Here is a 72,089-nt window from a genome sequence, read left to right as displayed (position 1 = left end):
TAAGTTATCCAGATGTGGTTGAATTGACAACTCAACTGCTAATACTCAAGAATATTCTTTGGCTCCCCTTGTGTTGAATCAATAAATTTCGGTTGAATACTCTACCCTTGAGAGCTGTTGCGATCCCCTATACTTGTGGGTTATCACTCACACAACTTACTCAACTATGCCAGAGCCCATAATGGCTTGTGGCTGCACATGGAAGTCTCTAGATATGAAATATCACATGATCCCTTTGAGCCTGGGTGGCGAACCGAGGGAAAATCACATGGTTACTCTGGGATTCCCATGGCCAAGCACTGGTTTCTCCAGGTGCTCCAACCAATCCACCCAGATGTGTATTAAAGTTGCCACCTTAATGTTGTCCAAAATTATTATCTCTCACAACTTCCATGTACATCATGATCCAATCCCCGTCTATGAGCATGGCTAAGCAATATAAGAGCATAACGTATATTCCGGGGGTGATCAAAGGTAATAGGTTCCTACCTCAAGTACTAAAGCCAAACCACATGTTCCCAATCTTACTCATGCAAATATTTGAGGGGCAAAACTAATGCATAGTAAAAACTGGGTATTGAAAATATGATCAAAGTATAACTTGCCTTGCTGACGATCAGAAAACTCTAGAGATTCGTAGTAACAAGCTTCGCACTCCGGAAAATCTAGCGTAGACAAACAATAGCATACATAAGTAATCAAGCAAACGATGCAAAGAGAAAACGAGAAAAGATCCAAAGAAAACTCAAAAACAATCAAATAGCTAAGGTAGACAGAAAAAACTTCTAATAGTATTATATTTATGTGGATTAGATCATAACAGTAGGTACATGTGATTAGCTACGATTTGCAAAAGAATCAACTCAAACGGAGCTACGAAACTCAAGATACAAACAAAACAAGATCAAATTCTAATCTGAACTAAACTCAATTTTTTAAACTATAAAAAACATGTTCAATTTGGTTTACTGGATAGATGGGATCACTCCGAAGATTTTGGCATTGGTTTCATCGAATTTGGACAAACGAGCTAAAAGTTACGAGGGTTTAAAGATCAGGGCCTAATCTGCAAAAAAAATCGCGGATAGGTCCCTAGCCGAAAATAGAAATAAAAAGAAAAAACTATCAAACGAACGTTCGCTACAGAACCTAATCTAACGAATTCATTCGTTAGAGAAACTAAACAAAGGAACGGTTCGCTAATTAAACTAACCTAAAAAAATAAACCGATCTAACAAAAAACCGGAAAAACAACGGTCGTTCGGTCAGTTTTGTACCGCTTCATCGGCGGCGGCGGACGAGGTTAATGGCGGCGCGACTTTGGGCGGCGGGGCTCCGGCATAGTGGCGGGGCATCGGCGGCGGGGCTTGGCGCGGCGGCAATGGCAGCAGGCGGCGGCGGCGCGGCACAGTGGGGTGCGGCGGCTTGGGGAGAGGGGGGGCGGGGCGGCTATTTAAAGGTGGGGGCTGATCCGGCATGGAGGAGGGGAAAAACGAGGCGGCGACGGCATAGGAGTCCGGGTCAGACTCCCGGCGGTAGCGGCGGTGCTCGAGACTTTGTCACGGGCGCGTGTGTGGAAGGCGGCGACGACTAAGCCGGCTGTGCTGGGCGCGGCCCAGTTACGTCGGCCTGAATTTTTTTTTGACAATTTTTTCAGAGACTAAAACACGCAAAATAAATATAAATAAAATCCTAAAAATTCTAGAAAAAATCACGTAGCCAAATGGCCTTATTAGTGACCTCGTGAAAAATTTTCTGGGCCTAAATGCCTAAAGTAAAAAACAAAAATTACAGTACTAATTACTCAGATAACAAATAAATAAACTAGCGAATAAAATCAAATAAACTCTCCAAAAATTCAATTTCCAATTTTTTTCTAGTAATTTTGAAGAAGTCACATAATCTTCTCTCATTATTTTAAAATATTTGGAAAAAAATTGAAAAACAATTTGATCCAAATACCAAATTTTGATAAATCAAAATTGGATTTTTGGGAAACCTCCAACTCTCTCAAATTGGTCCTTGAGTTGCTTAAGGCCTCTTGGATCAAAATGCAACTAAAACAGAACTACAAAATGCATAAATCATGGATGCACATGAATGATCTATGTATAACATCCAAATTGAAAATTGGGATGTTACAAACCTACCCCCCTTAAGATGAATCTCGCGCTCGAGATTCGGGTTGGTCAGCAAAAAGGTGTGGGTGGTCCTTGCGGAGGTCTTCTTCTCGCTCCCAGGTGGCTTCCTCCTCGGTATGGTGGCTCCACTGAACTTTGCAAAACTTGATGACTCTGTTGCGAGTAACTCGGCTAGAAAACTCGAGAATCTTAACGGGTTTCTCTTCATAGGTCAGATCACTATCCAACTGAATTGCTTCCAGTGGCATTGTATCTCTCATAGGAATGTCGGGCATCTCAGCATGGCACTTCTTCAACTGGGAAACGTGAAACACATCGTGAACTCCTAACAATCCTTCGGGTAATTCCAACTTGTAGGCAACTTATCCCATACGTTCCAAAATTCTATATAGTCCCACAAATCATGGTGCTAGCTTTCCTTTGACTACAAATCGCTTAAATCCTCAAAGTGGGGACACACGAAGATATGCTCTGTCTCCGACTTCATAGGCTACCTCCTTGCGTTTAGTATCTGCATAACTCTTCTACCTGGAGTGGGATATCTTGAGTCTATCTCAAATCAACTTAACCTTCTCCTCAGAATCTTTGATTAAGTCTGGTCCGAACAACTGTGTATCTCCAACTTCATCCCACAATAGTGGTGTCCTGCACCTCCTTCCGTACAAAGCTTCGAAAGGGGTCGTCTTCAAAATGTCTTGGTAATTGTTGTTATAAGAGAACTCTGCATAGGGAAAATTATCATCCCAACTAGATCCATAATCTAGCGCACAAGCTCTCAACATGTCCCCCAGAATCTGATTGACTCTCTCAGTCTGTCCATCTGTCTGCGGATGAAAGGCTGTACTGAACTCTAGCCTAGTACCCAAAGTTTCATGCAACTGATTCCAAAACTTTGAAGTAAATTGCATTCCTCTATCTGATACGATGGTCCTTAGAACTCCTAGCAGACATATGATCATGATCATGTATATCTTCGCCAACTTAGCACTCGTATAAGTTGTCTTCACAGGGATGAAATAGTCTACCTTGGTCAAGCGATCAACTACAACCCAGATACAGTCATAGCCTGAATGGGTCCTGGGTAATCCGGTGATGAAATCCATGGCAAGTTTATCCCACTTCCATTCGGGTATCGGCAAAGGCTGAAGTAACCCTGCTGGTTTAAGATGCTCTGCCTTAACTCTCTGGCATACGTCGCATACTGCTACATACTCGGCAGTATCCTTCTTCATTCCTATACACCAAAAACTTTCCTTCAAATCCAAATACATCTTGGTATTGCCTGGGTGAATCGAATAAGGCGAATCGTGAGCCTCCTGAAGGATTAACTTCCTGATCTCAGGGTCATTAGGCACATAGATACGATCCTCAAACCATAAAGTCTCGTGTTCATCCTCACGAAAACCTTTTCCTTTACTCATCCTTTCCTTTATATCTGCCATCTCCTTGTCTGTCTTCTAGGCTTCTTGGATCTTTCCCAGCAAAGTGGACCGAATTTCCAATGTTGCAACATAACCTCTTGGGACTATCTCCAAGCGAAGTTCTCGGGGATCATCATATAACTCCTGGGGTAATCCTCCGGTTATGAGCGTGTTAACATAACTTTTGTGGCTCAACGCATCTGCTATGACACTGGCCTTTCCTGGATGATAATGCAATCTCATGTCATAATCCTTTATGAGCTCCAACCATCTCCTCTACCTAAGGTTCAACTCCTTCTGTGTGAAGATGTAGTTCAAACTCTTATGATCCGTGTAAACATTGCAACGGTTACCGATGAGAAAGTGTCTCCATGTCTTGAGCGCATGCACTACGGCTACTAACTCCAAATCACGCGTGGCATAATTCAACTCATGAGGTCGAAGCTGTCGTGAGGCATATGAAACAACTCTTCCATCCTGCATAAGAACACCTCCAAGTCCTTGTCATGAAGCGTAGTAGTATACATGGAAATCCTTGCGTATGTCTGGAATAATCAGCATTGGGGCCATAACCAAACGTTTCTTGAACTCCTGAAAACTGGCCTCACAATCCTCAGTCCATTTAAACTTGGTGTCCTTCTTCAATAACTCCGTCATGGGCTTCGCAATCTTGAAAAAATTCTCAATAAATCTCCGATAATAACCTGCGAGTCCAAGAAAACTTTTGATCTCTCCAACTGAGGTGGGTGCCAACCACTCAGTGACAGATGCAACTTTGGTAGGGTCTACTGCTATTCCTTCTCCTGATATAACATGTCCGAGAAATCCAACTTCCTTCAACCAAAACTCACATTTGCTGAACTTGGCATAAAATTGATGTTCCCTGAGCTTCACAAGAACCAAGCACAAATGTTCCTTATGCTCTTCCTCATTCTTCGAGTAGACCAATATATCGTCAATGAAAACTATGACAAACTTGTCCAAGAACTCCATGAACACCTTGTTCATCATACTCATAAAATAGGCAGGGTCATTAGTCAAACCAAATGACATACCCGTATACTCATATAGCCCATACCTCGTGGTAAAAGCTGTCTTAGGAATATCCTGCTCTCGGATCTTCAGCTGGTAATAACCTGATCGAAGATCAATCTTGGAGAAAACCTTAGCTCCCTGTAGCTGGTCAAACAAATCATTGATCATCGGCAGAGGGTATTTGTTCTTGATCATCACCTCATTTAGCACACGATAATCAACCACCATCCTTCTTCTCAACTAGAAGCACTGGGGCTCCCCAAGGTGACGAGCTTGGTCGAATATAACCTTTCTCCAGTAACTCCTTAATCTTCTTCTTAATTTCCTCCAGATCATTTGCGGGCATCCGATACGGTCTCTTTGATATTGGTCCAGTGCCTGGTAACAACTCGATCAGAAACTCTATGTCTCGGTCCGGTGGCATGCCTGGTAACTCCTCCGGAAATACATTGGGATAATCCTTCACCATTGGTACTTCCTCCTGAACAACTCCCGATAGGGAATTCACTTGAGTCCTCCCCGGCGCATGCCTAGACACATACTTGATCCTTTTTCCTTCTAGTGCGGTGAGAAGAATTGATTTACTGGTGCAATCGATGTTTCCCTCAAACTTGGATAGCCAATACATGCCTCGGATCACGTCCAATCCTTATGACTCCAGGACAATAAGGTGAGTGGGTAAAACATGTCTACCTATGGTTATTGGCAACTGATAACATCCCCGACTAGCCATATACTCTGCTCCTGGAGAACTCACTAACATAGGTGACTTAAGGGCTATGGTTGAAAACTTAAACTTGTCCACAAATCCCCTTGATATGAATGAATGAGATGCACCGGTATAAGAAAGAACAAGGGTTGTAAATGCATTAATCAAAAACTTACCGACAACTGTGTCGGGCCGCTCCTCAATCTCCTCCACACTAACGTGGTTCACCTGACCTCTGGTGAAAGGGTTGGGCTTCTTTCCAGAACTTCCGTTGCCATTTCCATTCTTTGCTTCAGAACATTCAATGGCGTAGTGTCCGGTATTTCCACACTTGAAACAAGTAATGTGACTCATATCCTTCTTGGCGGGTGTCGCGGGGTTGGAAGGGTTCTGACTGTTGCTTCCTCCATTCCCATTGCCATTCTTAGGGCCACTGTGGTTGTGTGAAATTCCTCCATTGGGTGAATGTCCTCCATGGTTATGCCCTCCATGGTTATGAGTGTGTCCTCCCGAGTACGGGGAATAGCGAGGCTTCTGCTTAGCTCCAGAAGTGTACCTCCCCTGTCCGTACTTCCTCTTGCGATTATCAATCTGTTGTTGCTTGACTTCTATCATGAGGGCCATGTCAACCAGCTCCTGGTAGTTGTTGAAGGTTGCCAACATCAACTGCATGCTTAGCTCATCATTGAGTCCCTCAAGAAATTTCTCTTGCTTCGCGGCATTTGTGGCCACATCATCTGGGGCATAGCGTGCTAACTTGCTGAACTCATCCACATACTGCCCCACTGTATGACTCCCTTGGCGTAAGTTGCGAAACTCACACTTCTTCAAACTCATGGCTCTAGCTGAAACATGTGCGGTGCGGAAGGCCTGCTGAAATTGGTCCCATGTAACTGTAGCTATGGGGTAAGTGGTGGTGAACTTCTCCCACCAAGAGGCTACGGGTTGATACGTCTTTGTCGTATCTATAATTTTTTATTGTTCCATGCCAATATTCCACAACTTTCATATACTTTTGGCAACTTTTTATACTATTTTTGGGACTAACATATTGATCTTGTGCCCAGTGCCAGTTCCTGTCTATTGCATGTTTTATGTTTCGTAGGAAACCCATATCAAACGGAATCCAAACAGGATAAAAAAGGATGGAGAATTATTTTGGAATATTTGGGATTTTTCGGAGGAAGAATCAACGTGAAACAGTGTCCGAGGTGGCCACGAGATAGGGGGGGCGCGCCCACCCCCCTGGGCGCGCCTTGGACTCTCGTGGGCCACCCGTAAGGCGGTTGATGCCCTTCTTTTTCCACAAGAAAGGTAATTTTATGAGAAAAATCTGGGCGAAAGATTCACCCCAATCGGAGTTACGGATCTCCAGATATAAAGGAAACGGTGAAGGGGAAAATCATAGAACGCAGAAACAGAGAGATAGATCCAATCTCGGAGGGGCTCTCACCCCTCCCAAGCCATGGGAGCCAAGGACCAGAGGGGAAACCCTTCTCCCATCTAAGGAGGAGGTCAAGGAAGAAGAAGAAGAAGGGGGCCTCTCTCCCCCTTGCTTCCGGTGGCGCCGGAGCGCTGCTGGGGGCCATCATCATCACCGCGATCTTCACCAACACCTCTGCCATCTTCACCAATGTCTCCATCACCTTCCCCCATCTATATTCAGCGGTCCACTCTCCCGCAACCCGCTGTACCCTCTACTTGAACATGGTGCTTTATGCTTCATATTATTATCCAATGATGTGTTGCCATCCTATGATGTCTGAGTAGATTTCCATTGTCCTATCGGTGATTGATGAATTGCTATGATTGGTTTGAGTTGCATGTTTTATTGGTGCTGTCCTATGGTGCCCTCCATGTCGCACAAGCGTGAGGGATTCCCGCTGTAGGGTGTTGCAATGCATTCATGATTCGCTTATAGTGGGTTGCGTGAGTGACTGAAACACAAACCCGAGTAAGGGGATTGTTGCGTATGGGATAAAGGGGACTTGATGCTTTAATGCTATGGTTGGGTTTTACCTTAATGAATCTTTAGTAGTTGCGGATGCTTGCTAGAGTTCCAATCATAAGTGCATATGATCCAAGAAGAGAAAGTATGTTAGCTTATGCCTCTCCCTCAAATAGAATTGCAATAGTGATTGCCGGTCTAGTAACGTAGTCAATTGCTTAGGGACAATTTCACAACTCCTACCACCACTTTTCCACACTCGCTATATTTACTTTTTTGCATCTTTATTTAAACAGCCCCTAGCTTTTATTTACTTGCTCTTTATTATCTTGCAAACCTATCCTATCACACCTACAAAGTACTTCGAGTTTCATACTTGTTCTAGGTAAAGCGAACGCCAAGCGTGCATAGAGTTGTATCGGTGGTCGATAGAACTTGAGGGAATATTTATTCTACCTTTAGCTCCTCGTTGGGTTCGACACTCTTACTTATCGAAAACTGTTGCGATCCCCTACACTTGTGGGTTATCAAGACCTTTTTCTGGCGCCGTTGCCGGGGAGTCATAGCGTGGGGTTAATATTCTCGTGTGTGCTTATTTTCTTTATCACTAAGTAATTTTTATTTGTTGTTCTAAGTTGTTCTCTATCTTTAGTTATGGATATGGAACACAAAATACCAAAAAAATTAGGTGTACTTGCTACTCATGCAGATGGGGTAACTCCTAAAACCCCCGATTCTCATTATGTGAAAGATATTATGTACTACTTTGATAATCCTGAGAAAACCCCATTCAACTTTATAATGGGAGACACGTTGGATCAACGTGAATACTTTAGGGATTATCGCTCGACACAAAAAGGGAAACTATTATGGGATCAATTTATTATGTTGCGTTGGTATGCTCGTCAACTATGCGTGAGATATGATATTACTTGTTACTCTAGGATGAAGGCTCCACACCTTCCCTTTTCATGCAAATTTAATGATAATGAAACCTTAGCTTCTTATGCTAATGCTATATATGATTACTATGATGTGGAACAAATTGAAGAATTTGTTGCTTTTAAGGCTGCTTATGAAACTGAATCTTTGTTTGAAAAGTATGAAGCTTTTGATGATGATGTTTATAGGCCTGAAAATCTTGCTATACTTAGATATTGCTATGAAAATTATGAATACAATTACTATATTAATGCATTTATTGAGAAAGTCTCCGCTGTCCAAGAAGAGATTAATATTTTGCAGGAAGCTATGGAAGAAGAAATTGATGAAATTGTGAGCTCATTGGATGAAAAAGATGATGAGGAGAGCGAAGAACAAAAGGAGGAAGAGCGGATTGATCACCCGTGCCCACCTTCTAATGAGAGTGACTCTTCAACTCATACATTGTTTAATTCCCCTTCGTTCTTACCGAAGGATGATTGCTATGATCCCTTGAATTTGTTTGAAATATCCCTTTTTGATGATGCTTGCTATGCTTGTGGCCAAGATGCCAATATTAATTATGCTTATGGAGATGAACTTGCTATAGTTCCTTATGTTAAACATGAAATTGTTGCTATTGCACCCACGCATGATAGTCCTATTATCTTTTTTGAATTCTCCCGACTACACTATATCGGAGAAGTTTGTGCTTAGTAAGGGTTATATTGATGGGTTGCCTTTTACCATTGCACATGATGATTTTGATGAATGTAATATGCATGTGCTTGCTGCTCCTGCTTGCAATTATTATGAGAGAGGAACTACATCTCCGCCTCTCCATGTTTCCAATATGATAAAATTGCAAGAAACTGCTTATACTATGCATTGGCCTTTAATTGGTGTGTATGAATTGTTCTTTTATGACATGCCGATGCATAGGAAGAGAGTTAGACTTCGTTGTTGCTTGATATATATTACTTTGTGCTCACTACTAAATTACAAATCATTGTTAATTAAAATTGGCTTTGATATACCTTGGGATCCGGGTGGATTCATTACTTGAGCACTATATGCCTAGCTTAATGGCTTTAAAGAAAGCGCTGCCGGGGAGACAACCCGGAAGTTTTAGAGAGTCATTTATTTCTGTTGAGTGCTTTTATATAGTCTAAAAACAAAAAAATAAAGAGGGGAACCTAAAAACTTTTCAAAAAGGAAAGTGAAAGTGAGAGAGACAAGCATTGTTGAAGTGGGAGAGCTCCTTGAACTTCGTTCATGCTCACGGAAACTTTGTGAATCTTGATTACAGAAACTTTTCATCAAAAATAATTATCCCCTTGTATAATTCCATTGTATTATAAAAATAATGTGCCAAGGTTTGCCTTTAGGATGTTTACAATGCTTGTTGGTTTGTACGGTGCAGGACAGAAACTCTGGCTATAGTGCGCGATTTTAAATTTTTAGCTGGAACGTCAATTGGTTCTGATTCCTTTTGCAATGTATTGCTATACAACTTGTTTATTTTTACTAATTGTGGTAGAAATTTTGGGGTATCACAAGTATGGTGGATGTTCAGATTGCTACAGACTGTTCTGTTTTTGACAGATTCTGTTTTTGATGCATAGTTTGCTTGTTTTGATGAAACTATCAATTTATATTAGTGGATTAAGCCATAAAAAAGTTATATTACAGTAGACACAATGCAAAAACAAAATATGAATTGGTTTGCAACAGTACTTAGAGTGGTGATTTGCTTTATTATACTAACGGATCTTACCGAGTTTTCTGTTGAAGTTCTGTGTGGATGAAGTGTCTAAACGAGGAGGTTTCGATATGAGGAAAAGGAAGAGAGGCAAGATCTCAAGCTTAGGGATGCCTGAGGCACCCCAAGTAAATATTCAAGGAGACTCAAGCGTCTAAGCTTGGGGATGCCCCGGAAGGCATCCCCTCTTTCTTCAACAAGTATCGGTATGTTTTCGTATTCGTTTCGTTTATGCATTATGTGCAAGTCTTGGAGCGTCTTTTGCATTTAGTTTTCACTTTTCTTTTATGAACCATGCTGGTATGAGATAGTCCTTGGTTGATTTATAGAATGCTCATTGCACTTCACTTAAATCTTTTGAGTATGGCTTTATAGAATGCTTCATGGGCTTCACGTATATCGTTTCTAGTTTGGATTGCCTGTTTCTCTTCACATAGAAAACCGCCATTTGTAGAATGCTCTTTTTCTTCATTTATATTTGTTAGAGTGTGGGCATATCTTTTGTATAAAGAATTAAACTCTCTTGCTTCATTTATATCTATTTAGAGAGATGACCGGAATTGGTCATTCACATGGTTAGTCATAAAATCCTACATAAACTTGTAGATCGCTGAATATGATATGTTTGATTCCTTGCAATAGTTTTGCGATATAAAGATGGTGATATTAGAGTCATGCTAGTGGGTGGGTGTGGATTGTAGAGACACTTGTGTTGAGGTTTGCAAGTCCCGTAGCATGCACGTATGGTAACCGTTGTGTGACAAATTTGAAGCATGGGGTGCTTCTTTGATTGTCTTCCTTATGAGTGGCAGTCGGGGACAAGCGATGGTCTTTTCTTACCAATCTATCCCCCTAGGGGCATGCTGTTGGGGAACGTAGCAGAAATTCAAAATTTTCCTACGTGTCACCAAGATCTATCTATGGAGAGACCAGCAACGAGTAGAAAGAGAGTGCATCTACATACCCTTGTAGATCGCTAAGCGGAAGCGTTCAAGAGAACGGGGTTGAAGGAGTCGTACTCGTCGTGATTCAAATCATCAATGATCAAGTGCCGAACGCACGGCACCTCCGCGTTCAACACACGTACAGCCCGGTGACGTCTCCCACGCCTTGATCCAGCAAGGAGAGAGGGAGAGGTTGAGGAAGACTCCATCCAACAGCAGCACAACGGCGTGGTGGTGATGGAGGAGCGTGGCAATCCAGCAGGGCTTCGCCAAGCACCATGGGAGAGGAGGACGACTTGGGAGAGGGGGAGGGCTGCGCCAGAACTTCGTGTATAGCTCCCATGCGCCTCCCCACTATATATAGGGGTGGAGGGGCTGGTTTCTTGCCCTCCAAGTCCATTGGGGCGTTGGCCAAGGTGGGAGGAAAGAAATCTCATTATTTCCTTCCCCACCAATTGTTATCCCCCCTTTTTAGGGATCTTGATCTTATCCCTTCGGGATATGATCTTATTCCTTCTAAGGGGGGATCTTGGTGCGCCTTGACCAGGGGTGTGGGGCCTTGCCCCCACTACCCACGTCCATGTGGGTCCCCCCATGCAGGTGGGCCCCACTCCGGAACCTTCTAGAACCTTCCCGGTACAATACCGAAAAATCCCGAACATTTTCCGGTGGCCAAAATAGGACTTCCCATATATAAATCTTTACCTCCGGACCATTCCGGAACTCCTCGTGACGTCCGGGATCTCATCCGGGACTCCGAACAACATTCGGTAACCAGATACAAACTTCCTTTATAACCCTAGCGTCATCGAACCTTAAGTGTGTAGACCCTATGGGTTCAGGAGACATGTAGACATGACCGAGACGTTCTCCGGTCAATAACCAACAGCGGGATCTGGATACCCATGATGGCTCCCACATGTTCCACGATGATCTCATCGGATGAACCACGATGTCAAGGACTTAATCAATCCCGTATTCAATTCCCTTTGTCTATCGGTATGTTACTTGCCCGAGATTCGATCGTCGGTATCCAATACCTTGTTCAATCTCGTTACCGGCAAGTCTCTTTACTCGTTCCGTAACACATCATCCCGTGATCAACTCCTTGGTCACATTGCGCATATGATGATGTCCTACCGAGTGGGCCCAGAGATACCTCTCCGTTTACACGGAGTGACAAATCCCAGTCTCGATCCGCATAAAACAATAGATACTTTTGGAGATACCTGTAGTGCACCTTTATAGTCACCCAGTTACGTTGTGACGTTTGATACACCCAAAGCACTCCTATGGTATCCAGGAGTTACACGCTCTCATGGTCAAAGGAAGAGATACTTGACATTGGCAAAGCTCTAGCAAACGAACTACACGATCTTTGTGCTATGCTTAGGATTGGGTCTTGTCCATCACATCATTCTCCTAATGATGTGATCCCGTTATCAACGACATCCAATGTCCATAGCCAGGAAACCATGACTATCTGTTGATTACAACGAGCTAGTCAACTAGAGGCTCACTAGGGACATATTGTGGTCTATGTATTCACACGTGTATTACGATTTCCGGATAATACAGTTATAGCATGAATAAAAGACAATTATCATGAACAAGGAAATATAATAATAATACTTTTATTATTGCCTCTAGGGCATATTTCCAACAGTCTCCCACTTGCACTAGAGTCAATAATCTAGTTCACATCGCCATGTGATTAACACTCACAGGTCACATCGCCATGTGACTAATACCCAAGAGTTTAGTAGAGTCAGTAGTCTAGTTCACATCACTATGTGATTAACACTCAATGAGTTTTATGTTTGATCATGTTGCTTGTGAGAGAGGTTTTAGTCAACGGGTCTGAACCTTTCAGATCCGTGTGTGCTTTACAAATCTCTATGTCATCTCCTAGATGCAGCTACCACGCTCTATTTGGAGCTATTCCAAACAACTGTTCTACTTGGAGCTATTCTAAATTATTGCTCCATTATATGTATCCGGTCTCTCTACTCAGAGCTATCCGGATAGGTGTCAAGCTTGCATCGTCGTAACCTTTACGATGAACTCTTTTACCACCTCCATAATCGAGAAAATTCCTTAGTCCACTAGTTACTAAGGATAACTTTGACCGTTGTCCTGTGAGCCATTCTTGGATCACTCTTGTACCCCTTGACTGACTCATGGCAAGGCACACTTCAGGTGCGGTACACAGCATAGCATACTGAAGGGCCTACGTCTTAAGCATAGGGGACGACCTTCGTCCTTTCTCTCTATTCTGCCGTGGTCGAGCTTTAAGTCTTAACTTCGTACCTTACAACTCAGGCAAGAACTCCTTCTTTGACTGGTCCATCTTGAACACCTTCAAGATCATGTCAAGGTATGTGCTCATTTGAAAGTATTATTAAGCATTTTGATCTATCCTTATAGATCTTGATGCTCAATTTTCAAGTAGCTTAATCCAGGCTTTCCATTGAAAAACACTTTCAAAATAACCCTATATGCTTTCCAGAAATTCTACGTCATTTCTGATCAACAATATGTCAACAACATATACTCATCAGAAATTCTATAGTGCTCCCACTCACTTCTTTGGAAATACAAGTTTCTCATAAACTTTGTACAAACCCAAAAAATTTTATCATCATTAAAGCATACATTCCAACTCCGAGATGCTCACTCCAGTCCTTAGAAGGATTGCTGGAGCTTTGCATACTTATTAGCATCTTTCGGGATTGACAAAACCTTCCGGTTGTATCACATACAACCTTTCCTCATTAAAATCGTCGAGGAAACAATGTTTTGACATCCTATCTGCAAGATTTCATAAATAATGCAGTAATCGCTAATATAATTCCAACAGACTCTTAGCATCGCTACGAGTGAGAAAATCTCATCGTAGTCAACTCCTTGAACTTGTCGGAAAACATCTTAACGACAAGTCGAGCTTTCTTAATGGTGACATTTACCATCATTGTCCGTCTTCCTTTTGAAATCCATCTGTACTCATTAGCCTTACGACCATTGAGCCGTTCTGCCAAAGTCTACACTTTGTTTTCATACATGGATCCTCTCTCGGATTTTATGGCCTCAAGCCATTTATCGGAATCTGGGCCCACCATCGCTTCTCCATAGCTCGTAGGTTCATTGTTGTCTAGCAACATGACCTTCAAGACAGGATTACGTACCACTCTGAAGTAGTACGCATCCTTGTCATCCTACGAGGTTTGGGAGTGACTTGATCCGAAGTTTCATGATCAATATCATAAGCTTCCACTTCAATTGGTGTAGGTGCCACAGGAACAACTCCCTGTGCCCTGTCACACACTAGTTGAAGAGACGGTTCAATAACCTCATCAAGTCTCCACCATCCTCCCACTCAATTCTTTCGAGAGAAACTTTTCCTCGAGAAAGGACCCGATTCTAGAAACAATCCATATTGCTTTCGGATCTGAATTAGGAGGTATACGCAACTGTTTTGGGTTTCCTATGAAGATGCATTTTATCCGCTTTGGGTTCGAGCTTATCAGCCTGAAACTTTTTCATATAAGCGTCGCAGCCCCAAACTTTTAAGAAACGACAACTTAGGTTTCTCTAAACCATAATTCATACGGTGTCATCTCATCGGAATTACGTGGTGCCCTATTTAAAGTGAATGTGGTTGTCTCTAATGCCTAACCCATGAACGACAGTGGTAATTCGATAAGAGACATCATGGTACGCACCATATCCAATAGGGTGCAACTATGATGTTCGGACACACCATCACATTATGGTGTTCCAGGCGGTATTAATTGCGAAACAATTTCCACAATGTCTTAATTGTGTGCCAAAACTCGTAACTCAGATATTCATCTCTATGATCATATCATAGACATTTTATCCTCTTGTCACAATGATCTGCTACTTCACTCTGAAATTACTTGAACCATTCAATAATTCAGACTTGTGTTTCATCAAGTAAATATACTCAACATTTACTCGAATCATCTGTGAAGTAAGAACATAATGATATTCACTGCATGCCTCAGCACTCATTCGACTGCACACATCAAAATGTGTTACTTCCAACAAGTTGCTATCTTGTTCCATCTTACTGAAAATGAGTCTTTTCAGTCATCTTGCCCATGTGGTATGATTTGCATATCTCAAGTGATTCAAAATCAAGTGAGTCCGAACGATCCATTTGTATGGAGTTTCTTCATGCATATACACCAATAGACATGGTTCGCGTGTCTCAAACTTTTCAAAAACGAGTGAGTCCAAAGATCCATCAACATGGAGCTTCTTCATGCGTTTTATACCATTATGACTTACATGGCAGTGCCACAAGTAAGTGGTACTATCATTACTATCTTATATCTTTTGGCATGAAAATGTGTATCACTACGACCGAGATTCAATAAACCATTCCTTTAGGTGCAAGACCATTGAAGGTATTATTCAAAAATAGAGTAACCATTATTCTCCTTAAATGAATAACCATATTGCGATAGACATAATCTAATCATGTCTATGCTCAACGCAAACACCAATCTCGGTGGTAGAGGGAGCGTGCGATGCTTGATCATATCAACCTTGGAAACACTTCCAACATATATCGTCAGCTCACCTTTAGCTAGTCTCCGTTTATTCCGTAGCTTTTATTTCGAGTTACTAACACTTAGCAACCGAACCGGTATCCAATACCCTGGTGCTACTAGGAGTACTAGTAAAGTACACATTAACATAATGTATATCCAATATACTTCTATCGACCTTGCCAGCCTTCTCATCTACCAAGTATCTAGGGTAATGCTGCTCCAGTGGTTGTTCCCCTTATTACAGAAGCACTTAGTCTCGGGTTTGGGTTCAACCTTGGGTTTCTTCACTAGAGCAGCAGCTGAATTGTCGTTTCATGAAGTATCCCTTTGTTCCCTTGCCCTTCTTGAAACTAGTGGTTTCACCAACCATCAACAATTGATGCTCCTTCTTGATTTCTACTTTCGCGGTGTCAAACATCATGAATATTTCAAGGATCATCATATCTATCCCTGATATGTTATAGTTAATCACGAAGCTCTAGCAGCTTGGTGGCAATGACTTTGGGGGAAACATCACTATCTCATCTGGAGGATCAACTCCCACTCGATTCAAGTGATTGTTGTACTCAGACAATCTGAGCACAAGCTCAACGATTGAGCTTTTCTCCCTTAGTTTGCAGGCTAAGAAAATCGTCGGAGGTCTTATACCTCTTGACGTGGGCACGAGCCTGAAATCCCAATTTAAGCCCTCGAAACATCTCATATGTTCCGCGACGTTTCGAAAACGTCTTTGGTGCCTCTACTTAAACCATTTAATTGAACTATCACATAGTTATCAAAACGTGTATGTCCGATGTTCGCAACATCGACAAACGACGTTGGGGTTCAGCACACTGAGCGGTGCATTAAGGACATAAGCTTTCTACTGATCGCATAATCGCTACTATCAACTTTCAACTATATTTTCTCTAGGAACATATCTAAACAGTGGAACTAAAGCGCGAGCTTACGACATAATTTGCAAAAGGTCTTTTGACTATGTTCAGGATAATTAAGTTCATCTTATGAACTCCCACTTAGATAGACATCCCTCTGGTCATCTAAGTGATCACATGATCCGAGTCAACTAGGCCGTGTCCGATCATCACGTGAGATGGACTAGTCATCATCGGTGAACATCTTCATGTTGATCGTATCTACCATACGACTCATGCTCGACCTTTCGGTCTCCGTGTTCCGAGGCCATGTCTGCACATGCTAGGCTCGTCAAGTTAACCCTAAGTGTTTTCGCTGTGTAAAACTGTCTTACACCCGTTGTATGTGAACGTAAGAATCCATCACACCCGATCATCACGTGGTGCTTAGAAGCGACGAACTGTAGCAACGGTGCACAGTTAGGGGAGAACACTTCTTGAAATTTTGTAAGGGATCATCTTATTTACTACCGTCGTCCTAAGCAAACAAGATGCATAAACATGATAAACATCACATGCAATCAAATAGTGACATGATATGGCCAATATCATTTTGCTCCTTTTGATCTTCATCTTCGGGGCTCCATGATCATCATCGTCACCAGCACGACACCATGATCTCCATCATCATGATCTCCATCATCGTGTCTTCATGAAGTTGTCACGCCAACGACTACTTCTACTTCTATGACTAACGCGTTTAGCAATAAAGTAAAGTAGTTTACATGGCGTTCTTCAATGACACGCAGGTCATACAATAAATAAAGACAGCTCCTATGGCTCCTGCCGGTTGTCATACTCATCGACATGCAAGTCGTGAATCCTATTACAAGAACATGATCAATCTCATACATCACATATCATTCATCACATTCTTCTTGGCCATATCACATCACATAGCATACCCTGCAAAAACAAGTTAGACGTCCTCTAATTGTTGTTGCATGTTTTACGTGGCTGCTATGGGTTTCTAGCAAGAACGTTTCTTACCTACGCAAGACCACAACGTGATATGCCAATTGCTATTTACCCTACATAAGGACCCTTTTCATCGAATCCGTTCCGACTAAAGTGAGAGAGACTGGCACCCGCTAGCCACCTTATGCACCAAGTGCATGTCAATCGGTGGAACCTGTCTCACGTAAGAGTACGTGTAAGGTCGGTCCGGGCCGCTTCATCCCACAATACCGTCGAAACAAGATTGGACTAGTAACGGTAAGCATATTGTACAACATCAACGCCCACAACTACTTTGTGTTCTACTCGTGCAAAGAATCTACGCAATAGACCTAGCTCATGATGCCACTGTTGGGGAACGTAGCAGAAATTCAAAATTTTCCTACGTGTCACCAAGATCTATCTATGGAGAGACCAGCAACGAGTAGAAAGAGAGTGCATCTACATACCCTTGTAGATCGCTAAGCGGAAGCGTTCAAGAGAACGGGGTTGAAGGATTCGTACTCGTCGTGATTCAAATCATCGATGATCAAGTGCCGAATGCACGGCACCTCCGCGTTCAACACACGTACAGCCCGGTGACGTCTCCCACGCCTTGATCTAGCAAGGAGAGAGGGAGAGGTTGAGGAAGACTCCATCCAACAGCAGCACAACGGCGTGGTGGTGATGGAGGAGCGTGGCAATCCAGCAGGGCTTCGCCAAGCACCACGGGAGAGGAGGACGACTTGGGAGAGGGGGAGGGCTGCGCCAGAACTTCGTGTATAGCTCCCATGCGCCTCCCCACTATATATAGGGGTGGAGGGGCTGGTTTCTTGCCCTACAAGTCCATTGGGGCGTTGGCCAAGGTGGGAGGAAAGAAATCTCATTATTTCCTTCCCCACCGATTGTTATCCCCCCTTTTTAGGGATCTTGATCTTATCCCTTCGGGATATGATCTTATTCCTTCTAAGGGGGGATCTTGGTGCGCCTTGACCAGGGGTGTGGGGCCTTGACCCCACTACCCACGTCCATGTGGGTCCCCCCATGCAGGTGGGCCCCACTCCGGAACCTTCTAGAACCTTCCCGGTACAATATCGAAAAATCCCGAACATTTTCCGGTGGCCAAAATAGGACTTCCCATATATAAATCTTTACCTTCGGACCATTCCGGAACTCCTCGTGACGTCCGGGATCTCATCCGGGACTCCAAACAACATTCGGTAACCAGATACAAACTTCCTTTATAACCCTAGCGTCATCGAACCTTAAGTGTGTAGACCCTACGGGTTCGGGAGACATGTAGACATGACCGAGACGTTCTCCGGTCAATAACCAACAGCGGGATCTGGATACCCATGATGGCTCCCACATGTTCCACGATGATCTCATCGGATGAACCACGATGTCAAGGACTTAATCAATCCCGTATTCAATTCCCTTTGTCTATCGGTATGTTACTTGCCCGAGATTCGATCGTCGGTATCCAATACCTTGTTCAATCTCGTTACCGGCAAGTCTCTTTACTCGTTCCATAACACATCATCCCGTGATCAACTCCTTGGTCACATTGCGCATATGATGATGTCCTACCGAGTGGGCCCAGAGATACCTCTCCGTTTACACGGAGTGACAAATCCCAGTCTCGATCCGCATAAAACAATAGATACTTTCGGAGATACCTGTAGTGCACCTTTATAGTCACCCAGTTACGTTGTGACGTTTGATACACCCAAAGCACTCCTACGGTATCCAGGAGTTACACGCTCTCATGGTCAAAGGAAGAGATACTTGACATTGGCAAAGCTCTAGCAAACGAACTACACGATCTTTGTGCTATGCTTAGGATTGGGTCTTGTCCATCACATCATTCTCCTAATGATGTGATCCCGTTATCAACGACATCCAATGTCCATAGCTAGGAAACCATGACTATCTGTTGATTACAACGAGCTAGTCAACTAGAGGCTCACTAGGGACATATTGTGGTCTATGTATTCACACGTGTATTACGATTTCCGGATAATACAGTTATAGCATGAATAAAAGACAATTATCATGAACAAGGAAATATAATAATAATAATACTTTTATTATTGCCTCTAGGGCATATTTCCAACACATGCATAGTAGTACTTTGCTTCGAGGGCTAATAAACTTTTGCAATAAGTATATGAGTTCTTTATGACTAATGTGAGTCCATGGATTATACGCACTTTTACCTTTCTATCATTGCTAGCCTCTTCGGAACCGTGCATTGCCCTTTCTCACCTCGAGAGTCGGTGCAAACTTCGCCGGTGCAGCCAAACCCCGTGATACGATACACTCTATCACACATAAGCCTCATTATATCTTCCTCAAAACAGCCACCATACCTACCTATCATTGCATTTCCATAGCCATTCCGAGATATATTGCCATGCAACTTTCATCATCATCATACATGACTTGAGCAATCATTGTCATATTGCTTTGCATGATCGTAAGATAGCTAGCATGATGTTTTCATGGCTTGTCCATTTTTTTGATGTCATTGCTACGCTAGATCATTGCACATCCCGGTACACCGCCGGAGGCATTCATATAGAGTCATATCTTTGTTCTAGTATCGAGTTGTAATATCGAGTTGTAAGCAAATAAAATTGTGATGATCATCATTATAGAACATTGCCCCATAAAAAAAGAAAAAGAAAAAAGGAAAAAAAAAGGAAAGGCCAAAGAAGCCTAAATAAAAAAGGGGGCCAAAGAAGCCCGCAAAAGGATAAAAAGAAAAAAAGGAAAAGAAAAGAAAAAGAAAAGGGGCAATGTTACTATCCTTTTTCCACACTTGTGCCTCAAAGTAGCACCATGTTCTTCATATAGATTGTCTCCTATGTTGTCACTTTCATATACTAGTGGGAATTTTCATTATAGAACTTGGCTTGTATATTCCAACGATGGGCTTCCTCAAATGCCCTAGGTCTTCCTGAGCAAGCAAGTTGGATGCACACTCACTTAGTTTCTTTTGTTGAGCTTTCATACATTTATAGCTTTTAGTGCATCCGTTGCATGGCAATCCCTACTCCTCCCATTGACATTAATTGATGGGCATCTCCATAGCCCGTCGATTAGCCGTGTCGATGTGAGACTTTCTCCTTTTTGTGTCTTCTCCATATAAACCTCCACCATCATATTCTATTCCACCTATAGTGCTATATTCACGGCTTGCGCTCATGTGTTGCGTGAGGGTTGAAAAAGCTGAAGCGCCTTAAAAAGTATGAACCAATTGCTCGGCTCGTCATCGGGGTTGTGCATGATGGCAGCATTTTGTGTGACGAAAATGAAGCATGGTCAAACTGTATGATTTTGTAGGGATAAGCTTGCTTTGGCCTTGTTGTTTTGAAAAGACATGATTGCTTTATTAGTACGCTCGAAGTATTATCTTTTTATGTCAAACGATAGACTATTGCTTTGAATCACTCGTGTCTTAATATTCATGTCATGATTAGACATATGATCAAGATTATGCTAGGTAGCATTCCACATAAAAATTTATCTTTTTTATCATTTACCTACTCGAGGACGAGCAGGAATTAAGCTTGGGCATGCTGATACGTCTTTGTCGTATCTATAATTTTTGATTGTTCCATGCCAATATTCTACAACTTTTATATACTTTTGGCAACTTTTTATACTATTTTTGCGACTAACATATTGATCCGGTGCCCAGTGCCAGTTCTTGTCTGTTGCATGTTTTATGTTTCGCAGGAAACTCATATCAAACAGAATCCAAATGGGATAAAAACGGATGGAGAATTATTTTGGAATTTTTGGGATTTTCCAGTGGAAGAATCAACGCGAAACAGTGTCCGAGGTGGCCACGAGATAGGGGGCGCGCCCACCCCCCTGGGCGCGCCCTGGACTCTCATGGGACACTCGTAAGGCGGTTGATGCCCTTATTTTTCCAAAAGAAAGCTAATTTTATGAGAAAAATATGGGCGAAAGATTCACCCCAATCGGAGTTACGGATCTCTAGATATAAAGGAAACGGTGAAGGGGCAGAATCACAGAACGCAGAAACAGAGAGATAGATCCAATCTCGGAGGGGATCTCTCCCCTCCCAAGCCATGGGAGCCAAAGACAAGAGGGGAAACCCTTCTCCCATCTAGGGAGCAGGTCAAGGAACAAGAAGAAGAAGGGGGGCTCTCTCCCCCTTGCTTCCGGTGGCGCCGGAGCGCTGCCAGGGGCCATCATCATCACTGCGATCTTCACCAACACCTCCGCCATCTTCACCAACGTCTCCATCACCTTCCCCCATGTATATTCAGCGGTCCAATCTCCCGCAACCCACTATACCCTCTACTTGAACATGGTGCTATATGCTTCATATTATTATCCAATGATGTGTTGCCATCCTATGATGTCTGAGTAGATTTCCATTGTCCTATCAGTGATTGATGAATTGCTATGATTGGTTTGCATTGCATGTTTTATTGGTGTTGTCCTATGGTGCCCTCCGTATCGCGCAAGCGTGAGAGATTCCCACTGTAGGGTGTTGCAATGCATTCATGATTCGCTTATAATGGGTTGCGTGAGTGACTGAAACACAAACCCGAGTAAGGGGATTGTTGCGTATGGGATAAAGGGGACTTGATGCTTTAATGCTATGGTTGGGTTTTACCTTAATGAATCTTTAGTAGTTGCGGATGCTTGCTAGAGTTCCAATCATAAGTGCATATGATCCAAGAAGAGAAAGTATGTTAGCTTATGCCTCTCCCTCAAATAGAATTGCAATAGTGATTACCGGTCTAGTAACGTAGTCAATTGCTTAGGGACAATTTCACAACTCCTACCACCACTTTTCCACATTCGCTATATTTACTTTTTTGCATCTTTATTTGAACAGCCCCTAGCTATTATTTACTTGCTCTTTATTATCTTGCAAACCTATCCTATCACACCTACAAAGTACTTCTAGTTTCATACCTGTTCTAGATAAAGCGAACGCCAAGCGTGCGTAGAGTTGTATCGGTGGTCGATAGAACTTGAGGGAATATTTATTCTACCTTTAGCTCCTCGTTGGGTTCGACACTCTTACTTATCGAAAATTGTTGCGACCCCCTGCACTTGTGGGTTATCACGGGTCCATCAAGCTGATGTGCGGCAAAGCGCACTCCGCATCCGTGCATCCAGCAGTGGTCAGCTCTCTCCCAATTTTGTGGAGCCAATCATCTGCAACAATTGGCTAAGTGCTGCTAGAGAACACCGGCGGGTTCAACCTTAGAAAACGGGCTAGGTTTTCAACATGTTGTTTTTGTTGTTGTTGTTGTTGTTGTTGTTGTTGTTGTTGTTGTTGTTGTTGTTGTTGTTGTTGTTGTTGTTGTTGTTGTTGTTGTTTTGGTTCTAGACCAACATCTGCATCAAGGCATTCTGTTGCTGTATCAACTGGGTAAGCTTCGGCGGGAAAGTGAATCCGGGGTCACGTCTCGGAGGCATCTGATGGGTTAGAGGGGGTGAGAAAATAGAATAGAATAAGGTCTATGAGAGATTTCACTACTCATATGCATATGATGCAAATACAATCAATTCACACCACTCAATATCAAACAAGATCACACAAACGATCTAACTATTACAACTCGATCGATCTAACTACTTGGAAGAATACTACTAGCAACATGGTGTTCATCTAGAAATTTTGATCAATGGAAGACTCCATAATATCATCTCCGGCTTCGTCTTCATAATCATCATCTGCATCACTGTCTGTGTCGGTGTCGTCCAATATGATGTAGTCCTCCAAACGAATATCCACTTTAGGTTCTTGCTTTGAGTTCACCACGGGTATTCCTAGCTTGTTCTTCAGTTCTTCATGTTTCTCCAGTAGCATAGCAATTTCTTCTTCATATCCATCGCGGGTCGACTTGAGTTCCTCTTCTAGATCGATATTCCTCTTCATCACCTTCTTGGTCTTCTTCATGATAGCGCACATCTGGTTCTCATATCGACGAATGTGTTGATCCATCTCCTGAATGTACGCTACAATAGATCCATCCTTCCTAGTACGAATCATCTCCCATTGCTCATCTCGACGTCCACATATCTGATAGACGGTGTGTTAAAGCTCCTTATGGTACACCTCACAAATGCGTCCAAAAGTGATGTGGGCTACCATGCTCTTTCCCAAGTTCCAACTTGGTGCATCCAAGGTAAAATCAATGGGCTCCGTTGTTGGTGCAAACGTCCTCCAAGGTACACGAACTTTGATCCTCCAGCGCTCCTCTTCGGGCAAAGTTGCAGTGAAGGTTCCAGTGAAGCTTGGTAGTCCGATGTTCAGGTACTTCGTGACTTCCTTCAAGTGGCGTCCGAAAGGGGTGTCATCATCTGGCTGAGTGAACTTGTTCTCGAGGTCCGCCATTTATAGAGTAGAAATAGAGGAGAATTAGAAATGAGCAGAGAAGAGTATCCTGTGGCTTTTCCTAGTGGTCGCGTCCTACAGTTAGTGTGTGCTCTGATACCATCTTGTAGCGACCATGATCCCAATGGACCGAAGTCTCTGTGCTTTAGTGTCACCCTTGGATCGGTATGCTGACACACACAATACTCGAGGAATTATAATAGAGTTCAATCACACACTTATTACGTCAAGGTCCTCATAAAGAGTATCTGTTACACAAATAATATGGCTGAAGGCCATCTAAGCAAAAATAGTTGCGGAAGCTTCGAAGATAAATGAGTCCATCAACTCCAACGGCATAGCTGAGTGCAGGAGAACGACCTATCGCACCTTATTCTTCGTCGGTAAAGACTGCAACATAAGACATTGCAGTCGTGTAGGTCAGCAAATGGAATATGCTGGCAGAGTTACACTGTAGAGCAAATGAATGCAAGAAACTATATCTACATGCATATTTGGCTGGTGGAGGCTCTAAGTTTAATGTTTTGCATAAAGCTAATTTTTCCCTACAACAAAGGAATAAATTTTATTTACTATAAAGTTATACCAATATTTGAGAAGGTTCCTCCAACTCAAATCCCACAATTAACCAAGTATCATCATTAAACCCAATTCATTAATTGAAGAGTGATGAGATCAACAATAATATCCACTTCTAGATACTCAAGATGTCCATAACCGGGGACACGGCTAACCATGATTAGTTTATACACTCTGCAGAGGTTGCACACTTTTCCCCACAAGACTTGACCGCATCCATGATCGAAAGATCGAGACACAGTCTTTCTGAAGCATTACCTCTCTACTCTGGGTAGACCGGTACACCTACTTTCCCCTACATCTGCTAGTCCACCTCTTCAAGAGCTCACACAACTTACTCAACTATGCCAGAGCCCATAATGGCTTGTGGCTGCACACGGAAGTTTCTAGATATGAAATATCACAAGATCTTTTTGAGCCTGGGTGGCGAACCGAGGGAAAATCACACGGGTACTCTGGGATTCCCATGGGCAAGCACTGGTTTCTCCAGGTGCCCCAACCAATCCACCCAGTTGTGTATTAAAGTTGCCACCTTAATGTTGTCCAAAATTATTATCTCTCACAACTTCCATGTACATCACGATCCAATCCGAGTATGTATACAAACAAAACGGAGCTACGAAACTCAAGATACGAACAAAAGAAAATCAAATTCTAATCTGAACTAAACTCAATTTTTAAATTATCAAAAACATGTTCAAGTTGGTTTACTGGATAGATGGGATCGCTCTGAAGATTTTTGGCGTTGGTTTCGTCGAATTTGGACAAATGAGCTAAAATTTATGAGGGTTTAAAGATGAGGGGCTAATCTGCACAAAAAGTATGCACGGATAGGTCCCTGGCTGAAAATTAAAATAAAAAAAACTATCGAATGAACATTCGCTACAGAACCTGATCTAACGAATTCGTTCGTTACAGAAACTAACCTAAAAAAATTAACCGATCTAACGAAAAACCGAAAAAAGCGGTTCGGTCGGTTTTGTAAGGGTTCGTCGGCGGCGGCGGGCGAGGTCAACAGCGACGTGACTTCGGGCAGCGGGGCTCCGACGAAGTGGCGGGGCGTCGGCGGCGAGGCGTGGCGCGGCGACGCGGCGTGGTGCGGCGGCTTGGTGAGAGGAGAGGGGGGCCGGGGGCGGCTATTTAAAGGTGGGGCGGGGCGGATCCGGCTTGGGGGAGGGTAAAAATGAGGCAGCGGCGGCGGCGCTACGCGTGCTAGGAAAGGCGGCGACGACTGGGCCGGCTGGGCTGGGCGCGGCCCAGTTCGGTCAGCCCAAAAATTATTATTTAAGAAAACAAATTTTCCAGAGACTAAAACACATAATATATATAAATAAAATTCTAAAAATTCTAGAAAAATTCATGTAGCTAAATGGCCTTATTAGTGACCCCGTGAACATTTTTGTGGGCTAAATGCCTAAATTAAATACAAACATTATAGTACTAATTACTCAGCTAACAAATAAATAAACTAGCGAATAAAATCAAATAAACTCTCCAAAAATTCAAAATTCAATTTCCAATTTTTATACTAATTTTTAAGAAGTCATATTATCTTCTCTCATTTTTTAAAAAATATTGGAAAAAAGAATTTTGAAAAACAATTTGATCCAAATACCCAATTTTGATAAATCAAAATTGGATTTTTGTGAAACCTCCAACTCTCTCAAATTGGTCCTTGAGTTGCTTAAGGCCTCTTGGATCAAAATGCAATTAAAAGAAAACTACAAAATGCATAAATTATGTATGCACATGAATGATCTATGTATAACATCCAAATTGAAAATTGGGATGTTACACTATTTATAGCCGCAGCCTTCCCTGATAGGAAATGACCATTTTGGACACGCAATCCAGCCAATGGCCAACCGACACGTTCTCAACAGTCAAATTTTAAAGAGCAATTGTAACATTACTTGCGTACCAAGTAACTCTGTGTGCACTAGCAAACACATAAATCCAATTCTATTTACGTCAACAAGCTCCAAAACACAAGGAGGCGGGTTATTGCACCAACACCCCCCTCCTCAAAAACATGCAGTTGCGACTGGCCTTAGAAAACGTGCAATCGTGATCCATCTTAGAAAAATATGCAGTTGCGACTAACCCCTAGGACGCGTCCAGTTGTGACCCTTCGTTAAAATACTTGCACTTGCGACCAGCCTTGAAAACATGCAATAATTGCGAGTTTGAATACTTACAATTGTGACTACATTTGAAAATCCGCGATTGCAAATATCCCCCTCCGTTAACAATTACCACTAGAGACATGCATAGTTGCGACTACCCCTAGAGACACGTGCAATTGTCACCACCCTTTTAAAGGAACTTGCAGTTGTGAGTGCTTTTGAAAACTTGCAATTGCATCTACTCCTTTAAAACACTTGAATTAAATATACATTAGTGTATCCCTCCAAAACACAAAACAACTCCAAAAAAGAACAAAAACAAAAGGCAACAAAAAGAAGTAGATTGAGTCATTTTATTGAAACTAAAGAGAGCAAAATCAACTAGGACCATGTAAAATGTGATTTAAGTGTAGAAAAATGTGAAGTGGCACATGGATCAAAATGTTCAAAGCAGAACTAAAAAAATGCGATTCTCATCTACAAAAAATAAAAAAAAAACGTAAAACAAAATCTCCTTCTCTCTCCTCACTCTCTCAACCGCCAAGGAAACAGAAGACAACGGGCAAATGGCCAACCATATGCCTACTCATGTAAAATGATAAAACAGGCCGCGATATAACACAAAAATAGGCCCCGAGTCAGGCTATAACCACCTGAACAAACAACAGGCTTGCAACCAAAAAAAGGATTCAGGCCGCGAGCCAAACAACAAACGGGTCACGCCACGCCCGCTACAACGCTCGTCACCCAGAAAACGTGAATCACGGCACCAAAAAATATGACGGCTCACAAAGTGAATGAGACCAAAAATAAACTCAGCTAGCTGAGTTTTAGCAAAACCGATGAAAAAACGCAAATAAGATTTCTAAAAACAAAAAAACACAAACAAGAGTTAAAAAACACAAATAAGATTTATAAAAATGAGGAATTAAAAATATAAATGAATGAAAACAATGTGAAAAAAGATACGGAAAATGATAGAGAAAAAATAGTGAAAAACTTAATGATCAATTTTACAACCTATGTCAACACTGAATATTAAGCTGAAAATGCAAAACGAAGTACTAAACAATAGGGGAAAAGTGGAGTAAAGTTCTACTAAAGACTGTGAATCAAAAAGAAAAAACGATCTCCTTCCTCGGCTCTCACACTCTCTGATCATTCTCTCGCCACCGAACTACCGGAGACGATTCGAACCTGCATCGCGGGTTATCTGGTATCAATGAATAACCAACTTGACCACATCACCATATGTGGTAGCATACATGTTTTCATCCATTTATTTGTTCTTATTTTTCCTTTTATCTTTTTCTTTTGCTTTTTTCTCTATCCTTTTTACTTTCTTTTTTCGATATTCGTAATTCTTTTCTTCAAATAGATGGACTTCTTCTCTAAACCCATGAACTGAATTTTTCGAAACTCGTGAACTTTTTTTCAAATTGATGAATGATTTTCAGAATAGAGGAACTTATTTTTCAAATTTGATGAAACTTTTACAATTTTCTGAACTTTTTCTTAAAGTTGATGAACTTTTTTTGCAAAATCGATGAACTTTTTATCAAAATGGATGAACTTTTTCTCAAAATCGCCGAACTTATTTTCAAAATCGATGAACTTTTTTCATATCCGATGAATATTTTTTCAAAATCGATGAACTTCTTTCGAATACGTGAACTGTTTCTTGAATACATGAACTTTTTCGAGTTGGTGAACTACTTTTTGAATATGCGAAGTTTTTTTTGCATGTTCACGAACTCCATCTGTAATATGTGAAGATATGTTCAGTTGGTTATTCGTCGATACCTGATAACCCGCGATGCAGGTTCGAATCCTAGCTTGTACCCCCTTTTTTGCAGTTTTATCTAGAGTTTACAAAACAGAAAAAAAATGAAAGTTGGGCCGAGCCCAGGTAGCGCTGTTGCAGGCGCCAGTTTGCGGAAACAGCTATAACCGGCGCCTGCAATGTCAAATAGGAAATGCCAGGAGCTCCCGCCGGGAGTTCCTAAGCGCCGCTCGTTGCGGCAAATTGCCGAGCGAACGCACAGGCGCGACTCCAGCTGGGCCGGCCCATTAGTGCAACATGGTGAAAAATCCAAAAGAACACTGCTTGAGGGAGGGATCGAACCAGGAACCTACTGTTAGGTAGGAAAGAACATAGCCAACACGCTAGTTCAGCTTTCTTGGTTAACTATGCCGCACAAAACTAAAGGTAATGTAGGTCCGAACATTTTTTCAAATTCCCAAAGCGGACATTATTTTGAAAAAAGTGTTTTTTTAAAGCGAACACATTTCGAATTTGGCAAAAAAAACCTAAAAATCGTGAACATTTTCGGAATATGTGAACAAAGTTTTGATAAACTGAACACTCTTTTGAAAATCATGAACATTTTTGAATATGTGAACAATTTTTTTGTTAAAGGAAACATTTTTTGAAACTCTGGACAAAAATTTGGAAACACGAATTTTGGAATTCATGAACAAATTTTGAAACAAGAACATTTTTTCAATCTCAGAAGCAAAATTGAAAAAACGAAAACATGTTTTAAATTTTCAAACTTTTTTGAAAAAAGGTCAGTTTTTCTGAAATCGCGAACATTTTTTTAAACTGTGAAAATATTCTGAAAAACAAAAAGGGAACAGGCAAAAATAAGAAGAAAAAACGAAAAATGAAGATGGATATTTTTCAAACTCAAAAACAAATTTTGGATACGTAACCGTTTAAAAACATGGAAAAACCTGAACAAAATTGGAAAATAAACACTTATAAAAAATTATGAACATTTTTTGAAACTCCCAAACAAAATAGAAATAGACACATTTTAGAAAATTGTGAACAAATTTTGAAATGGAAACATTTTTTGAAACTACGGAACCAAATTGGAAGACACGAACATTTTTCTTAGAATTGTGAATGAATTTTGAAAGAGGAACATTTTTTCAAACTCCAGAAGAAAATTTGATAACACGAACATTTTTATATATTATAAGAAATATTTGAAAGGTGAACATTTTTTCTACATATGCGAACATTTTTATGAAAAATGGAGAATTGTTTTTTGAGTTTGTGAACAAAAGATAATAACAGAAACATTTTTGAAGTTTTGAGCACCTTTTGATTTTTTGAACATAATTTGAAATTCTCAATTGCAAGAAAGAGAAGTAAAAGGAATTACAAAGGAATAGAAAAAAATGAAGTAAAGAAACAGAAATTCGAAAAACTAAACAATTTGAAACTACAAAAGAACATTTTTTTTATATATGTGAACAATTTGTGAGAAAGGGAACAAGTACTCTAAATGTGAACATATTTTTTTTAAGAACAAGAACATTTTTATATTTTGAGAACAAATTTTGAAACGAGAACATTTTTTAAATTGATAAACAAAATTTGAAAATGGAAACATTTTTTAAATTTTCGAACATTTTCCGTGAATCTTAAGCAAAATCTTCAGAAATCACAGTATATTTAGAAATTACAAGTATTTTTTCAAATTAGCATACATTTTTCAAAAACGTGAACATAATTTGAAAAAAGAACAAAATTTTGAATTTTGAACAACCTTTGAAATTTCCAAACATTTTTTGAGAAAAAGTAAAATAACCTTGAAAACTGAAAAAAGGAAACGAAAAGGGAACAGAAGAAAAAGGATACAGTAAAAAAGAGAAAATAAAATCAGGAAGAAAAAAAAGGTTCCAAACTGGAACGAACGAACTGGTCGAATGGCCGGCCGGGTAGCTTCGCTGGTGCCCTTCCCTCTGTCCGATATGACGACAATTTGCCGCAACACGCGGAAATAGGGATTTCCGCTCCCGCCAGCATCTCAGCTGCCAAAAACGGGCTTGGAAACACAGAAGAAAACAGCCCAAGATAAAAATAACACCAACATGGGCCGCGCCCAGGCGGGACAAGGCTACACAATTGCGAAACACAGGAATCAGGAAAAACCTATGTGACGCACTGGTCCCGTTGAGCGCTGCACTGATCCCGGTTTTAAGAACCTTCTTGGAGGTTCCTAGCTCGTTTTTTTTCCGGTTTTGGGAACCTTCTAGGAGGTTCCTGAACCAGGATTGCTTTCCAGTTTCTATTTCTTTTTATTTTTTATTTTTCATTTTATGGTTCTTTTTTCTTTTTTTTCATTTATTTGCTTTTTTATTTTTCATTTTCACTTTTTTTTAAAAAATCTTGTGTTTCAAATCGCAATTTTCCAAAAAAGTTCATGTTTGAAAATTTCTTGAGGAGTTTCATTTTTTTCAGGTTTTCAAATTTGTTCGGGAGTTTAAAAAAATGTCCACTTTTCCAAAAAAACCTCTGAGTTTCCAAAAAATGTTCCTGTCTTCAATTTTTTTCGAATAGTTCAAAAATGTTCCCGTATTCAAATTCGTTCGGGAGTTTTCTAGAAATGTTCCTATTTTAAAAAATTGTTCATGTTTTCAATTTTTTTCATAGTTTCAGAAATTGTTCCTATTTAAAAAATATATCATTTATACAAAAAATATTGGTAACTTCAAAAAATGATAGCGTTTTTAGAAAATGTTTATGTGAAAAGTGTCCACGTTTCAATAAACATTCATTTTAGAAAAAAATCGGACTTGTATGAACATGAACATTTTTCTCAAATCCTGAACATTTTCCCCAAAAAGGGAAGAATCTCTGGAGTTTGGGAACATTTTTGTAAAATACGAACAAGTTCTGCAAGCACGATCATTTTTTAAATTTGTGATAATTGAAAACACAAACATTTTTTTGAATTTGTGATCAAATTTCAGGTTCGAGAACATTTTCTGAATTTCGAACAAAAATTCAAAAACACGAAAAGAAAAAGGAAAATGTTTGGATCTGCGTTGGTGTAGGTTCTTGTGGCTTGCGCTGCCAAGTAAACATTAGCACTATTCTATACGGTGGCTAGCACAACAAGTTTCTTTGTTGTAGGTCTCGTGTTCGATCCTCAATAATGCTCATTTTTTTTGTGAATTTATCATCGCTACAGTTATCGATCGCTAGCACATTTCGGTCGCTTCGCCTGTTCGCCAGTGGCCCGGCCCAGTCGGGGCAACCTGTGCGTTTGTGCGACAGTCTGCCGCAATAAGCGGCAGATAGGACCTCCCCACGAATCAGGATGCAAATTACATCTAACACTTGGAAGCCTCCTCCGAGCTGTCATGCTAAAATTTATGCGGATGGAAGCTTGTCTCATAATGGTAGTTTGGGCAGCAGCAGAAGTTTGTTGGGGTGATCAAGGTAACTGTCTTGGATCTTCAGCAATTGGTTGTTCTTTCTGGAATGAATACCCTGACAACTCTTGAAGCTATTGCGCTGTGAGGCGTTGGCTCTAGTTGCCGATTTATACCTGGAGCGCTTGACGATCACTAGCGACTGGAAGATAGTTGTGGGTGACATAAAAAATGTGTTGGGAGGCACTCATATCTCAATTGTGAAGGAGATTAGAGAAAAGAAGAGCCAAATGAACGAACCCCCCCCCCCCCCCCCTCTCCAGGGCCGGGCCGGCAAAATATGAGGCCCTGTGCCAAACTCTAAAACGTGGCCCTACTTGCACTAAAAATATACATTTCAAAAATATTCTTTAACCTCAATATTATTTTCTGTCTCTGCCTAGCCACCTCTAGGGTTTGGATAATTGCCAACATTATTATCAGCGTGCATGGTATTGATCAAGTGACCGATCATCATAACACACTTATGATTTTTTATAACAAATATATCCGTATCTGCAGACTAAGTTAAATCCTCAATTTTTTATTTCTTACTACACTATTGGTAACTAAATTCATGTTTTCTAAATAAAGACATGACTTGGATTGCAGTACTAGATGCCTAATAGATGAAAGAATAATTTTAGCTACACGCTTTAGCAACAGAAAATAACAGGTGGAAATCCGAACTCACAGTCAAGGCCTCATGGGATCACCAATTATCAGCGCGATAATACTTGAGAACTCGGAGATCGGGAGATGGCTTGTACTTTCGTTGCCTTCAGATCTTCCCTGCCAGCTGCGGGCTGCCGTTTCCCATTGAGACCTGATACAAGTCATCAAGGCATCATGATTCAAGAACAGAAAATCAGATGGACCTAGAAAGGCTAAGGATTCTGGCCTAATCCCGCCGTCCTGAGACGGCGATACCTGAGTAGTGAGCAAGTAGCCAAGGAGGAGCCCTGACCTGCCGGATGTCTCGTCAATGGCCGCCACACGAAAAGATGAAGAGATGCGTCGGCGCGGTGGTTAGGTGGCTTCCTTGTTCGCTCGTTTTGATCGATGCTCGAGGCGTAATAAGTCCAGCCGCCTGATCGGGCGCCGTCAGCGCAGGAGATGCTCAGGCAACAATGGCCGGAAAATCCTACTTGCCGCTCGTTGCGGCAAGCTGTCGAAGCTTCGCACAGGGAGGTGCGAGCGAGCGAACGAGTGGGCCGGCCCATTTTAGCGTTACAGCAGACTCGGTTTTGGGAGATGTTCCCAGCCGGTTTTTTCCGGTTTGGGGAACATTCTAGAAGGTTCCTGAACCGGCTTTTTCTTTTTCAGTTTCTTTTTCGTTTTTCTTTTTTTTATTTATCTTCTTTTTCTTTTTTCTGTTTTTTTTCTGTTTTCTTTTCTTTTATCTTTTTTTTCCTTTTCGAGTTTATTTTCAAAAAAAAATCCGAATTCCAAAAAATGTTCCTGTTTTTCATATTTTGTTCACAAATTCAAAAAATGTTCCCATTTTACAAAGTTTGTTCATAGATTTAAAAAATGTTTCTGGTTTCAAATTTTTTTTCCGAATTTTCAGAAAATGTTCCTGCTTTTTCAAAAAATGTTCAAATTACTTCTTTTTTTTCATTTTTTGGAGAAATTTGAAAATAATGACATGGATTTCATAAAATGCATGTATTCAAAAATTGTTCTCAAATTTCAAAAAAATGTTCTTATTTTTCAAATTTTTGTTCACTTATTAAAAAATTGTTCACATTTTAAATTTGTTTGGGATTTTCAAAATTGTTCTCCATTTTACAATTTGTTCTAAAAATTCAAAATTTGTTTCTTATTTTTCAAAAAATTCCCATTTCAAAATTTTGTTCGAAAATTTTAAAAGTGTTCATGTTTACAAAAAAAATCTTGTTTACAATTTCTTTTTGTTCACAATTCAAAATTTGTTCTCCTTTCACTAATATTCATGTTTTTGCAAAAATCACTATTAAATACTTGTTCAGATTTTCGTAGAACTTTTTTGTGTTTATCGAATTTTTTTAAAACTCGTGTTGGTTCAGTAAATTCTCGATTTTTCCAATCAACCAGCAACAACCGGCCTATAAAAATATATCGATCCCGTGCACCCTCCCAGCATCTAGATAAAACCATGCGATACTCTAGCACCAATATAGTATATGCAACCATCGACGTAGAATTTTCCCACACAAATATAAGTTGGTTAGTGGATAACATAGAATCAACCATGAAAGACCCACTAAATCATCGCATTATAAAAAAAAATTGAAACAGACTCCCTCATCTTTCCCACCCGTCAAACTAAATATTCCATCATTTCCAGACTATAAGGGGTATTAGTTTTTAAAAAAAATGAATTTCTTTAATTTTGACCAAGCTCAGAGCGAAAATATCAACATCCACAATATTAAACAAAAAGAATATGAAAATTCATTTCATGATGAATCCAATCACACCGATATGAAATTATGGATTTTGATATATTTATCTACAAATTTGATCAAACGTAAAAGGGTTGACTTTTGAAGAAAGAAATACACCTTACATTTTGAAACAAAATGATTTTTTTAAAGAAACCCAACAACACCAACGGCGCGGCAAAGCGCGCCCAACCCTTCTAGTCTAGAGGAAAACGTTTCTTCGCAAAAAAAGGTAACAAAATACCTATGTTTTACATGTACATATATGAATTATGAACTGATCGGTCACTAAATCAGATCCCGGCCGGCCAATCGAAAATACATAGGCGCGCGGCTGGATTAGATTACATCGACAAAAAATAATCTACTAATCTAGACCCTTCCGGATTGCCGAGTTCCCACTGGCCCATGACAAACACGAGCACGGCCCCGGTGCACGAGCCGAGGACGGCGGCGAGGATTCCGACGACCAACGCGGCGACAGTCAGTCTGCTGGTTTCAGGGGAGTTGTCGTGGAAATTGTTCAGTACCATGGCGATGACGATGAGCGGCAGGGTGAGGACGGCCAGGAGCACGATGACCGTGCACCTGCTGCACTCGTCAGGCTCCGCTGCCGCCTCCACGAGCTGGTGGTGGAGGAAATTCGGCGGGTTCTCCACGTCGTTGACCATTGTGCCTCGGACTAGCTGGCTTGTCGATCGACGGTCCCGTCGACAGTCCGGCCCTGGCGTCTAGAAGATATATATATGTTCTGTTGACTATTGCTACTGTATTTGTTCTGTTGGAGATATATATGGAGCTAACTACAGTAACCCGCGTCAGCTTCGGTTTGAAACTTTTTTTTTTTTGAGGGATTCGGTTTGAAACTTAGTTGCACGTAAGTGTAACGGACAACGAACACATGCAAGGACGTACATAAGGCGATCGTATCGTAGTCTAGAGTTCTTAGGACTCTACCTTTAATTAATTTTGGAAAAAGAGCTTCCTAGTTTCAAAGTTCAAAAATCATCATAAATTGCCGGTCAAGCACACTCAAGGTACACGTGCACACACACATGACACATCACCATGAAGAAAACCTCGTCGAGGTTGCGCATTGGGCAGGCGACTTCGACTTCATCGCAAATAACGCCCGCCGACCAAACCCATATCATAAAGGTTGTGAGAACACACACGAAAATCCGTGTCAGGCAATCCACTGCACATATTGGCTACATAGCAGCTCCGATTCTAACGATAAGATACGAATGGGAGCGGGCGCCATGAAAGATCACTGAATAGATCATACTCGCCTGTCATAGACTCCACCCAGACTCTGTTGCCGCAACTCCGACTTCAGAGCAACAAACAACCCAAAACAATCTCGCAGACACACCAAAGAAGAGGTGACTACCACAACTATTGTCGCGACCCCCAACATGCTACCCCCCAATCTCATGCCACAGAAGCCGGACACCATCATGCCATCTTCCATAGGTCGTTGTAGCAGGAATAGCCTACCGCACTCCCCTAGAATTTCTATTAAGGGGGATGATCTCCCGATTAATGTTGATAGTTGTTTGACCTTTCCTGACTAGCTGCATCAACCGACCGATCTACCTAGGTTCAATATTCTTCTGATGCATCACTTCCTCCAAGAAATCCTAGCTCACCAGGTGATGCACTTTCTCGAAGTCAAGATTTAGGGTGAAGATGTCCTCATGGTACACTAAGCTTCACGGGGTACTTCTTGAAGCACTACCATTCCATCAAGGGTGCTTCGGTGACAGGTGAAGGTAGTATGGTCAGGGTGAATGACCTGGTGGGCTACCGAGGACGGGCGAGTGGCAAACCCCTTAGCCACAAGATTAAAAATTACATTGATTAGTGCGATTAGCCTAAATTGCCAAATGTTATCAGTTGTGACATCCTAACTTAATAGGAATGATAGACTACTTCATATCACTAAGGTGCAACTTTTTTCCAGAACCTCACCTCCAAAGAACCTCCAGGTTAAGCGTGTTTGGCCTGGGGTAATTTGAGGATGTGTGACCAGCCGGGAAGTTCTTCCCGAGTGTGCACGAATGAAGGCAAAGTGCATAGGACATGCTATTGTTGGTTTGTGGGGCTAGTCTAGATCCTTTCAGGCATAATGGTCGAAACCAATGGTTGTGGATACATCTTTACATTGCCTCACTGACTTTAGGTAATAAAATGTGGTCCCCATAGTTGAGGTGTGAAAAATAGGGGAGAGACCATCATTTTTCTATGAACCCACCAAGCATTCTCCTCAAAGATGGGATAACAACAATATACACATACAGTGATGCTATATGGACATCATAGCTTTGCTAAAAGGCCCTTGATTGTTTTTTGAATTTTATGCAATATACCTAAACAGCCTAAGACATCAACACATATTGACATCACATGCTATGGGGACACCACTGAATGCAAATGTAACACTAGCACTTGAGTCGGGTCTTAACCTAAAACAAGCAGTTGCAAAAACTCGCATTGAGGACGACGTCAACTGAAGATTGAAGAAGCAGAAAGACTTCCACGGTATAACACACACACTTGCTTCCTTGGCATTTAACTCCATTGAGAAGAGGCAAATGGGATAAACCACCTAAACAATAACTTGCCCAAACTAGAGATGAAGATTCATCGTACTCTAACTCCACTGGCTCCACAACAATATTAGTGGCAACGACTAGCACACAAACATAAATGATGATAGACTCTTATCCTTGCATTACCGCCTCCATGGGTCCACGTGATGATAATGTATATCCACGACCTCTTCGACATATTATCAGAGCTAAAGGCGACCACTGGAGGTGACACAGAGCAATCAATATGTAGGTGAAATAGGTAAGCCCAAGCACGGCAATGACGGCATGACCTTATGATTAACTGAGCAAAGAACATTTAAAATTTAGAAAGATACATCAATCTGAGACACTATCTCTCTACCCCGCTACTTTTTTGCATGGGATTCGTTTTTTTGAGAACTTCCATGGGACTCACTTTTTATTTTCAGAACACTTCCATGGGACTCGTGGGAACAGAGAGATACAGTCGGAGCTCAATAGTGTGGGTTGGGCCAAGGAAACGGCCTGCAAGCCCACCTCGTACCCAAAGGCCGGGACGGCGGCACCTTTGAAATGCTTCCGCCTTGGCGCCTAGCGTAACCGCCTCAACCAACAGCTTTCTTAAGTATGGTGACCAAATGAGCTTATACGACAAGTTCAATGACCAACAATGCATTTTACTCAAGAAAAAAACACGAGCACACCACCACAAAATACGAAAGGGGCTCCTTGCGGGAGGAAGAATACGTCGCTCGGTTATGTGGGCTGCGCCCGCAAGCCAACCTCGCACTCGAAGCCCGGGACGGCAGTACCATTGAAATACCTCCGCCTTGGCAGCTTGGCGCCACGGAACCGCCTCAACCAACAACATTCCTCGCCAGAGTCCCCAACAAACCAAGAACCCTCGCCCTCCCTCCACCACGAAGCAGCCCACTGCCTCCGCCCTCCAGCGCCGGCAACGACAGACCGCTTCCAGGAAGGGCACCACGTGCGGCTGCGGAGCCACGTGCCGCGCACCTACCTCCACGCCGCCAACAACAGGGTGGGCGTCACGCTCCACGAGCGCCGCGCCTCCATGAATGCGGCGTGGGTGGTGCACATCTACCACGGCGACGACGACCCGTACCTGCTCCTCCATAGCTCCGCCTACGGCCGCTACCTCGCTGCCATGGCCACGCCGGCGAGGCTCGGCCACCGCGGCCTCCGCGCGGAGCTGCGCGACTACGACCAGCCGGAGGTGGAGGCCATCATGTGGCGGGCCGTGGGGTCGGGCTTCGCTGACGACGTCGTCCTGCTCCGCAACGTCGGCGGCCGCTGTCGTGGTACTAAGACTGACAACAAGGGTAGGGGGTACGAATGAGGAGGCAAGGTCCTAGCTACAGTGAGGTTGTACGCTAGTGTTTACGAGTTCAGACCCCTCTCGGAGGAGGTAAAAACCCTACATCTCGGTGCCCGGACGCAGTCGACTGGATTTCAGTATATGCGTGTGTGTGTTACAGGGGGTGCGAACCCTTGTCCCAGAGGAGGGGGGTGGCTTATATAGAGTGCGCCAGGACCCCAGCCATCCCCCATTACAAGGAGTTCAATGTACATAAAGAGGGAAAGTTACTGGAAACGCCAGCTATAAAGTTTTATTAATGCCCTTGAAGACTACAGAGTGAATGCTTGACCGTTGTTGTTCCGTGTGACTCCTGGTCTTCATAGGTCGAGTGGTTTCTTATACGGTCGAGTGATCTCAAGAAGGAGGAGTACCCGAGTGATATGACTTGGTCGAGTGGATTGCACTCGACATCTTTATTGGGTACTCCCTGTTGTCTTTTGAGCTTCTAGGACAGTGACCTTGGGTAAGGTATATAGGTCAGGCCAATGACCCTACCCTAGGTCTATATTACCATCATTAGCCCCCGAATGGATTGAGGACCGAGTGGAAAGAAGGTTGAAGTTGATCTCGCTTCAACCCCGGAACTTAACAAGTACTTGCATTGAACGGGGGGCTCATGTTGGAACTTCGGCTTCGTTCCAGTCGCCTTGATCGATTCAGAAATTGCCGAGTGAATTTGTAACATCAACCATCGAGTGTTGCTTTCTGGTGCGAGATCTTCGGCGCAATTGGTTACAACGTATCCCGGGTTCCACGGGATTTGAAATTTTGAGGAAGCGTGCGGGGCGGGGCGAGCCGCGGTAGGCGGGATGGATAGACAGGAGAGCCTCGATCCCCGCGCCACCTTTTTCGCCATGTATCCGGCGCGCGACTCTTGCGGGATTTGACAGGATCACCTGGGCCCGCACGTCAGCCACTCGAAAGTGGGCCTTTAAAAGGCGACGGTGTTGAGGCGCCTGCACTGTGCGCGTCCATTCTCTCCCCTTCTCCTCTGTTTCTCCACCGCATCTGGCTCCTCTGTTCTCAATGCCGCTGCTCCACCGCCATGGTGAAGGACAAGACGGTGGAACTAGAACACGCGAAGAAGGCGACGTGAGCGGCAAAAGGCAAGAAGACCAATCAAGGGTCGTCGTCACGGTCGGCGCTGCCGCCGGGTTGGATCCAGGGCAACTGGATCCGATCCTCGCTCCGGCAGGAAGACCTAGACAAGCTAGCTGAGTCTAGGCTGATCGCCCATGGTGCTGCGCGGTTGCCGAAAAGGGAGACGGAGCCGCAGACGCGACTGGGTGAGTGCGTTCTACGCGCCACCCACATCGACCGCGGTTTTTCGCTTCCGCCGCACTCTTTTTTCCAGGGTTCTCTGAACTTCTTCAGGGCCCAACTTGTCGGGGAACGTAGTAATTTCAAAATTTTCCTACGTACACGCAAGATCATGGTGATGGCATAGCAACGAGAGGGGAGAGTGTTCGTCCACGTACCCTCGTAGACCGTAAGCGGAAGCGTTATGACAACGCGGTTGATGTAGTTGTACGTCTTCACGATCCGACCGATCCAAGTACCAACCGTACGGCACCTCCGAGTTCAGCACACGTTCAACTCGATGACGATCCCCGGGCTCCGATCCAACAAAGCTTCAGGGATGAGTTCCGTCAGCACGGCGGCGTGGTGACGATGATGATGTTCTATCGGCGCAGGGCTTCGCCTAAACTCCGCGACGATATGACCGAGGTGGAATATGGTGGAGGGGGGCACCGCACACGGCTAAGGAACGATCCGTAGATCAACTTGTGTGTCTATGGGGTGCCCCCTGCCCCCGTATATAAAGGAGGGAGGGGGGAGTCCGGCCGGCCCTTGTTGGGCGCGCCAGGAGGAGGAGTCCTCCTCCTAGTAGGAGTAGGACTCCTCCTTTCCTACTCCTACTAGGAGGGGAAGGAAGGGGAGAGGAGGGGAAGGAAAGAGGGGGGCGCCGCCCCCTTCCTAGTCCAATTCGGACCAGAGGGAGAGGGGGCGCGTGGCCCTTCCTGGCCGCCCCTCTCTCTTCCCACCAAGGCCCATGTGGCCCATTAACTCTCCGGGGGGGGGGGGGTGTTCCGGTAACCCTCCAGCACTCCGGTTTTCTCCGAAATCACTCGGAACACTTCCGGTGTCCGAATATAGTCGTCCAATATGTCAATCTTTATGTCTCGACCATTTCGAGACTCCTCGTCATGTCAGTGATCACATCCGGGACTCCGAACAAACTTCAGTACATCAAAACTTATAAACTCATAATAAAATTGTGATCGTAACGTTAAGCGTGCGGACCCTACGGGTTCGAGAACTATGTAGACATGACCTAGAACCATTCTCGGTCAATAACCAATAGCGGGACCTGGATGCCCATACTGGTTCCTACATATTCTATGAAGATCTTTATCGGTTAAACCGCATAACAACATACGTTGTTCCCTTTGTCATCGGTATGTTACTTGCCCGAGATTTGATCGTCGGTATCCAATACCTAGTTCAATCTCGTTACCGGCAAGTCTCTTTACTCGTTCTGTAATGCATCATCCCGTAACCAACTCATTTGGTCACATTGCTTGCAAGGCTTATAATGATGTGCATTACCGAGAGGGCCGAGAGATACCTCTCCGACAATCGGAGTGACAAAACCTAATCTCGAAATACGCCAACTCAACATGTACCTTTGGAGACACCTGTAGTACTCCTTTGTAATCACCCAGTTATGTTGTGACGTTTGGTAGTACCCAAAGTGTTCCTCCGGTAAACGGGAGTTGCATATTTCTCATAGTTACAGGAACATGTATAAGTCATGAAGAAAGCAATAGCAGCATACTAAACGATCAAGTGCTAGGCTAACGAAATGGGTCATGTCAATCACATCATTCTTCTAATGGTGTGATCCCATTAATCAAATGACAATACATGTCTATGGTTAGGAAACATAACCATCTTTGATTAATGAGCTAGTCAAGTAGAGGCATACTAGTGACTATATGTTTGTCTATGTATTCACACATGTATCATGTTTACGGTTAATACAATTCTAGCATGAATAATAAACATTTATCATGATATGAGGAAATAAATAATAACTTTATTATTGCCTCTAGGGCATATTTCCTTCAGTCTCCCACTTGCACTAGAGTCAATAATCTAGATTACATAGTAATGATTCTAACACCCATGGAGTCTTGGTGTTGATCATGTTTTGCTCGTGAGAGAGGCTTAGTCAACGGGTCTGCAATATTCAGATCCGTATGTATTTTGCAAATCTCTATGTCTCCCACTTGGACTTGGTCCCGAATGGAATTGAAGCGTCTCTTGATGTGCTTGGTCCTCTTGTGAAATCTGGATTCCTTTGCCAAAGCAATTGCACCAGTATTGTCACAGAAGATCTTCATTGGTCCCGATGCACTAGGTATGACACCTAGATCAGTAATGAACTCCTTCATCCAGACTCCTTCATTTGCTGCTTCAGAAGCAGCTATGTACTCCGCTTCACATGTAGATCCCGCCACGACGCTTTGTTTAGAACTGCACCAACTTACAGCTCCACCGTTTAATAAAAACACGTATCCGGTTTGCGATTTAGAATCGTCCGGATCAGTGTCAAAGCTTGCATCAACGTAACCATTTACGACTAGCTCTTTGTCACCTCCATATACGAGAAACATATCCTTAGTCCTTTTCAGGTATTTTAGGATGTTCTTGACCGCTGTCCAGTGATCCACTCCTGGATTACTTTGGTACCTTCCTGCCAAGCTTATTGCTAAGCATACGTCAGGTCTGGTACACAGCATTGCATACATGATAGAGCCTATGGCTGAAGCATAGGGAACATCTTTCATTTTCTCTCTATCTTCTGCTGTGGTCGGGCATTGAGTTTGACTCAACTTCACACCTTGTAGCACATGCAAGAAACCTTTCTTTGCCTGATCCATTTTGAACTTTTTCAAAATTTTGTCAAGGTATGTGCTTTGTGAAAGTCCTATTAAGCGTCTTGATCTATCTCTATAGATCTTGATGCCCAATATGTAAGCAGCTTCACCGAGGTCTTTCATTGAAAAACTTTTATTCAAGTATCCCTTTATGCTATCCAGAAATTCTATATCATTTCCAATTAATAATATGTCATCTACATATAAAATCAGAAATGCTACAGAGCTCCCACTCACTTTCTTGTAAATACAGGCTTCTCCAAAAGTCTGTATAAAACCATATGCTTTGATCACACTATCAAAACGTTTATTCCAACTCCGAGATGCTTGCACCAGTCCATAAATGGATCGCTGGAGCTTGCACACTTTGTTAGCACCTTTTGGATCAACAAAACCTTCTGGTTGCATCATATACAACTCTTCTTCCAGAAATCCATTCAAGAATGCAGTTTTGACATCCATTTGCCAAATTTCATAATCATGAAATGCAGCAATAGCTAACATGATTCGGACAGACTTAAGCATCGCTACGGGTGAGAAAGTCTCATCGTAGTCAACCCCTTGAACTTGTCGAAAACCTTTCGCAACAAGTCGAGCTTTATAGACAGTTACATTACCATCAGCGTCAGTCTTCTTCTTAAAGATCCATTTATTCTCAATGGCTTGCCGATCATCGGGCAAGTCAACCAAAGTCCATACTTTGTTTTCATACATGGATCCCATCTCAGATTTCATGGCCTCTAGCCATTTTGCGGAATCTGGGCTCATCATCGCTTCCTCATAGTTCGTAGGTTCATCATGGTCAAGTAACATGACTTCCAGAATAGGATTACCGTACCACTCTGGTGCGGATCTTACTCTGGTAGACCTACGAGGTTCAGTAGAAACTTGATCTGAAGTTTCATGATCAATATCATTAGCTTCCTCACTAGTTGGTGTAGTTGTCACAGGAACCGGTTCTTGTGATGAACTACTTTCCAACAAGGGAGTAGATACAGTTATCTCATCAAGTTCTACTTTCCTCCCACTCACTTCTTTCGAGAGAAACTCCTTCTCTAGAAAGGATCCGATTTTAGCAACGAAAATCTTGCCCTCAGATCTGTGATAGAAGGTGTACCCAATAGTCTCTTTTGGGTATCCTATGAAGACACATTTCTCCGATTTGGGTTCGAGCTTATCTGGTTGAAGTTTCTTCACATAAGCATCGCAGCCCCAAACTTTAAGAAACGACAACTTTGGTTTCTTGCCAAACCACAGTTCATAAGGCGTCGTCTCAACGGATTTTGATGGTGCCCTATTTAACGTGAATGCGGCCGTCTCTAAAGCATAACCCCAAAACGATAGCGGTAAATCAGTAAGAGACATCATGGATCGCACCATATCTAGTAAAGTACGATTACGACGTTCGGACACACCATTTCGTTGTGGTGTTCCGGGTGGCGTGAGTTGCGAAACTATTCCGCATTGTTTCAAGTGTAGACCAAACTCGTAACTCAAATATTCTCCTCCACGATCAGATCGTAGAAACTTTATTTTCTTGTTACGATGATTTTCCACTTCACTCTGAAATTCTTTGAACTTTTCAAATGTTTCAGACTTGTGTTTCATTAAGTAGATATACCCATATCTGCTCAAATCATCTGTGAAGGTGAGAAAATAACGATACCCGCCGCGAGCCTCAACATTCATTGGACCACAAACATCAGTATGTATGATCTCCAACAAATCAGTTGCTCGCTCCATAGTTCCGGAGAACGGCGTTTTAGTCATCTTGCCCATGAGGCACGGTTCGCAAGTACCAAGTGATTCATAATCAAGTGATTCCAAAAGCCCATCAGTATGGAGTTTCTTCATGCGCTTTACACTGATATGACCTAAACGGCAGTGCCACAAATAAGTTGCACTATCGTTATCAACTCTGCATCTTTTGGTTTCAACACTATGAATATGTGTATCACTACTATCGAGATTCAATAAAAATAGACCACTCTTCAAGGGTGCATGACCATAAAAGATATTACTCATATAAATAGAACAACCATTATTCTCTGATTTAAATGAATAACCGTCTCGCATCAAACAAGATCCAGATATAATGTTCATGCTCAACGCTGGCACCAAATAACAATTATTCAGGTCTAAAACTAATCCCGATGGTAGATGTAGAGGTAGCGTGCCGACCGCGATCACATCGACTTTGGAACCATTTCCCACGCGCATCGTCACCTCGTCCTTAGCCAATCTTCGCTTAATTCGTAGTCCCTGTTTCGAGTTGCAAATATTAGCAACAGAACCAGTATCAAATACCCAGGTGCTACTGCGAGCATTAGTAAGGTACACATCAATAACATGTATATCACATATACCTTTGTTCACTTTGCCATCCTTCTTATCCGCCAAATACTTGGGGCAGTTCCGCTTCCAGTGTCCAGTCTGCTTGCAGTAGAAGCACTCAGTTTCAGGCTTAGGTCCAGACTTGGATTTCTTCTCTTGAGCAGCAACTTGCTTGCTGTTCTTTTTAAAGTTCCCCTTCTTCTTCCCTTTGCCCTTTTTCTTGAAACTGGTGGTCTTGTTAACCATCAACACTTGATGCTCCTTTTTGATTTCTACCTCCGCAGCCTTTAGCATTGCGAAGAGCTCGGGAATAGTCTTGTTCATCCCTTGCATATTATAGTTCATCACGAAGCTCTTGTAGCTTGGTGGCAGTGATTGGAGAATTCTGTCAATGACACTATCATCAGGAAGATTAACTCCCAGTTGAATCAAGTGATTATTATACCCAGACATTTTGAGTATGTGTTCACTGACAGAACTATTCTCCTCCATCTTGCAGCTATAGAACTTATTGGAGACTTCATATCTCTCAATCCGGGCATTTGCTTGAAATATTAACTTCAACTCCTGAAACATCTCATATGCTCCATGACGTTCAAAACGTCGTTGAAGACCCGGTTCTAAGCCGTAAAGCATGGCACACTGAACTATCGAGTAGTCATCAGCTTTGCTCTGCCAGACGTTCTTAACGTCGTCAGTTGCATCAGCAGCAGGCCTGGCACCCAGCGGTGCTTCCAGGACGTAACTTTTCTGTGCAGCAATGAGGATAATCCTCAGGTTACGGACCCAGTCCATGTAATTGCTACCATCATCTTTCAACTTTGCTTTCTCAAGGAACGCATTAAAATTTAACGGAACAACAGCACGAGCCATCTATCTACAAACAAACATAGACAAGCAAAATACTATCAGGTACTAAGTTCATGATAAATTTAAGTTCAATTAATCATATTACTTAAGAACTCCCACTTAGACAGACATCTCTCTAGTCATCTAAGTGATCACGTGATCCAAATCAACTAAACCATGTCCGATCATCACGTGAGATGGAGTAGTTTCAATGGTGAACATCACTATGTTGATCATATCTACTATATGATTCACGTTCGACCTTTCGGTCTCCGTGTTCCGAGGCCATATCTGTATATGCTAGGCTCGTCAAGTATGACCTGAGTATTCCGCGTGTGCAACTGTTTTGCACCCGTTGTATTTGAACGTAGAGCCTATCACACCTGATCATCACGTGGTGTCTCAGCACGAAGAACTTTCGCAACGGTGCATACTCAGGGAGAACACTTCTTGATTATTAAGTGAGAGATCATCTTAAAATGCTACCGTCAATCAAAGCAAGATAAGATGCATAAAGGATAAACATCACATGCAATCAATATAAGTGATATGATATGGCCATCATCATCTTGTGCTTGTGATCTCCATCTTCGAAGCACTGTCGTGATCACCATCGTCACCGGCGCGACACCTTGATCTCCATCGTAGCATCATTGTCGTTACGCCATCTATTGCTTCTACGACTATCGCTACCGCTTAGTGATAAAGTAAAGCAATTACAGGGCATTTGCATTTCATACAATAAAGCGACAACCATATGGCTCCTGCCAGTTGCCGATAACTTCGGTTACAAAACATGATCATCTCATACAATAAAATATAGCATCACGTCTTGACCATATCACATCACAACATGCCCTGCAAAAACAAGTTAGACGTCCTCTACTTTCTTGTTGCAAATTTTACGTGGCTGCTACGGGCTTAGCAAGAACCGTTCTTACCTACGCATCAAAACCACAACGATAGTTTGTCAAGTTGGTGCTGTTTTAACCTTCGCAAGGACCGGGCGTAGCCACACTCGGTTCAACTAAAGTGAGAGAGACAGACACCCGCCAGTCACCTTTAAACAACGAGTGCTCGTAGCGGTGAAACAAGTCTCGCGTAAGCGTACGCGTAATGTCGGTCCGGGCCGCTTCATCTCACAATGCCGCTGAACCAAAGTATGACATGCTGGTAAGCAGTATGACTTATATCGCCCACAACTCACTTGTGTTCTACTCGTGCATATAACATCAACGCATAAAACTTGGCTCTGATACAACTGTAGGGGAACGTAGTAATTTCAAAATTTTCCTACGTACACGCAAGATCATGGTGATGGCATAGCAACGAGAGGGGAGAGTGTTCGTCCATGTACCCTCATAGACCGTAAGCGGAAGCGTTATGACAACGCGGTTGATGTAGTCGTACGTCTTCACGATCCGACCGATCCAAGTACCGAACGTACGACACCTCCGAGTTCAGCACACGTTCAGCTCGATGACGATCCCCGGGCTCCGATCCAGCAAAGCTTCGGGGATGAGTTCCATCAGCACAACAGCGTGGTGACGATGATGATGTTCTACCGGTGCAGGGCTTCGCCTAAACTCCGCGACAATATGACCGAGGTGGAATATGGTGGAGGGGGGCACCGCACACGGCTAAGGAACGATCCGTAGATCAACTTGTGTGTCTATGGGGTGCCCCCTGCCCCCGTATATAAAGGAGGGAGGGGGGAGGCCGGCCGGCCCTTGTTGGGCGCGCCAGGAGGAGGAGTCCTCCTCCTAGTAGGAGTAGGACTCCTCCTTTCCTACTCCTACTAGGAGGGGAAGGAAGGGGAGAGGAGGGGAAGGAAAGAGGGGGGCGCCGCCCCCCTCCTAGTCCAATTCAGACCAGAGGGAGAGGGGGCGCGCGGCCCTTCCTGGCCACCCCTCTCTCTTCCCACCAAGGCCCATGTGGCCCATTAACTCTCCAGGGGGGGTTTCGGTAACCCTCCGGCACTCCGGTTTTCTCCGAAATCACCCGGATTACTTCCGGTGTCCGAATATAGTCGTCCAATATATCAAAATTTATGTCTCGACCATTTCGAGACTCCTCGTCATGTCCGTGATCACATCCGGGACTCCGAACAAACTTCGGTACATCAAAACTTATAAACTCATAATAAAACTGTCATCGTAACGTTAAGCGTGCGGACCCTACGGGTTCGAGAACTATGTAGACATGACCTAGAACCATTCTCGGTCAATAACCAATAGTGGGACCTGGATGCCCATACTGGTTCCTACATATTCTACGAAGATCTTTATCGGTCAAACCGCATAACAACATACGTTGTTCCCTTTGTCATCGGTATGTTACTTGCCCGAGATTTGATCGTCGGTATCCAATACCTAGTTCAATCTCGTTACCGGCAAGTCTCTTTACTCGTTCCGTAATGCATCATCCCGTAACCAACTCATTTGGTCACATTGCTTGCAAGGCTTATAATGATGTGCATTACCGAGAGGGCCCAGAGATACCTCTCCGACAATCGGAGTGACAAAACCTAATCTCGAAATACGCCAACTCAACATGTACCTTTGGAGACACCTGTAGTACTCCTTTATAATCACCCAGTTACGTTGTGACGTTTGGTAGTACCCAAAGTGTTCCTCCGGTAAACGGGAGTTGCATATTTCTCATAGTTACAGGAACATGTATAAGTCATGAAGAAAGCAATAGCAGCATACTAAACGATCAAGTGCTAGGCTAACGAAATGGGTCATGTCAATCACATCATTCTTCTAATGATGTGATCCCATTAATCAAATGACAATACATGTCTATGGTTAGGAAACATAACCATCTTTGATTAATGAGCTAGTCAAGTAGAGGCATACTAGTGACTATATGTTTGTCTATGTATTCACACATGTATCATGTTTCCGGTTAATACAGTTCTAGCATGAATAATAAACATTTATCATGATATGAGGAAATAAATAATAACTTTATTATTGCCTCTAGGGCATATTTCCTTCACAACTTCATCACTTTTCTCCCAACACCATCACATACCTCGCGGCGTTTGTGTCCATGTGCGAGAATTTTCTCGGTTGTCGACCGCATTGGGGCCTCTTCAACACATCTTCACTATCCGCTCACAGCCGGTGAAGAAAGAAAACACGAGAGACGAGAAAACACATGTTATCCAGATGTGTGGGGGTTTGGGCATCCAGAAGAGGAAAAGGAGCTCTTTCCCTTCCATGACCCTTCCTGAGTCGGTCAGGGGCTGGCAGTCGACCTGGTTCTACTGCGAGGACGTCGCCACCCCAGGCCAGTCGACTGGACTTCCTCCTTTTTCCTTCGATCGTGTTCAGACTCCTTCCTCGCTGAAAGTGACTGATGAAGAGAGGGTGGAAACGGACATGCTGGTTGAGAGGGTGGTTCAGCTGATTAATCAGGGCATGACTGGAATGGACTTGCTGGAGGTATTTCTTAGTTGATGCATCCAGCCGCTTCAGGCTCGGGATCACTCGATGTGGATGTACTCTGGTGCCAATGACACCACTCGGGTTCATCCGGAGGAAGTCCCGGCCAAAACGGTGGCCATGTGGTTGAAGAGTATCACGGGAAACAAGGACAACCCCAGGGGAGCCAGGAGGGTCGTCCCATTCAACGACAGCAATCCACCAGACAAGGTTTGAACTTTTGCCACCGACTGTTTTCTTGTGCATCCTGCATCTGTCCCTGAATCCGACTGAAGTTCACTCGACTCTTTGTTTTGTAGATTTATACTGAGATGTATTCCATGGCCAACAGTGAGCAAACTCTGGAGCAAGACCAGGAGGGGGAGGATAGCGCAGACGAGAGCGGCGACTGGCAGTCTCCGGAGGATGATGACGAGGAGGAGAGTGACGAGGCGGACGACAATGAGGAGGTCGACTCGCCGCCACACTTGGAGCATCGATCCAAACATCTTCGCGATCCAGCGGGCGAGCGCGGCAAGACCGCGGCTCCCAGTACCCAGGCGCAGAAGCGCACTCGGGTGTCGACTCCGGAGCCGACGGAGAAGGTTGCCAAACAGCCCAAGGTTGTGCCCTCGAAGACTGGGAAAACCTTGCCGAAGATCAAGATGGACGTTCCTGTTGCCTCTAGGTGAGTGTTCTATCTTTCTGTGTTTCTTTCCTCCGATTGATACCTCTGTTTTACTGAGTGGATTATGAACTTTTTCAGCACTGCAACTTCTGTGACTGACATTGATGTCGACAAGGCCCCTGGGGACGAGGAAGTTGATGACGCGGCCTCTTCTAGAGCAGGTAGGTCTTTCTCAACTTGAACTTATTCTGCTGATTAATTTGTTGGTCGACTGAACTCTTGGCATTGTTTTTGTAACAGCCCCACGGAACGTCATTACTCTTCCAGACGACAATGATGAGGAGGTGCCTCTGAGGGAGAGAAGGAAGGGCAAGGCCTCGAGTGGGAAGGCGACTGAGGGGCAGGCGCTGGAGTCGGTGGTCGAGCGGTCCAGAGATCTGGCTTAGACCAGCATCACATTCGCTAATCCGCTATCGACTGACCGTCCGTCAGGGTCGGCTGCTCAGGCCCCTGCCGCTCCGGTACAACTCCATGCGTCCGATCCCGTGGCTACTCCGACTGCGTTGCCTTCATCCCTCTTCGCTGTATACCAGACTCTGGACCATCCGCCGAGTGCTGCCCGAGAAGCTCTTCTCCAAGTGAACCTCGTGATGGAGCAGATGAAAGTGATGCATGAGGCCAGCCAGGCCGCGTACAATGCCACTACTGCTCTACAGGCGAATGTCAAGGTTAGTTGCTTTCCGACTAATCTTTTGAGTAGTGATAGTTGCCACCGTCGCTTCGCTACCCATATGATGTCCTTGGATGATCGCTTTTGGAACCTTTTATGTGCATTTATGAATCTGCATTTCTCATCCAACCACCCACTATGGTGTGCCTCTAGTCAAACGAAATACTTTTTCTGCTTGAGTCGACTATGTTGAGTCGAGTGTTTTTCTGAACCAGTGGAGGCACGCATAGTGTACCCACTGGGTGTAGTCCCCGAGACCGCGGTCGACTGCTGGCAGTTGACTGGGGGTCTGAGAATCACGTTTTTTTACCCGTGCTGGGCAGACCATGCCGAGTGTAACAACCGGACCAGTGGGGGCACGCCAAGTGCACCCACTGGGTGTAGTCCCCGAGACTACCATTGAATGTTTGATTCAGCGGTAGTCTTAGAACAACTTTTACTGAAACTGACTTTTGCTTCTGTCGACTGACGTATCTCTTTTGCTGATCGTAGAATTCTTGTGACCTTGGGGCTCAACTTTCTGAGCTGGACAAGAAGCAGATCAACATCAATCTTGACTTGGAGCTGGCCAAGAAGAACCTCAAGAAGGCCCAGGAGGAAACATCTATCATGGGAGGTAACCACTCGGAACTTTTTACGTTATGATTCTCCCTTTCTTCTTTCCAGTCTCTTTGAACCGAGTGATTCTACTCGAATAGATGTGCATAGTGAAAACCGTCAACTTCAGGCTCATCTGAAGAATGTTATTTCTTTAGACAAAATGAAGCAGGCTCTGGAGCAGAAGGACTTGGACCTTGCTACAGCCCAGAAGGAGGCGCGAGAGAAAACAACGCTTGCGGACAAGAAGCTGGCTTTAGTCGGCAAATTAGAAGACGAGATCGCGCAGCTGAAGAAGGACAAGGAGAGCTTGACTGATGAAGTAGGGAACCTCAAAGCCAAACAGGGCGCGTTGGAGTCGTATCTGGGGCAGCTTGCTGCGAAGTTGGTCTTGAAACTTGAAGGTATTTCCTCTGGTTCGACTAATTTCAGGCGTCGACTAACATGCCTCGTTGAACTGTCGACTCATTATTTTTCCGACTATGCAGAGCTCTGTCAGGACTTCGAAGAAGAAACTGGGCGGGTTGAGACAGGTCTTGATCCCATAAATTGCCCCGTGAAAGATGATGTTGCGATGAACATGTTGTGGCTGGACACTCATTTGGACAGTGCTGTGGACTACCTCGCTCGACTGAAGGCCGCAATGACACAGGTTGACGATGAACTCTAGCCTCAGGCGGAACTTTCATAGGACCTCGAGTCTCTGATGAACCGACTGAATCAGATCCCCGGTTGAGTGCAGGAATGGAAGAAGTCGTCCGCTCGGTGTGGCACTGACATCGCTCTGTCGCTGGTCCGAGTTCATTGCAAGGACGTCAGAGAAGACAAGCTGGCAGCCCTCAAGGTTGCCAACACAAAGAAGCTCGATTTCTAGTCCTTCATGGACACCTTCCTTGACACCGCCACGCACATCGCAGACAGCATTGACCTCGACAGCTTCATCGAGCCAGCTAGTCCTCCTCCAGCCGAATGAACAAACATTACGCCCCACCCCTTATTTGCCTTGGGATGCCGAGTGGATATGTAACCGTTAAACGCTATCGGGCTTAATGCCTGAGCACTTCTGCCTATCGTGGTTCTGAACTTTTGAGGGTTTTATCCAAACTTTGTTTTCCTTGGATATCTCGTCTCTTGTTTTTGTTGCTTTCGAGTGTTTTCTCTGGCGACGTGCCCAGTCGACACCTCGTCGTCCTTGCAGATAGGGATGGAGCGCACATTGTACTTGTGGCAGAGCTCAGACGTGGTGTTCGATCGACACCTCACCGTCCCTGCAGATAGGGATGGAACGCACGTTGTACTTGTGGCGTAGCTCAGACGTGGTGTTCAATCAACACCTCGCCATCCCTGCGGATAGGGATGGAAAGCATGTTGTACTTGTGGCGTAGCTCAGATGTGGTGTTCAATCGACACCTCGCCGTCCCCGCGGATAGGGATGGGATGCACGTTGTACTTATGGCGTAGCTCAGAGGATCTTTCGCGACTTAGGTGATTACATGGTCGCAACTAAGTCCCCGAGTGGGAGGATTGCTCTCCACTCAGAATGTTTTTAACATAGGTGATTATAGGGTCGCAGCTAAGCCCCCATGTGGGAGGATTGCTCTCCACTCGGAATGTTTTTAACTTAGGAGATTACGGGGTCGCAGCTAAGCCCCCGACTGGGAGGATTGCTCTCCAATCGGAATGTTTTTAACTTAGGCGATTACGGGGTTGCAGCTAAGCCCCCGAGTGGGAGGATTGCTCTCCACTCGGAATGTTTTTACCTTAGGCGATTATGGGGTTGCAGCTAAGCCCCCGAGTGGGAGGATTGCTCTCCACTCGGAATGTTTTTAATTTAGGCGATTATGGGGTCGCAGCTAAGCCCCCGAGTGGGAGGATTGCTCTCCACTCGGAGTGTTTTTAACTTAGGCAATTACGGGGTCGCAGCTAAGCCCCCGAGTGGGAGGATTGCTCTCCACTCAGAATGTTTTTAACTTAGGCGATTACAGGGTCACAGCTAAGCCCCCGAGTGGGAGGATTGCTCTCTACTCGGAATGTTTTTAACTTAGGCGATTATAGGGTCACATCTAAGCCCCTGAGTGGGAGGATTGCTCTCCACTCAGAATGTTTTTAACTTAGGCGATTACGGGGTCGCAGCTAAGCCCTCGAGTGGGAGGATTGCTCTCCACTCGGATTGTTTTTAACTTAGGCGATTATGGGGTCGCAGCTAAGCCCTCGAGTGGGAGGATTCCTCTCCACTCGGGTTATATTTAACTTAGGCGAATCGGATTCACAGCTAAGCCACCCGCTGGGGGATTTTAGACACAGATGCTTACGGGGAACTGATCATTATGATATTGAAAAAATCTTGTCTTTGGAAAGCAAACTGAAATACTTTTATTACAACTCATCAGGTCGAGTGTTCTATGTGTAGAAGTGATGGAGCAGCTCTACGTTCCACGCCTGTGGCTCGTCAATCTTCTTGGCTACATTGTAGATGTGGTAGGCTCCATTGTGAAGCACCTTGGTGATGATGAAGGGGCGTTCCCAGGTCGGAGCAAGCTTGTGAGGTCATTTCTGATCCACTCGGAGAACAAGGTCTCCTTCTTGGAATGCTCGTCCTCTGACGTTTCGGGCATGGAGTCGACGCAGATCCTGCTGGTAGATGGTCGATCGGATCAAAGCCATCTCGCGCTCTTCTTCCAGGAGATCAACAATGTCTTCTCGTGCTTGCTGTACTTCAGTTTCTGTGAATAGTTCCACTCGGAGGGCATTATGCAGCAAATCACTCGGGAGTACAACCTCTACACCGTACACTAAGAAGAAAGGAGTCCGGCCAGTTGACCGATTCAGCATTGTTCTCAGCCCCCATAAGACAGAAGGCAACTCGGTTACCCAGGCTCCAGCAGCATGCTTGAGGTCACGCATTAGGCGGGGTTTTAATCCTTGGAGAATCAAACCATTTGCCCTTTCTGTTTGTCCATTCGACTGAGGATGTGCGACCGATGCATAATTGACCCGAGTGCCTTGGGTTGCACAGAACGCCTTAAACTCGTCAGAATCAAAGTTGGAGCCATTATCTATGATAAAGCTATGAGGAACTCCATATATGAATATCAACTCCTTGATGAAACTGACAATGGTGCTTGCACTGAGGTTCTTGATGGGTTTAGCTTCGATCCACTTGGTGAATTTGTCGACTGCTACGAGCACATGGGTGAGACCGCTCGCACCAGTCTTGAAGGGGCCAACCATATCCAATCCCCAGACTGCAAATGGCCAGACGAGTGGAATAGTCTTCAAGGCAGACGCATGTTTGTGGGACATGTTGGAATAGAACTGGCAGTCTGCACACTTGTCAACTATATCCTTTGCCATTTCATTTGCTCGAGGCCAGGAAAATCCTGCTTGGTATGCTTTGGCCACGATGGTCCGAGAGGACGTATGGTGACCACAGGTCCCCGAGTGGATATCATTTAAGATCATTCGACCTTCTTTAGGGGTGATGCAGCATTGAGCCACTCCTGTGACACTTTCTCTGTAGAGCTGTCCTTTCATCACTGTAAAGGCTTTGGATCGACGGACTATCTGATGTGTTTCATCCTCTTCTTCTGGGAGCTCCTTCCTGAGAATGTATGCAATGTACGACACTGTCCAGTCGGGCGTGATCACTAAGACTTCCATGATTAAGTCGACCACAGCTAGAATCTCAATCTTAGTCGGGTTGGTTGAACTTATCGGTTGCCGGGGCTCTTCCTTGAAGGGATCCTCTTGTATTGACGGGGTATGGAGATGTTCCAAGAACACATTACTGGAGATAGGCTTCCAAGTGGAACCTATCTTCGCCAGATCAGCAGCCACTTGATTCTTGAGTCGAGGTATGTGGTGGAGCTCTAACCCCTCAAACTTCTTCTCCAACTTTCTCACTGCGTTGCAGTAATCAGTCATAGTAGGGCTCCTGACATCCCATTCCTTCATCACCTGATTGACCACTAAATCTGAGCCGCTGTAGACCATCAAGCGCCGGACGCCGAGTGAGATGGCCATACGCAACCCATATAATAGTGCCTCGTACTCAGCTTCATTGTTAGAAGAATCAAAGTGAATCTAGAGGACATAACTGAGCTTGTCTCCTCACGGGGATACTAAGACCACTCCTGCGCCAGAGCCATTCAACATCTTAGACCCATCAAAGAACATGGTCCAATGTTCTGACTGGATTTGAGTCGGCCGCTGTTGTTCTGTCCACTCCGCGAGGAAATCTGCAATTGCTTGAGACTTGATGGCCTTCTTTCCCTCAAACTTGAAATCCAATGGAAGAAGTTCAATTGCCCACTTTGCCACTCTACCACTCGCATCTCTGTTATTCAGAATCTCTGATAATGGAGCGTCGCCGACGACTGAAACTGAATGATCAGAGAAGTAATGTGCAACCTTTTTTATGGTTAAGTAAATCCCATAAACAAGCTTCTGATAGTGAGGGTATCTCTGGTTGGATGGGGTCAAAACTTCTAAAATGTAATAGACTGGGCGCTGAACTTTGAAGGCTTTGCCTTCCTCTTCCTGCTCGACAGTGAGCAATGTGCTGACAACTTGTCCTGTGGCCGCGATGCAAAGCAAAAGAGGCTCTTTGCTGACTGAAGCGGCAAGCACATGTCAGGTGGAAAGCAGGGATTTGAGCTCTTGAAATGCTGCTTCGGCTTTGTCATTCCACTCGAACTTGTCAGACTTCTTCATCAGTCGGTAAAGAGGCAATGCCTTTTCACCGAGCCATGAGATGAATCGACCGAACGCAACCAAACAACCAGTAAGCTTCTGAACATCATGCACTTGCACTGGGCGCTTCATTTGGAGGATTGTGCCAATCTTCTCTGGATTTGTGTCGATTCCTCGTTCGGAAACAAGAAAACCGAGTAATTTTCCACCTGGGACTCTGAATGTGCATTTTGATGGGTTGAGCTTGATATCATATCTCCTTAGGTTGGCAAAGGTTTCAGCGAGGTCAGTCAGCAGGTTGGAACCTTTGCGTGACTTAACCACTATGTCGTCGATATATGCTTCCACATTCCGACTGATCTGAGTGAGCAGGCACTTCTGGATCATGCGCATGAACGTGGCACCAGCATTCTTGAGGCCGAAGGGCATGGTGACATAACAAAAGCACCCGAACGGGGTGATGAAAGCAGTCTTGATCTCATTGGGTCCAAACAGTCGGATTTGATGGTACGCGGAATAGGCGTCCAAGAAGGACAGTCGCTCACACCCCGCGGTTGAGTCGACTATCTGGTCGGTGCGGGGCAGAGGAAAATGACTTTCGGGCAGGCCCGATTGATGTGCTTGAAGTCAATACACATTCGAAGTGATTTGTCATTTTTGGGAACCATGACGACATTGGCGAGCCACTCGGAGTGGTATATCTCGTGGATGAACTCAGCGGCCAGAAGTCGAGCCACTTCCTTGCCAATCGCCTTCCTCTTCTCCGTGGCGGACCGTCGGGGATGCGCTTTGACCGGTTTTGGTTTTGAATCGACTCGCAAATGGTGCTCAGCCAGTTCCCTGGGTAACCCGGCATGTCAGATGGCTTCCATGCGAAGATGTCCCAGTTCTCACGGAGGAACTGGATGAGCGCCGCTTCCTATTTGCTATCGAGCATCGTTGAGATATGGGTCGAAGCAGCATTGGGGTAGTTCGGGTGGATGTGAACTGGCTTGGTCTCTGGAATGCGGACTCTGAGGCAGGCCTCTTGGCACGCAGCAAATCACTCAGATCTGCCGCCTTCTTATACTCTTGGAACTCCATAGCCGCCATCTGCTCATCTGCTATTTTTGCACCATCTTGAAGACAATCTTCTACTTTCTTCCGGTTATCGGAGACTGTTATTATGCCTTTGGGGCCAGGCTTCTTCATTTTGAGGTACACATAACATGGTCGAGCCATGAAGCTGGCATAGGCAGGTCTGTCCAGAATGTCAACTTCTCTTTACGGTAATTCTTCTCATCGCCGAAAACCACATCAAGAGCAATCTGGCCGAGTGAATCGGCTTTCTTTCCTGGGATGATTCCGTGGAACCTCATGTTGCTCTCGCTAAGTTTGGACATCGGAATGCCCATCCCCTTGAGAGCTTCGGCGTACAGAATATTGAGGCCACTGCCACCATCCATCACAACTTTGGTCAATCGAGTGCCCCCAACAACTGGGTCGACCACCAACACCTGCCGCCCAGGGGTAGCTACTCGCGGCGGGTGGTCCGACTGGTCGAATGTGATTGGGGGTTTTGACCACTTCAGAAATTACGGCGTTGCCGGTGCAACCATGTTCACCTCTCTGTTAATGACTTTCAGTCGACTTTTGCTCTCGACATTAGCAAAAATCACTAGGGTGGCATTAACATGGGGATATCCTTCGTCCTCTTCCTCCCTGTCTTCCTCCTTCTCAGAATCTTTATCCTTCTCGCTGGGCTGACCCTTCTTCTGGAAGCTCTCGATCAGGACTCGACACTGTCGAGTGGTATGCCTGGGAAGGATCAGATTCCCTTCTTCATCTTTCTTAGTGTGAATATGGCACGACAAATCCGTCACATCATTCCCATCTTGGTCCTTCACCTTCTTGGGATTCCAGGGCCCTTTGGGCTTCCGTTTGAACTTTCCTTGATTCAACACTGCTGCCTCGGCAGGTCCCACTGCCTCAGCCTTTCGCTTCTGCTTCCAACTGGAATTTCCTCCACCGGTGTCTTGGGCGACTATTTTGTGCTTACCACTCCAGAGTCGGTCTTCTTCTTCGTCGTTAGCATACTTGGTGGCAATCTCCTGTCCGACCGAACTTCAGATTGAGCTCTCTGTAGCGAACGCCCTCCTCGAAGGCACAGACTGCTTGGTGATCTGACACATTCTCCACTGTATGGTGGAGAGTGATCCATCTCTGGATATAGTCTCTCAAGGTTTCATTCGGCTTTGCACACAATGTTGCAATTCTGGTAGACTGGCAGGTCTCTTACAAGTGCCCTCGAATGTTCTGGTGAACACTCGGGCTAACTCATCCCAACTCAAAATGCTCCCAGGGGCCAATTGATTGATCCAAGCTCTGGCAGAACCTTCAAGCATCAGAGGGAGGTGCTTCATGGCCACCTCATCGTTGCCACCGCCGATGTGTACAGCCACACGGTAATCTTCAAGCCAAGTGTCGGGCTTCGACTCTCCCGTGAACTTGCTGACACCAGTCGCCAATCTGAAGTTGTGGGGGATCTCGGCGGCCCTGATGGCTCTTTCGAAACACTCGGGGCTAGACACGTGGACCCTGCTCCCCGGTGGGCCTGTCTCTTCTAGCCCTTCTCTGTATGCTCTGTTTCGGTCGACCAAGACCTGAACAATGACTGACCTTGCATCGAACCCAGGCTCCCTTGGGTCGACTGGAACTCTGCGGTCATTACCGTATGGACGCCTATCGTCATACCGCCGGGGCGCGTACCACCCGCCCCACGGAAGGGGCGAAGGCACTCGACGGTAGTTGTCGCGGGTGAACTCTCGATCATCATCTCCATGAACTCTCCCCAAATGCCGATCCTAACGATGCTCACAATCTCTTTGCCTCAACGGTGACCTAGGACTGTGTGCTAACTGAACGACATCTGTCCTTACTGATCGACTATGAATTCCGTTCCGCGATTGGGACACGATGGAGTTCTGATCTCCAGCCGCTCGGAGCAGCACTCTGATATGTTCCAAGCCCCTTCCCGCCTCCAATCGAGGCGGCTGAATGGACTTCGCAATACGTGCAGCAGCTGCGAGGTTCTGAATCGGCGTGCGGAATACCTGAGTTTCCGGTGGAAACAACTGCTGTGTATGCCGACTGGATCCGGGGATCAATCGACGGGCTCGCTCGTCAAGAGAATGTTGGAGATTCTCCAAACGAGTGCGCTCGGCCAGCATGGCCAGACGCACATCCTCCAAAGCCCGAGCTTTAGCGGTTTCCCCTATGATGGGGGTATGGAGAGCCTCCTCGTTGCGGCGATGCAGCTCCTCCCTCTACTGCGAGCTGAGAGGTTGGGGATGGTAATCCTCATGGCCAAGCCACGTACCGTCGCCGTCCCTGTTCTCGCCATTGCGGCGGAAACCGGGCGGGCCACGGTGAGAGTCGACCATGAGGACTTCTGCCGCGGGGTCACAACTCCTGCTCTCGGAAAGTGTGTCTGCGAAGTCAGTCGACGGGTCGACTGGACTGCAGTGAAATACGTCAGGCTCGATTGCCGTGACCTGGGGGGTGAACGTCTGCCGAGCCACCACGTGTTTAACCCACCACTGGAGCCGTGAACGGCCCGACCGCTTGCGGCGGCGTCCAGCGGAGCGAGAGGTCGACACGGGCGTTGACTGGTATGGAGTCGACGACTGCCGTAGGAGGACGCCGCGGGCACTCGCGCGGAAGTGCAACCAACCCCGGATCGGCAGCGCCTCGACGTCGAGAGGGGCCTCCTGGAGCCAGGCCGAATTATCGACGACAAAAGTGAGCGCCCGAGTCGGAACTCATGGCCCATGATCAAACTGCCGCCGGAAACCATGTTGATGAAGACTGAAGAAGATGGAACCTCGCCGGAAGTCGCTAAGACGCTTTGCCCCATGGTGGGCGCCAACTATCGTGGCACTAAGACTGACATTAAGGGTAGGGGGTACGAATGAGGAGGCAAGGCCATAGCTACGGTGAGGTTGTACGCAAGTGTTTACGAGTTCAGGCCCCTCTCGGAGGAGGTAAAAGCCCTACGTCTCGATGCCCGGAGGCGGTCGACTGGATTTCAGTATATGCATGTGTGTGTTACACGCGGTGCGACCCTTGTGCCAGAGGAGGAGGGTGGCTTATATGGAGTGCGCCAGGACCCAGCCATCCCCCATTACAAGGAGTTCAATGTACATAAAGAGGGGACGTTATTGGAAACACCAGCTATAAAGTGTTATTAATGCCCTTGAAGACTACAGAGTGAATGCTTGACCGTTGCTGTTCCGTGTGACTCCTCGTCTTCATAGGTCGAGGGGTTTCTTATACGGTCGATTGGTCTCAACTCTCAAGAAGGAGGAGTACCCGAGTGATATGACTTGGTCGAGTGGATTGCACTCGACATCTTTATTGAGTACTCCCTATTGTCTTTTGAGCTTCTAGGACAGTGACCTTGGGTAAGCTATATTACCATCAGCCGCTACCTCCGCGCCAACGGCAGGTACCTCCACTGGAACGCCGGAGTGAGCGTCGACGATAGTGTCAGCTCCATGATGTACTGGGTCGTCGAGCCCATCCCCGTAAGAGAGGACATGCCTGCCCTTCCTGGCCCGCCTCCGGTGAGTTCGCCATGACCGACCGTCTTCTTGATACCTATTCTTGAATTGCTTTCGGCGATTGAGTGAATTCTCCAGCAGTTCTTGATCTCCTGAACATAACCATGATTTGGCTTTGCGTTTTAACTGCAGAATCCCCCATACCAATACTTCCACGGGGTCATCCACCTGGAGCCGAGACGGCTGATCCGGTTCGTGCGGGCGCTCGACAACGGCCACTACCCCGAGGACCCCGAGGCCAACGGCTGGCAGCGGTTCTGGTTCAGGGGGAGGTCCGCGTTCAGCCTGAGAGGCTACCTGGCGGCCCACATCGACGGGACTACCCGAACATCGCCATGTGCGTCTGAGCGGGCCGCCACGGGAGGCTGACCCCGCTAGTCGTCGACCTGCCCGACGACAGCTATGGCGAGACCCTCGAGATTGTCGTCTTCCTGGCCGACACCCCTGGTGAGAGCCTCTCTCCATGCCCCAACTTCCTAAGTACTGTATCTCCTAATGGTGACAAGAACTGAAAACTGATGGTCATTGGTTGAATTTTATTCACATTTTGGTGCAGATAGATGCTATTTGCTGCATGACCATGATATTTTGGGGTTTAATTTAGTGGGATATTAATCTACTTGTCTTACTGAAATTGCTCTAGTGTGAAAAATAGTTAACTGAATCTGTTGAAGTCTCAAACTGTTAGGTGTTAAAACAGTTCACTGAAATTGTTGTAGTCTGAAAAATAGTTAACTGAATATGTTGAAGTCTGAAACTGCTAGGTGTTGGGAATTGTCTGCAACTGCTGTAATCTTGTTGGTAAGTAAAATATGATATGTTAGTGGGGGAATAAATCATTATCGAACTTGAAACACCAACTCAGTTGATTCGTTTGATTTAGCCCATTTTACTCGCATTGAATAACCTGTGAACAAAACTCAGGTTCCAACAATACTAAATAAATCTTGTTTCTGCACATGAGCTTTATTCAGGTTTTGTACATGAGCTGCAATCTTGGTCTTGTTATTCTTTTTATTTTCTAACCTGATCGTCCTTGGAAAAAGGATATTATGATTTGTTTTGTTATGACTTGGAAAAGGGTAAAAGTAGTTGGATGGAAGTAATAGGTGCCATGTGGATTTAGCAAAGCTAGTTGCACATTTATGCCCTTGATTCCGATAATTCAGTTCATCGATTTCACAATGTTTGCCGCTAGTATAGATTATGGTAGCTGAAAAGCCAAATCAAGTTCAGTCATCTCATTTTACCTTTGAAGAGAAGATACTTAATTAGTTTCTAACCTGTGAATAAAATTTAGGTAGTATCTTACAATAGTGCATAAAATCTCTAGTTCCTTGCACACTATATTGTTTCAGTTTGTTTCCTTATTGATATTGTTATTGATTGTTGGTATGCTGCCTAATTGGTTCATAATTTCTGCTAATTCAGCGTACAATGAGCTGCGACACCCGGATGTCGACGCGGAGTAGAGAAAGATTGGGGCGGGAGTCATGAAAGTTCACCTGTCCACAAGTTTCACCGCCTCGACGACAGCAGAACTGGACGCTTACTTTTGCCTATATAGATAGATAGATATATGTTCAAAGATTCTCTTTGTTTCTTCTGGTAGCTGAACTTGCTCCGTTCTGGATTCAGAACTGCTGAGAGTGTTGTGCCCAATGGTGAACAATTTTCTAGGTCGTTGCAGTGTCGCTCTTTTGACATTCATCTCTGAGATGTTATTTCTGGTGTGCTTCGTAGACGATCCTGCAATATTTTTAGATCATGCATTCTGCGTCATTGGAAAATGCAGTGGCTTTGACATAATGATCATGAATTTATTTTTTAGACTATGCATTTCGCATACAAATGGAGAATTTAGTGTGTTTTGTTGTGCTGCCTTGATAGTGTTTTTTACTTGTGCTGCCTTATGTGTTTAAAGTTCTTAATTCCGGGCCTGCATATACCAGGAAGAACTGTGGCCATGAGTAAAGCAAAAAGGCCTTACGATAGAATTATACAAAGCATTAAAAAAATGATGATAGCACGCTGGAACTTCTCACAGATTCATGCAAGTTCTCCAGATCCAGATATCACAGCGAAGCGAAAAGAGATGCTGAAACCGAAACACCTTATTCATGTTGTAGTTTGTTACTTTGTCAGGCTACTAAACATGCTTGAGTACCTGAATTCTCGTCAAGTCTGTGAGGACACAGATTGACCTGGCTCTTTCGCAAGGAGTTTTGGACTCCGTAAACAAACAGTAAACACCATCATACCACATGAAGTGAGGAAACTAGAGATTTAAAAGAAGTTTTTATTACCAAAACAACAAGCAGGTGGTGTGCACAAGCAAGCACACTCCTGGGAATTCAACATTTGCAGGCTTATTACTTCACTTAGCTGCTCCACAATAGCATACACCTTCTTTGCTAGGCAAAACAAAAGAGTGAAAAATACTCCATGCATGAACTGACACATAATATTTTTTCCGCACCAGGCTTATCGTACTCCGGAGTACCATCGTTGCCTAGATTCTACTGAGTTACTAAATTTCATGAACACTTCCGCCCAAACTTCTTTGAAGAACTTGGAAAAATGAAAAAAACACATGGTTTGATTGGGTGCAGGGTGATATTCCATCATGTACAATGAGCCACACAAAATGGTGATGAGCACTACTATAAAATGTAAATTGAGCAGAAAGCTCTAGCTGGAACTCAATTGACAGAGATTTTCGGAGTTCCCATCGAGAACCCATCACATTGGCCTTCATAGTAAAATCATACTACTTCAGGTTTTTGTTAAACTGCGAGCAAAGGAAGAGTGGCAGTTTAATAAACAGATCAAAAGTAAAAAACAGAAACTGCAACAAATGCCATATCGCTAACTAGATCTTAGAGGCACCGGCTATAGGAAGACTAAACAAGCACATAATAATATCACTGGAACATGGAGAATTCCGGGCAGCTTGAAACACAGAGTGATAAACTTCCACAGAACCTTCTGCTTTGTAGTTCCATCACAAAAAGAGGCTTCCAAAAGATTTGCCACAAACAAGGTTATCTCTCACCTTGAATCAGTGACGACGGACGAGAGACCCCTCCTGCAATGAGTAAGGATCAAGCTCTAGACAACCTCGAAGCTTGCCTCCTTCCTTGTTTGTTAGATGGAAGCAAGGAATCTGGTGAGAGAACTTTAGGAACACATCCTTATGTATGGTTTCCACAGCTCCCTCCCTTGTAAATATTGCCCTGTAACCATCCACCTTCCTTAACAACTGAACTTGTATGGACGAATCGCTATAGTCAAATATCTCCACATATTCATAGTCACAATTCTTAAAATCTTGTGCAGTCCAGCCAACCCTCAGTCCTTGTAAACATCCCATACATCCCGAAGGCGAGGGACTATTTCATATTCATTTCTTCTACCAGTTGGTATACAAGGTACATGATGAGAAAAAGATTCAGTACCAGTGTAAGTAACAATACCAACATTGCCAGTGGAAACCCTTGTTGGTGCTCCTTGTGTTGTATAATAGGATAGCTAGAGGTCTTATGTGTAAAAAAGGCAACCCTGTAAATACTCTGTACCGAGGAATGGATGAGCAGTTTTCTCTCCCCGAACAGAACTTCCAGAGCTTTCCCCTTTTCTCTCCACCCCCACATCTGAACCCTCGCTCTGGAGGAGATCCTGATTGTGTTATTCAAGATGGTATCGGAGCAGATCGGGGTGGATAGTCCAAGCCTCAGCTGGAGGTGATCTGGCAACATCGGGAGGGGGTGCAGCATTCCGAACTTAGATTTGGTCGGAGGCAGCACTGGTAGAGCAAATCGAGCTCAAGGAGGTGGCTAGGCACAACGAGAGTGTGCGGTGATACGTCTCCAACGTATCTATAATTTTTGATTGTTCCATGCTATTATATTACCTGTATTGGATGTTTATGGGCTTTATTTTATACATTTATATCATTTTTGGGACTAACCTACTAACCGGAGGCCCAGTCCGTATTGCTGTTTTTTTTGCCTATTTCAGTGTTTCAAAGAAAAGGAATATCAAACAGAGTCCAAACAGAATGAAACCTTCGGGAGCATGATTTTTGGAACGAACATGATCCAGAGGACTTGGAGTGCAAGTCAAGAAGCAGCCGAGGCCTCCACAAGATAGGAGGGCACCCCCCCTATAGGGCGCGCCCCTGTCTCGTGTGCCCCTCGGGCGTCCACCGACATACTTCTTCCTCCTATATAAGCCTACGTACCCCGAAAACATCCAGGAGGCACCCGAAACACAATTTCCACCACCTTAACCTTCTGTATCCGCGAGATCCCATCTTGGAGCTGTCGCCGACGTCCTTCCGGAGGGGGAATCCACCACGGAGGGCTTCTACATCAACATCCTTGCCCCTCCGATGAGTTGTGAGTAGTTTACCACAGACCTACGGGTCCATAGTTGTTAGCTAGATGGCTTCTTCCCTCTTTTTGGATCTCAATACAATGTTCTCCCCCTCTCTTGTGGATATCTATTCGATGTAATCTCTTTTGCGGTGTGTTTGTCGAGATCTGATGAATTGTGGGTTTATGATCAGATTTATCTATGGATAATAATTGAATCTTCTCTGAATTCTTTTATATTATTGAGTTATCTTTGCAAGTCTCTTCGAATTATCGGTTTGGTTTGGCCTACTAGATTGATCTTTCTTGCCATGGGAGAAGTGCTTAGCTTTGGGTTCAATCTTGCGGTGTTCTTACCCAGTGACAGAAAGGGTTGCAAGACACGTATTGTATTGTTTCCATCGAGGATAAAAAGATGGGGTTTATATCATATTGCTTGAGTTCATCCCTCTACATCATGTCATCTTGCTTAATGTGTTACTCGGTTCTTATGAACTTAATACTCTAGATGCATGCTGGATAGCGGTCGATGTGTGGAGTTATAGTAGTAGATGCAGGCAGGAGTCAATCTACTTGTTATGGACGTGATGCCTATATACATGATCATGCCTAGATAACATCATAATTATTCGCTTTTCTATCAATTGCTCGACAGTAATTTGTTCACCCACCGTAATACTTATGCTCTTGAGAGAAGCCACTAGTGAAACCTATGGCCCCCGGGTCTATCTCTTATCATATTTGCTTTCAATCTACTTTTATTTGCATCTTTATGCATCTATATTATAAAATACCAAAAATATATTTATCTTATCATACTATCTCTATCAGATCTCACTTTCGCAAGTGGCCGTGAAGGGATTGACAACCCCTTTGTCGCGTTGGTTGCGAGTTCTTTGTTTGTTTGTGTAGGTTCGTGGGACTTGTTGAGAAGCCTCCTACTGGATTGATACCTTGGTCCTCAAAAGCTGAGGGAAATACTTATGCTACTATTGCTGCATCACCCTCTCCTCTTCGAGGAAAACCAACGCAAGCTCAAGACGTAGCAAGAAGGATTTCTGGCGCCGTTGCCGGGGAGGTCTTCGCTCAAGTCAAGACATAGCAAGTACCCATCACAAACTCATCTTCCTCGCATTTACATTATTTTCCATTTTCCTATCGTTTTCCTCTCCCCCACTTCACCCTTGCCGTTTTATTCGCCCTCTCTTTCCCAATCTTCTCCTCTCTTTTCCGTTTGCCGTTTTCTGTTTGCGTGTGTGCCTGCTTGTCCTCATGGCTTTGCCTAAGAGTACCTACCTCCTTCTTAGGAGGTTCGAAGAGATTGAGTCAAATATTAGAAACTTTATGAATTTGCAATTTGAGAATAAAAAGTTTTTCAGAAAAGAGTTTAAAGAACAAAGAGATTTTTTGGGTCTTATGAATAAGGAGCTTGATGATATGAATAAAGAATTTTATGGCGTGAACTCTCAAATAATCCGGCTTGAGAAGGCTATAGCTCAAATATCTGATAAGCAAGCCACCTTAGTCAATAAGATGGCTGCCAAACCAGAAAAGTTAGACGAAAATAATGATGAGGATCTTAAAGTTATTGATGTGTCCCCTATTAGATCTATGTTTTGCAATATGAATTTTGACAATATGAACTTTGCCTAGAAGGTGTACCAAGAATTCGGAGTTTTTAGATCTTGATGCTAAATTTGGTAAAAGTGGGATTGGAGAGGTCATGACTTTAAATAGTATTGAACCCACTATCTCGGATTTCAAGGAATTTGATTATGATAATTGTTCTTTAAAAGGTCGTATTTCCTTGTTGCAATCCATTGTTAATTCTCCACATGCTTATAGTCAAAATAAAGCTTTTACCAAACATATTGTTGATGCCTTGATGCAATCTTATGATGAAAAACTTAATTTGGAAGTTTCTATACCTAGAAAACGTAATGATGAGTGGGAACCTACTATAAATATTAGAATTAAAGATCATGAGTGTTTTGCTTTGTGTGATTTGGGTGCTAGTGTTTCCACGATTCCGAAAACTTTATGTGATATTCTAGGCTTCCATGATCTTGATGATTGCTCGTTAAATTTGCACCTTGTGGATTCCACCATTAAAAAGCCAATGGGAAGGATCAATGATGTTCTAATTGTTGTAAATATAAATTTTGTGCCCGTTGATTTTATCGTTCTTGATATAGATTGCAATCTTTCTTGCCCTATTATTCTTGGTAGACCTTTCCTTAGAACGATTGGCGCGATTATTGATATGAAGGAAGGGAATATTAGATTCCAATTTCCACTAAAGAAAGGCATGGAACACTTTCCAAGAAAGAAAGTCAAATTACCTTATGAATCTATCATGCGGGCTACTTATGAATCAAGTGCCAAAGATGGCACTCGTTAGATCTATCTTTGCTTTTATGCCTAACTAGGGGTGTTAAACGATAGCGCTAGTTGGGAGGCAACCCAATTTTTTTTATGTTCTTTGTTTTTGTTCCTGTTTAGTGTTAAATTTTGTTTCTACTTTCTGTTTAGATGTGTTTTCTTGCTTTTATTTAGTGTTTGTGCCAAGTAGAACCTATAGGATAAACTATGATGATAGTTGATTTGATTCTGCTGAAAAACAGAAACTTTGCGCTCACGAGAAAACATTCAATAAATCACAGGAACGAGCTTTTGCATTGATTCTTTTTGCTGCGTATCAATAAACAAATTTTCCAGTACGTCCTATTTTGGTAGGAGTTTTAGAGTTCCAGAAGTTTGCGTTAGTTACAGATTGCTACAGACTGTTCTGTTTTTGACAGATTCTGTTTTTCGTGTGTTGTTTGCTTATTTTGATGCATATATGGCTAGTATGTAAGGGTATGAACCATAGAGAACTTGGAATACATTAGGTTTAAAACCAAAATAAATAAAGAATGAGTTCATTACAGTACCTTATGTGGTGGTTTTGTTTTCTTTCACTAACGGAGCTTATAAGATTTCCTGTTGAGTTTTGTGTTGTGAAGTTTTCAAGTTTTGGGTAAAGCTTTTATGGACTATGGAATAAAGGGTGGCAAGAGCCTAAGCTTGGGTATGCCCAAGGCACCCCAAGATATTCAAGGATAGCCAAAAGCCTAAGCTTGGGGATGCCCCGGGAAGGCATCCCCTCTTTTGTCTTCTTTCAGTGGTAACTTTACTTGGGGCTATATTTTTATTCGCCACATGATATGTGTTTTGCTTGGAGCGTCGTGTATTATATTAGTCTTTGCTTGTTAGTTTACCACAATCATCCTTGCTGTACACACCTTTTTGGAGAACCCTATTTGATTATAATTTGCTAGAATACTCTATGTGCTTCACTTATATCTTTTGAGCTTGATAGTTTTTGCTCTAGTGATTCACTTATATCTTTTAGAGCACGGTTGTGTCTTAATTTTGGACAAATTGCTAGTCTCTCATGCTTCACTTATATTATTTTGAGAGTCTTTTAGAACAGTATGGTATTTGCTATGGTTACAAATTTGGTCCTAGAATGATGAGCATCCAAGTTGGGTATAATAAAAACTATCATAGAAAATGAATTGGATGCTAGGATCAATTTGATGCTTGATAATTGTTTTGAGATATAAATGTAGTACTGTTAGGGTCATGCTAGTGGATAATTATGAAATTGAGAAATACTTTTGTTGAAGTTGGCAAGTCCCGTAGCATGCACGTATGGTAAAAGTTGTGTGACATATTTGTTGCATGAGGTGCTCTTTTGATTGTCTTCCTTATGAGTGGCAGTCGGGGACGAGCGACGGAATTTTTTCCTACCAACCTATCCCTCTTGGGGCATGCGTAGTAGTACTTTGCTTCGAGGGCTAAGTAGATTTTTGCAATAAGTATATGAGTTATTTATGACTAATGTGAGTCCATGGATATACGCACACTCATCCTTCCACTTAGCTAACCTCTATTTTACCGCGCAATTTTCGCCGGTAGCATAAACCCATTATTTACCTTCCTCAAAACAACCACCATACCTACCCATTATTTCCATAGCCGTTCCGAGATATATTGCCATGCAACTTTCCACCGTTCCGTTTATTATGACACGTTTCATCATTGTCATATTGCTCTTTGCATTATCATGTAGTTGACATTGTATTTGTGGCAAGGCCACCTTCATAATTTTCATACATGTCACTCTTGATTCATTGCATATCCCGGTACACCGCCGGAGGCATTCATATAGAGTCATATTTTGTTATAGCTTTGAGTTGTAATTCTTGAGTTGTAAATCCATAAAAGTGTGATGATCTTCATTATTAGAGCATTGTCCCAGTGAGGAAAGGATGATGAAGACTATCCCCCACAAGTCGGGATGGGACTTCGGACTTTATTAAAATAAAAGAGGCCAAAGAAGCCCACAAAAAAAGAGAAAGAAAAAAAAGAAAAAAAAGAGAAAGAAAAAAAAAGAAAAAAAGGGGAAAAAGAAAAAGAAAAAATAAAATGAGAGAAAAAGAGAGAAGGAACAATTGCTGCTATCTCTTTTTCCACACTTGTACTTCAAAAATAGCACCATGATCTTCATAATAGAGAGTCTCATATGTTGTCACTTTTATATACTAGTAGGAATTTTTCATTATAGAACTTGGCTTGTATATTCCAATGACGGGCTTCCTCAAAATGCCCTAGGTCTTCATGAGCAAGCAAGTTGGATGCACACCCACTTAGTTTCTTTTGTTGAGCTTTCATATATTTATAGCTCTAGTGCATCCGTTGCATGGCAATCCCTACTCACTCACATTGATATCTATTGATGGGCATCTCCATAGCCCATTGATACGCCTAGTTGATGTGAGACTATCTTCTCCCATTTTTTTGTCCTCACAACCACCATAATAGGCCACCATAGTGCTATGTCCATGGCTTGCGCTCATGTATTGCGTAAGAGTTGAAAAAAGCTGAAGCGCGTTAAAAAGTATGAACCAATTGCTCGGCTCGTCATCGGGATTGTACATGATGGGAGTATTTTGTGTAATGGAAATGAAGCATGGCATAACTATATGATTTTGTAGGGACAAGCTTTCTTTGGCTATGTTATTTTGATAGGACATGATTATTTGTTAGTATGCTTTGAAGCATTATTATTTTTATGTTTTATAAGCTTTTATCTTCAGTCATTTGGGTCTGAACATTCATGCCACAATAAAGAAAATTACATCGAGAATTATGCTAGGTAGCATTCCACATCAAAAATTTCTTTTTTATCATTTACCTACTCGAGGACGAGCAGGAATTAAGCTTGGGGATGCTTGATACGTCTCCAACGTATCTATAATTTTTGATTGTTCCATGCTATTATATTACCTATTTTGGATGTTTATGGGCTTTATCTTACACATTTATATCATTTTTGGGACTAACCTACTAACCAGAGGCCCAGCCCGTATTGCTGTTTTTTTGCCTATTTCAGTGTTTTGAAGAAAAAGAATATCAAACGGAGTCCAAACGGAATGAAACCTTCAGGAGCGTGATTTTTGTAACAAACGTGATCCAGAGGACTTGGAGTGCAAGTCAAGAAGCAGCCGAGGCCTCCACGAGATAGGAGAGCGCCCCCCTATAGGGCGCGCCCCCTGTCTTGTGGGCCCCTCGGGCGTCCACCGACGTACTTCTTCCTCATATATAAGCCTACGTAGCCCGAAAACATCCAGGAGGCACCCGAAACACAATTTCCACCACCGTAACCTTCTGTATCCGCGAGATCCCATCTTGGAGCCGTCGCCGGCGTCCTGCCGGAGGGGGAATCCACCACGGAGGGCTTCTACATCAACATCCTTGCCCCTCCGATGAGTTGTGAGTAGTTTACCATAGACCTAAGGGTCCATAGTTATTATTTAGATGGCTTCTTCTCTCTTTTTGGATCTCAATACAATGTTCTCCCCCTCTCTTGTGGAGATCTATTCGATGCAATCTCTTTTTGCGGTGTGTTTGTCGAGATCTGATGAATTGTGGGTTTATGATCAGATTTATCTATGGATAATAATTGAATCTTCTCTGAATTCTTTTATATGATTGAGTTATCTTTGCAAGTCTCTTCGAATTATTGGTTTGGTTTGGCCTACTAGATTGATCTTTCTTGCCATGGGAGAAGTGCTTAGCTTTGGGTTCAATCTTGCGGTGTTCTTACCCAGTGACAGAAAGGGTTGCAAGACACGTATTGTATTGTTGCCATCGAGGATAAAAAGATGGGGTTTATATCATATTGCTTGAGTTTATCCCTCTACATCATGTCATCTTGCTTAATGCGTTACTCTGTTCTTATGAACTTAATACTCTAGATGCATGCTGGATAGCGGTCGATGTGTGGAGTAATAGTAGTAGATGCAGGCAGGAGTCGGTCTACTTGTTATGGACGTGATGCCTATATACATGATCATGCCTAGATAACGTCATAATTATTCGCTTTTCTATCAATTGCTCGATAGTAATTTGTTCACCCACCGTAATAGTTATGCTCTTGAGAGAAGCCACTAGTGAAACCTATGGCCCCCGGGTCTATCTCTTATCATATTTGCTTTCAATCTACTTTTATTTGCATCTTTATTTTCTGCATCTATATTATAAAATACCAAAAATATATTTATCTTATCATACTATCTCTATCAGATCTCACTTTCGCAAGTGGCCGTGAAGGGATTGACAACCCCTTTGTCGCGTTGGTTGCGAGTTCCTTATTTGTTTGTGTAGGTTCGTGGGACTTGTTGAGAAGCCTCCTACTGGATTGATACCTTGGTTCTCAAAACTGAGGGAAATACTTACGCTACTATTGCTGCATCACCCTCTCCTCTTCGAGGAAAACCAACGCAAGCTCAAGACATAGCATGCGGCGTTGGTCAGGAAGGAGAGCGTTACCAGGAACTCAGTTCCCCTTTGTTGCTGGAGCTAAACAGGTTAGGTGTTTGTGTTCTGAGTCAGAAGAGTGTGAGATTGAGAAGCTGCAACAGTGAATTGCAGGGGAAGGCTTGTGTGCTGAGTGTGGAGGAATTAAAGGTATGGCAAGCAACAATAATGCTCCAGCAGCTGTCACTACAGGAGAGCTGGCTGCTGTCTTGCAGGCAATGGATGAGAAGTATCAGGTGTTGTTTGATGCGATTAGCAAGGAAGGGACCTCAAGATCAGAAGGGGAGACCAAAGAGGAAGTATATCCGTTGCAAATTCCCCTTGTAAAATTAGAAGGACCTGAGAACTATGCGAGCTGGGCAGAGCATGCAAAGACAATTTTTGTTTCTAGGAGGCTTGAAGGTTACATTCTAGGCATAGTGGAGAAGCCTCTGGAGGAGAGTTCTAAAGAAGGTCAGAAGTGGAAGATGATGAATGCATCAGTGAGGGCCTGGCTACTGAGCTCAATATCACCTCAAATTGCCAAGCAAGTTGAAAGGATTAAAGAAGCATCTGAAATCTGGAGGTTATTGAAAGGGACATTCTTAGGAGTAGGAAATGAAATGCTTGCTTGCAAGATTCAAAAGGAGTTACAAGACCTGAGCCAAGGCGAGAAAACAGTGGTCGACTATGTTTCTGAGCTTAAACGGCTTTGGAGCGATTTGGACTATTACGATCCAATTGAGATGGATTGTGGCAAATGCATTGTAAAATTCAATAAATGGACAGAAAGGAGGCTTGTTAGGGAATTTCTTAATGGACTTAATCCTAAGTTTGAGAATAGGAGGGCCACACTTTATGGCAGTGGCAAGCTGCCTACTTTGGAGCAAGCAATCTCTGCGATCATGAGTGAGGAGGCGCATTTGAAATTGGAGGTTGAAGGACCATCTATACAGGGCATAGCATAGAGGCTAAAACACTTCTTGTCATAGAAAATGCAAATTATCAGCGGTCTGGGTTGAACTCTTCTGATCGGAAGTGCTTTAAGTGTGGCCAG

The 72,089-nt window shown here is 43.8% G+C and overlaps 1 pseudogene; it reads left to right on the top strand.

Annotated features, from left to right (window-relative positions):
- The first annotated feature begins 37,293 nt into the window (after positions 1-37,293).
- Positions 37,294-61,282, top strand: LOC123038965 (uncharacterized; annotated as a pseudogene).
- The last annotated feature ends 10,807 nt before the right edge of the window (positions 61,283-72,089 follow it).

Source organism: Triticum aestivum, chromosome 2B (assembly GCF_018294505.1).
Source record: "Triticum aestivum cultivar Chinese Spring chromosome 2B, IWGSC CS RefSeq v2.1, whole genome shotgun sequence".
Taxonomy (NCBI): Eukaryota; Viridiplantae; Streptophyta; class Magnoliopsida; order Poales; family Poaceae; genus Triticum; species Triticum aestivum.
Note: the sequence above shows the minus strand (reverse complement) of the source record. Positions and strands in the feature narration are given on the sequence as shown.